The sequence below is a fragment of the Lissotriton helveticus genome, chromosome 1_1 (assembly GCF_964261635.1).
Source record: "Lissotriton helveticus chromosome 1_1, aLisHel1.1, whole genome shotgun sequence".
NCBI lineage: Eukaryota > Metazoa > Chordata > Amphibia > Caudata > Salamandridae > Lissotriton > Lissotriton helveticus.
The window spans coordinates 1,562,105,694-1,562,177,782 of NC_136057.1; the positions used below are offsets into that span (position 1 = coordinate 1,562,105,694).

General features: G+C 43.8%; 1 pseudogene; it reads left to right on the top strand.

Moving 5' to 3' along the window:
* The first annotated feature begins 15,567 nt into the window (after positions 1-15,567).
* On the top strand, positions 15,568-24,165 carry LOC144764602 (nuclear receptor subfamily 0 group B member 2-like; annotated as a pseudogene).
* The last annotated feature ends 47,924 nt before the right edge of the window (positions 24,166-72,089 follow it).

A 72,089-nucleotide genomic window follows, 5' to 3' on the forward strand; every position in this document is an offset into this window, starting at 1 on the left:
TTCAGATTATATCCTTAAAGAGGACACACAAAAGACTCAAAAACCTCAATGAAGATTGTAGCTGGAATTAAAATAAGTCATGCTTAGGCTACTGAGGGGGGAGTGGGACAGTGACAATAGCTCACCAGAACCTGATGGATTATGTACGGTTAGTAGTGCTGAATGAGCATATCACAGTGGTAACACCTGATACAAGGGTAATTGTCCCACATCATTTATACAAAATGAATCTCCAAATGGAGGGGGACATACCCAGAAACATAAAGGCTCTCTTCTACGACATTCTTTTGGCTGGAAAGGATTGGCCGCCTGAGTTCGTAATGGAGTGCCCACTGGGAGAAACGGTCATTTCACATGCATTCTCTGACCTCGTTCTGGAATCAGTTAAAGACTCATATACCCAGGAGTGGGTGTTAGTGCTAGTGCCTGCACTTTACCGCAATAATGTCAAGTGGGATAGTGAGTCTCCTCATGATGAAATCCCATTAAAATCAGTTCCTCAAACGCAGAGGCAGTACTCTATAGAACATGAAGCTAAAAAGCAAGTAATGGAAATCCTAGAACAATTTGAGTACCAGGGTGTTATAGAAAGTTGCACCTCACCCATGAATAGTCCATTGTATCCTGTAATGAAACCACACAATACATATCATGTAGCTTTAGAATATAGACATTTAAACACTCCACGTGCTCATTTGCAAAACAAAATGCACATAATGCCGCACTATTTGAAAAAAAAGTTTTATATAGCACTGGCTAAACCCGGAGGTATCAGAGCGCTTTACAGGAGGAGGTACCATAGATTTTAAAACATAGCTACATAGTTACAACATTTCAGGTAAATAATAACTGGAGAAACAAGAGTTACAACGGCATGGCTCAGGTAAGGTGAAACAAAGCCTACACGGGAGGGAGGTCGGGGAAGAGAGTAGAAGAGGAGGCAAAAGAGTGAAAAAGGAAAAAGGAGAGGGAGGAGGTAGGAAACACAAAGGAGCGACAAGAAAAGATACTGTGTTCGATGAACGGATGGGTAGGTGATGGCCAAAGGGGAAACCAGAGCCAAACTCCTTAGTAGCTGCGAAGGGCGACTCCACCGGTCATCGGCCGAAGGTTAGCCAGGGCGCCGAAGTACATCAGAGGGTTAAGGTAACAGCCTGGATGAGAACATCAAAATTTTCCAGAGAGCGCCTATCAAGGAGTGAGGTGCTGGATTCCCAGCAATAAAGTGAACCATTTCTAACAACCTCGGGTATGTGGGAATCCCTTAACACTGTGGACTTTCTCAGAGGGGAATCTGAGACTCCAGGGCAGGAATGCTGGATCCCTTCCCAACAAGGTGAGAGGAGTACTTTGGCAAGGGGCACATTCATGGAGGCCAATTAGGAACTGTAGGGCGGAGGGAAAGGACCTATCGAGCAGAAAGGAAGGAATGAGAGTAGGGACGCTGATACCGACGCCTACTGTCCAAGGGCAGCTAACAAAGAGGAAGTGGTAAAAAGCCAAGAAATTAGTATGTGTAGTCTGCTGAACAGTGCGTAGCTAAATCAAAATCAGATATCTACAAGATCTAAAATGGGAGGTCAGGCAGTAAAAAGCAAGTGAAAAGGGTGAAAGAGCGTAGGCAGAATAAGAAGATCACAGAAGCATTAGAGACAAATGACTGCAGAGGGAAAGGGAAGATGTGGCCCTGGGGGAAAGTTTGGTCACCAGGTCAAGGAAGGTACAGGCAATCTCAGCAGGGACAGTCACCGTGGGTGCTGGAAATACCCAGGGAGACAGCGAGCTGACAAGGGTATTGGTAAGAAACAAAACAGATTATACATAGGAAAGAAGCAGTGTTGCACAATATGCATCATAATATTAAACATGAGTATAATCAGGGTGGAGGTTGGACATGACATAAGAAGAGTGGAGGGAGCATATATGGCATAACATAAGAGGAGTGGGGGAGCATAGGTAACAGCAATATTCATTTGGCGATGCGTAGTTCAGTGGAGAGGGAAGACGATCAAAATGTAGTCCCGGTGGGGCCGGAGGTACGGTCCAGGTCACAAGATGGCGGAGCCGGACAGGACTGACCATCAGAGATGATCACAACATGGTGGGGTGTAGGAGCGACGAAGCCAAAGTCCAAAGAACTCGATTCTTACCCCCGCCCGGCACCTCCGAGTAGTCCCAGTTGCCTTGCGGGAGGCAAGCCGGGCGTGATGGCAGTGGAAAAAGCAGCAGAGGGAGCATCAATCTAGTTTCTTTGGCGTTCATCAAAAAGAGACAGACCCAGAAGGCAACGGTGGAGCTGCGATGGAATTCGTTGAGGGGCTGCGAGGAGGAAGTCAGGATTGGTAATGAGCGAGGAGCTAGGCTCATCATGGCGAAATCGACCTGTTTCACCCCAGCAGTGCTGCCAGTGCCTAAGCGCTGCAGAAATATTCAACGCTAGAGACGTGCAAATAGGGACAACACCGGTACCTCGGACCTCACTCTGCGGAAGTGGTGGTGAGGCACGAACTTGTCTGACAAAGGGAGGCTCAGCAAATTTGCAGACCAGAGCCCGGTCTACAAGCCCCGGGAGAACTGTGCAAAGGTCACGAAAGGAGCACCGAAGACCGAGCCGAGCTCAGGTATGTTCACAATCCCAGCAGATTGGGAGTCAGATGGTTAAAACCCCTCAAAGAGAGTCTCTGGACCGATCGGAAGCAAGCGTCAGCAAAGCACTCTTAACAGGCCGCACATAAGGATGTCGTCACCGCAGCCTCGAGATCAGATGCATCCAAGTCCGCAATGCAATAATGAATCCGGGCTGCCAAAGGCACCCCGAGGCAGCAGTGAGGTCTTCGACCAAAATAACAAAACTTTAGGCCAGCCAGATTGAGGGTCCCGGCGTAGTCAAGCGGAAGCACCCACCTTCCTCCTCAACGCAGCCGTCGATGCCAGAGGCAGAGGAAGATGCCACCTCTCTGAGTCATCCAGTTGCCCCTTTAGCTGTCTCGGTCCTGGCGTGCCCGGTCAGTAGAGGTGAACCTGTCGAGGCCGAAGAGGTCAGCTCCACACTGTGCCGGTCCGCAACCACAACGCAGCTGCAGCCCTCCTAGGGCTCTGTGGGGGGGAATGTGACTGGTCAGCAGAGGCGAGATCCATCATGGTCGTCGAGGTTCAAGCGGTCGTTTCCACTCAGCAGGCATCCTTCAGCCACCTCGAAGTTGCAGCCCTCCATGGTCATTAAGGAGGAACTGGGGCGAAAGCGTTGATTCTGAAACAGCGGGCCTTCCAGCGGTCTCCACTTCAAGTAAGCGGCTCCAAATTAGAAAATCGTAGTCGTAGTTATCATTGTGGTATTATTGTCTGTTGATGGGTTAGCAGGGGATATTCACCGATTTGGTGATCCCTAAACCCGGGAGTTCCAGGACAGAGCTCCTACCTGGGGGCCATCTTGCAGCACTGATGGCTGATTGATTGGCCTTATGCTGAAGAGGACCCCTAGATTGGGTGGGGGCCACTGAAAGTTTGTGTTCCACTCTGCGCCGCAGGGGCTCGCGTTACGCCCCGTTCTACCCACGGGATGTCACTGTCTGGGCCCATCCCCCAGGTTGTCTGAGTAGGCACGTTCCTCACGGCCTCCTCTGCTCACACCCAGGCCTTGTTTACAACTGATGCGCACAGGAGCCCCACCTTCCCCCTGAACAGAGCAAGCTTTAACCAGCACAAGTCAGCGCGTAGTCACCTTTGGCCTCAGTTATATGGAACTTCCCGAATTTGTCACCCCCTCCTCTTCCCAAGCCGAGCTGGCGCTCTGCCCATCAGGCGTTCCTCTGTTGCCAAACTTCCCCGGGCAAGTTCCGCCTCCCAACCCCCTCCCTTCCCTCACCGAAGCTGCCTGCACAAGGTCGAAGAAAACACGAAGCGCCTCTACCAGAAAGTTCCAAACAAAAAATAACATTGTGCAGACGACAATAGATGTCTAAATTCTTTTTTTTTTGCCAGAATACAGTGCCCGAAAGGAGATATTTGATCATATTTTCAGCACTAATTTCACATCATGAATTCAGTTTTTTACCTAAAGGGTGTGCAAATAGCTCTGGGATGTTTATAGCCAGGGTTCAGAGTTACCTCAAAATTTTGATGAGGAGGCATTGTCCTATGTAGATCATATTTATGTGATGGACGATGAATTAATAGAACACTTGGCTAGAGTAAACCATATTATTATTGGGTTTGCTCACTTGGGCTACAAATTTACCTTAAAAAAAAAAAAAATTGGCCCCTCAATGTCCTGTTTCAGGGATATGAGCTGTAAAGTTAAGGTAAAAGCCTGGCGACACATTTTTTCAAAAAATGCTCACTGCTCCAACCTCCAATGACTCTGAAAAGATTACAATCCATATTAGGATTTTTTAACTTTGGCAGAACATATAATTTGGAATACACAGAATGAGTAAAACTGTTCAACGATTTAATTAGACCTGATTTTTCAATCAACCATTGGACACAGGAACACACAAACATTTTACGTTCCTCATAAATTGATATGATATTTTCCAAACATTTGCACATACGTGTAAACACAACTAACCTGGTGATCAGCATAGTTGCTGGACCTTGTGGGTACACCAATATCACTTTCAATGATAGTACCTTTTGCATACAAACCACATTTGCTAACGAACGCTGAAATGCGTTTTGCCCCTACTGAGAAAATTCTCACAGCAGTACTGACTGCTATAGTGAGAGAGAGAGCACTGGCTCTGGGTAAGCGAATAATTGTCGTTATTCCAGTACTGACCTTGGAGGCTGTTACAAAAGCAAGCATTCCAAATGCCAAAGCATTACATCCAAGGATAGATTCAATGGTATAACTCTCTCGCTGCAACAGATGTAGACTACAGATTCGATTCTACATTACAAACACACGCATACCTGCAGTACGAGCAAGAATACCCACTGCCAAATGAAATAATCCTCTAGATCAATATGAATACATCATTTACACCAATGGATCTGCTCAGCCTGCTGTAGGAACACTGCACCAATATTCAGCAGCATGCTCAATTGTAAAGGGGTGCATTCATAACGGAAAGTTCCGTCATGAAAAAACACACACTCAGTCCTTAGGGGACTGTACAGCGCAGCCGCCAGAACTAAAAGCCCTAGTAATGGCACTATAAAGTACAGATCCTAAATTACCCACAATTATAGTGTGCGATTCATACAACTGTGTTGTGTCCAATAATGAATATTGGGGTCAAAATTGATTTTTAGATTGCAATGGTTGCACAATCAAGCACAAGCTGCTTTTGGGAACAAGGGGCAAAGCTGAAAGAATGCTTGCCAAAGGCGCATGTTATTCACACAATGATTCATCAGCATGTTGGCGTGTAGTTGAAGGGAATTTCATGGCAGATGAGGTCGCAAAGACATCATGGTGGTCGTCAATGCTACCCACACCTACCGAAAGGTTTTCCAGTCAAGTACTTCTACAAGTTAGATGCACAAGACATTCTGTATTCTCAGATTCCAGGAGTGGCGGATAGAGTAATACCAAACACTGGTTGCAGATAGGGGTTCATACTAGCTGCACATGAGGGGCTGGGGTCAGCACAAACATGGTTTGCTGCTACAGTTTCATTACTGAAACATCGCTATTGATAGCCTGGTCTTACAAAACAGACCAAGGACTTCGTCCTTCAATATAACATCTGCCAGCAGATGAAGGGCTCAACCATAGCACGTCCAGGTCAGACACCCATATTAATCTCAGACAAGCCTTTAGCGGTTGTTTATTTGGATCACTGCAGCCCCTTACACTCAGATGTGGCTTACATGTACATCTTAGTGGCAGTGGATTCATGCTCCAGATTCCAGTGGGTTTGGCCACAGCACTGGGCTGAAGCTCCAACTGTTATAAACGATTTGTGAGTTTTCATTGGGAAACACACAATTGTCACACTACATTCCAACCAGGAGCTGGCGTTTAGCTCTTGGGCTTACAAAGATGCCATGCAAAGTATGGGTGTGGCCTCATGGTACTTCTCCCCCTACCCACCTGGGGGAAATTTGGTAGTTGAGAGGAAACACCATGTCATGAAGCAGTACTTAACATCAAGGGCATTAGATTCAGGTGGTAGTTGGGTCAATCACCTATTTGGGGGCCAGAGGGCACTGAATAGCATGCAAAGAAAATCCCTGGGGGGTCACACTCTCTAGGAACTCCTGTTCGGTGTGAGAATGTGAGTACCAGACCATGAGAATGTCAGCACAATGGCGGAGGAAACAACATTTGACATCAATGAACGTTTGGCTTTCTTATAGCAACTCAATGAATTCCCAGACGCACACAGCAACGTCCAAGTAAAATGCATCACCACTGGAGAAGTGAAGATGGTACCGGTATACCAGCCTGGGTCCCAAAGATTGGGGACCTTGTCAGTGAGAAAATTGTAGACAAGAAAGAATTTGGGCCATCTTACAGAGCTCCTGTACCTGCCCTGGCTGACAAAGGTACTAGAACTGTACTTCTTCTGCCCAATGCCAGTGATAGCGAGACAAACGTTTGTCTTAATATATCTGTTCAAACCATACTATGTGGCATATTCTCAACAGTAGGCTGTGAGGACTCCTGGGTAGCCACCACACTCTTCTCGCTAACGTTCAGAAAGTTCAGATGGAAGCTTTAATACCAACGGAAGATTCCCCTCTGCAAAGAAAAGCTGTAAACAACAGTGAAGTGATACTTCTTCCTGTTGAAACCACTACAGCTGTACAGTCAACAAGCACAGAGATCTCAAAAATAGACCAAATAGCTACTTTGTGCATTATGATGACTTCTCATCGAATTTCAGTGCACCTGAGCTGCCACCATGCCCCTCCCTTTCAGGCTATAAGTGTATACTCTCTAAAAATGGCTGAAAAAGGCACGCTTTGATGTTCCTGGAAAACATCTTTGGATTACAATTGGTTTACTATTTCTTGTCCTCTGGATTGGTTTGGTGACAGTCTTTTCCTACTCCTGAACTGACACTATCTGCCAGGACACTCTGCAGTACAACTTGTGAACTTGGTTCTGAAAACACATGCATCATCACATATTGAACTAAGGGGCCTGGCACTAGTGAACATTACAGCAGTTCCAGTTCTGTAAGGTATAGTGTAAGGCAGGGTATCGTATGATGTGTATGGTCCTACTGAAATTTACAATAAAAAAAAAAAAATGTTTTGAATCATATCATCACCTTTAGTACTTTTTCTGATGATCGGGACATTGAAACTATGCACAATTTGCTTGTTGATCTAGATCAATCATCTTCATTTTCTAATGATGAATTGTATGATGGTACATCTAATTTTGGTGTCATGGTCTGTTATCAATATTATGGTCACCATTTTTTACACCTGTTGTTTATAATGAGACTCAATGGGAACATTGCCCAACACAACTAAAAGGTAGTTAAAAAACATGTGCACATAAGTTTGCTTATTTTTCCAGTTTCAACTAATCATACTCAGCCTCTTATTATTATAGGCTTGCTCCCACAGCAGCAAAGAAAATATGCTAACAAACACAAAGCTGACATATTCTGCTTCCTTTATTTCCCAATTGTCTGTACAGGGTTTCGACTTTTGGAAAGACACTATAGACACAAAATCTGTCTTGGGGGACATAATATTGGCAGGTTCGGGAACTGATGCCTTATTTAGAGCATGCCTCATACCACAACACATAATTTTCCTTATTAAAAAAGTGCAACAAACTTCCTGTCATGGAATAGCCAAAATGAAGGATTTGAACACACTTAACACAGTTCAGTGAGGATACATTAGACACCATGATATGTAAAGCTACTTTTAATTCATTAGACCTCATTTGGAAGGAATGGTTGATTTGGCCTATGGATACAAATGGGTATCAATCTAGATTCCTGGGTAACACCAAAGGGTTTAGAGTCAATAGACCTGATCAGCAATATGTACTAACAGAACACTCTGAACACTCTGGGGTGTTGACGTCATATAGTGTTGGAAAGTTGTGCCTTGATTGGGTAAAAACCTCAACACTATCTCAGGTGAAACAGCACTTGCCCCTTCTTTCTGATGACATGGACCTCAGGGATTTTCTATTAGGTCCCCTGGAATTCACGTCAAAAGTGCTTCCTGTATGGAATATACAATGAACTGTGGAAAATTTCTCAACAAGAAGCTGCTGAGAGATTGCGCGAGATCGACAGGGTTATTTTGGAAAAGGCTTTGGCTGAAAACAGTTTGACCACTTTATCATCCAGAATGTATTCACTTGGTAACATTGTGTCTACTGGGATTAATATTATACAGCAAGACATATCTATTTTACAGAGCAGACAGTCACAATCACGGTCCATTGCATTACTAAGCTGGTCATTGCAAACACTACATTCTGGCTACTTGTCATGGCGTTACATCATTAGTACGTGTCTGTTTTATGCATCCGATCTAAGGGAAGGATAGAAAGTAATGGCACGTAGAGTTGCAAAGTATACCATGTGGCACATTGAAAAGTTAGAAAAATTACCTTTCACAGTGGCAGAGCCGGAGACATCATTCACAGACTGGATAATCCATGGTTACATCACCCTAAAAGTCCTGACTTTCCAATTCCAATATTGTCTTGAATACAAGCAGGTAGCCAGATTAATAGAGTTAGGAGAAGGTTATGTGCATAAGTACTGAGAGTTACCATTCAGGTTTAGACGTAGGAATTGGGATGCATAAGTTTTTCTTTGTAATTCCAACTGTCTGGATGCTCTAAGCGGGTCCCTTGTTTGCAAGGACATTTTTCTTCATGGGAAATGCAATGCTTCAGTTGTGATCTGTCCTGTTATCTGAAGTGTTCCTCAGTTGCTTTTAAATGGGAGCTATTTGATGCTGAATGATCAAGGTTGTTGTTGAATGGAACCAGGCATTACTTTTCTGGTGACGGTTAATTCCATTGTCACTTGTTGCACACAAGTATTGTTTCCACCTGCCCACACAGTTCGGGAGGAAATGCTGTGGCCGTCAATAAATATTTCCAACATACAATTTGATTACCTGAGCAAACTGAAAGCCTTGCTTTTTCAAAAAGATGTGGCCTGAACTTCAGCCAGAGAGACGCTTGATCTTCAGGTTGCAGGGTCCTCAGCTAATATACAGACACTATTCCACACTAACTTTCCACTGCTTTTTGGGGAGTTGGTTCACAGTGTGTTTATTATGTCTGATACAAAGGCAATAGTGCACTTTTTAAATGTATCACCTCTGGACTGGTTAGAACCTATCAGACGTTTTTTTTTTTTTAAGTTTCAACAAACTTTATTGTCACTAAGTCAGTGCAACACAGCTTCAGGCCTACTACCCGGAGGCCGGCCGCAGTAATAAGCAGGAACAAAAATTAATGACAAGTAATTGGTACACAGCCATATAACTGACAACCTAGGGGTCATGCTTATATGAGTAGACTCTCAGCAGACCCACCAGTTGGGCAAAGTTCTCTCTAGTGTGAAATAAGGATCCCCCGCTCCAACAGGCCCACCCCAGCGTGAACATAAGCAAAAGCTTAAGATGAGACAATGTAAAGAAAGAAGAACAACCCCCCTCCCCGCCCGCCTCCCTTCCTGCCTTAACTGCCCTAACCGTTCCTGTAAGTCGTGTGGCCACTACCCGCCCCCAATGCCTCAGCCTCTACCATCGTGGGTCTGCACCGCTAGCGTTCAGCCACAGATGCCGATACATCCACAAAAAGGAAAGAGTGAACAACCCCCCAGCTCCGGGAGTCCCTGCCCCATGCACAATCTCAAGACATGTGGCTAATCCGCTCCCTGTCATTCCGCTGGTATGGAAGCTGTCAGTACGCCATCTCCCGTCTCCCCCTGCTCTCCCGCTACACTTAACGTGTTCAAATGTGTTCGATATAACCCCCAGAAATTCTTAGGGCGAGAAGTCGGGGGAAGCAGCTCGCTATAACATTCTTTTTGCGTGCAACAATAGAGCATGTCATGCGCCCATCTCTTAGTGGTCGGGGTGGGCCCCTCATCCAGCGGAGCGCCACCACTCGCCTGGCGATCAGCATACCCATGTCCGCCAGTCTTCGCAACGCCACAGGTAGCGGTTTGGAGTACCCCAGAAGGGCCAATGCGGGGTCCGGACTAATATCTAGCTCCAAGATTTCACTTATCTCCTTGAATATACCGTCCCAGTATTTCTGGACGGCCGGGCATTGCCACGCCAGGTGCAAAAAATCTGCAACCGGAGCATGGCACCTCTCGCACTCCGCAGTTTGTCTCAGGCCATACCTGTGGAGCCGTTCCGGGGTATAATATACTCTTTGCAGAAAGATAAAGTGAAGGAGTGTGTGCCTCCCATTCAGAGAGATCTTCTTAGTGTTACCACAACAGTACCGCCACATGGCATCATCTATAGTAATCTGGAGGTCACGCTGCCACTCGATCCTGCCTTCATAAGGTTCTGTTCTCTATACAAAATTGCCTTCCTGTACAGTGTCATGATCAATTTGCGGGGCTCCGCCACCTTTATGGTGTGTGTAAACTCAGGGATTTCCGGCGGTTCCTTGAGCCCGGGGCCCAGGAGGCTCAGCAGGGCCCCCCGTACCCTATGGAAGTGGAAGTGCGTCAACAAGGAGACAGCACCGGTGCCGGCAGCGACCTGGTCCCATGTCTTCGCCCGGCCCTCCGAGAACAGGTCACCCATCTTAACAATGCCCAGTGTGTGTAGTGTCTTCGTCACTCCTTTGTCTTTCAATGGAGGGAGCCATAACCCCCACTCCGGCAGCATACCCGGGGAATACAGAATTTCGCAGTTTCGGGCCCGAGTCAGAGAATGTCATGCATGATTCGTGGCAGCTAAGGAGTCCAGGACCTCTGTCCTGCGGTCGACCGGAAGGCACACCATGGCCGGGAGGGGGAGGGGGCTGCAAACAGGCGCTCCAGCCTGACATGCGGGACATTAGTCTGACTGTGTATCCAAGTGTGCAGGTGCGAAGCCTGTGCCACTCTATAATACGTTTCCAGATCCAGTGCATTCAGGCCGCCCATCTCATACGGGAGCATCAATGTGCTCCATTTCACCCTGGGCTGTTTACCTCCCCAAGCCAGCTTCATCATAAGCTCCGTGTTCGCCTTAAAGAAGCTCTTGGACAAGACCACCGGAAGGGCGCTGAACAGAAATAAAAACCTCGGCAGCAACACCATTTTCATGATGGCTATGGGGCCCATGAGAGTGAGCGGCAGCTCACACCACTTTGCCACATCATCCTCCAATCTACTGTAGGCCACACCATAGTTTTCACGAATGAGGATCTCCGGGTCAGTATGCAGTTGAATCCCCAAATACCGTACCGGGTCCTGGGACCACCGAAGTGGGTACTCCGCGTCAAAGCGTCTAGTAGCTGGGGTTAAGGGAAATGCCACCGATTTTGCCCAGTTAACCTTGAGGCCCGAGAGTGCACCGAATCTTACCACCTCCCGCAGTACAGAGGATAGATTTTTCTCCGGGTCTCGGACATAGAGCAGGGTGTCATCTGCGTATTTAGAGACTATTATCTTATGGGCCGGGAAACTAACACCCTCATGCCAATGGTATTCGGGCAGGCCAGCGGCTCCGCCACCAGTGCATAAAGCAGTGGCGACAGCGGACAGCCCTGACTGGTCCCTCTGCCGATGGGGAAAGGGTCCGTCACTAGGTCTCCCACTCGCAGTCGCGCCACTGGTTCGTGATACAAGGCTCCAATCATTTGGAGAAAGGGCTCCCCCAATCCCATGCGTGGCATCACTCTGATCATAAAGGGCCACTCAACCGAGTCAAACGCTTTCTCCATGTCAAGGAACACGGCTATGGCCTTTGCCTCCGGCTTCACGTGTTGGACTACACCGAGAACCGTCCTAACATTGTAGGTGAGGTTCCTACTGGGGATGAATCCCGCCTGTTCAGGGGCGTCAAACTCAGGCGCTAGAAGTGCTAGGCGTGTAGCCGATACTTTGGCATATATTTTGGCGTCTACGTTCATGAGCGAAAGCGGCCTGTGCAATCCGCACTCGTCATGAGGCTTATTAGGCTTGGGGATGGTCACCAGCAGTGCCTCCCTCATCGACGGTGGCATGCTGCCCTCCACACATATGTCGTCGAACAGTGCGGAAAGGTGCGGGATGAGTTTATCTTGAAACGCTTTATAGAAGCTCACAGTTAGTCCGTCGGTGCCCGGAGCGCTACCAGCGCGCATGCTTGTCAAGGCCTCCAGTATCTCATCCTTACCAATGGGTAGCATGAGGAATTCCCACTGTGCATTCGAGAGCATAGGCAAAGCTATGTGTTTCAAATAGTCAGAGATGTCATCACCCACGTGCCCACCTTTGGCCGAATACAGATCAGAGTAAAAGGCCCTGAACCGATCAGCTATCTCAGTATCCTCGGTAATCAACTCACCTTCAGCCGTCTTTAACTCAGTAATCTGTGTCTTCCCTCTACTACCTTTCAGAAGTCTGGCTAGTAGGGAACTAGGTCGCTCCCCCTCACCATACGTCCTGGCCACGGCCTACTTCGCCATGTGTTGGACCTCCCTGTCAGCCTCCTCGTGGTATTCAGTGAGCAGAGTTTTAATTTCCTCCAGGACCTCAGTAGATGAGCTCACCCGTTGTCTTTGCTCAAGGGCGGATAACCGCCTCTCTAGAAGCAACAGTCTGCCTCGGATGGATTTGAGGACTCTTGAATGTTTAGACATAGCCATGCCCCTGATATAAACTTTAAACGCCTCCCACAGAGTTTGGTAGCTATCCACCGAGCCCACGTTAGTGTAAAAAAAGACGTCTATTTCCTCCGCTAGCTCCCCCCTGAACTTCTCGTCGAGCAGGGAATAGGGAGGGAAATGCCACGTGAATGGTGGTATGTGCTTGCCAGGCGAGTGTAGTTCCATGAGTACTGTGGAGTGGTCCGAGAGTGTGCGCGGCAGCACTGTGCAAGACTTGATACTACCCATTAGTACCGGTGTTGCCATCCAGTAGTCAATCCTTGTATGTATATCATGGAATGCGGAGCAGTGCGTGTACCCTCCCCTCTGAGCGTGCCTGTAGCGCCATACGTCCTCTAGATCTAGTGTGAGGAGTTCCCTGCTCAGCGACTGTGCAGCCACCGATGGCCTATGCTGAGGGCCTGCTGACCTATCCAGTTCCGGGTCAAGTACTAGGTTGAAGTCCCCCCCAGAGCATGTGCGATGAGGCATGGGAACGTACTGCAGATGCCAAAGTTCTATAGAAACCCGGGGAGTTGAAGTTAGGGCCATACACATTGACTACCACTAGGTCACCCCCTCCTGTGCAGCACTTGGAGTTAACATATCTACCCTCGGATCGGCTTTCAAAAGAGTCTGCCTCAGCTTGGTTCTCGGGTTGACCCAGGTCAGCACTCCCCTGGAGTGAGTAGTAAATCCATCTGCGGCAATGTTACCCGCCAGTCCCCTAGAAAGGAGCATTCTACTATCTGTCGGGAGGTGCGTCTCCTGTAGGACAGCCAGGTCGACCCTGTGTTGCTGAAGATAGCTCAACACTCTTCTTAGTTTATGATGGTCATTTAGGCCTCTAACATTCCAAGTGAGGACCTGCAGTGCAGGCGCCGAATCATGGCCGCCCGGTATGTCATTGGTAGTCATCCCAAAAGAAGGAAAAATACGTTCGGGGTGGGCAAGGCGAATTACAGGCAGTGGCAGTGTCTGCAATTGAGATTCAAATACCCTCCCCCCCTGTACAAAACTCAGCAGAACTTCAGGACACAACACCTCCCCCCTCCCGCAACAGACCTCCCCAACCTGGCCTGGCCGACCCCCTTCCCACCCCCCTCCCCCACCCCTCCCATATCCAACCAAGAATAGGACAACCCTGTGGTGCGTTGCGCGCTGGGGCCGAGGTCGCCTAGCCTCCTCTGTGTGTTATCCATGAACAATGCACTTCTAGGACCACACCCCCGCCCCCGCCGCGCCATATAGTTTGGCACCAAATGAGCATGCAAAATAGCACCAAAAACATCAACTTCGTACATCTTCTTCCCCCCCCTCTCGCGCGGCTCAGCGCTCAAATTCCAGGCAGGCAACGTGTACAGCAGAGCTACTAAGCTCAGGAGTCTCAAAACGGCTCACAGTCCTCAGCAAAGTCCCCCCCACCCCCTGCGCCGAAAAGAGGATAAAAGGCAAAAAATGAGAAAAAACAGCATTCGTGACGGCATCATGTGATGCAGGGCACCCCAAACAGTTCCTACCACTCAATCTGAAGCGCGGCAACTCCTGCTCATCCAGCCGGCTGCTGGACTCGCCCTCCTCAGTCGGGCAATTTGAGTTGTTGGATCATTCCCTAGTCCAACTTTTCATAGCACGTTGAAGAGCGTCAGTGTCTGTAAATATATGCAAGTGACCCTGGCGATTGACCCTGAGTTTTGCCGGGTACAGCATCGCGTAGTCCAATCCTAAGTCCTTCAGCTGCTTCTTATAGGGGATAAAGGGTTTGCGTGCTGCTTGGACCCTAGCTGTGAAGTCAGGGTACAGGGAGATGGATGATCCCTCATATTGAAGCGAAGATTTAGATCTGGCCAGCCTTAATGCAGTGTCTCTGTCCCGATAATTAAGCAATTTCGCTATGATTGGCCGGGGGGGAGCCCCCGGCTGCGGCTTCGGCCCCAGCGAGCGATGCGCCGGTTCCACCACAAACATGGCTGAGAAGGCATCCTCACCCAGGAGCGTCACAAGAAGTCTCTCCACAAACGCTTCCGTGGGGCCCGTTGAGGTGGACTCCGGAAGGCCAGCAATTCTGAGGTTGCAGCGCCGGGAGCGGGCCTCCAAATCCTCGGCCTTATCTTGGAGCATGTGCATAAGCTTGTCCAGTTTTTTGTGACTTGTATCCAGTTCCGGCTGGGCCTCCTCTACTTCCGTGAGCCTGCGCTCCGACATATCGATTTGTTCCGCGTGCTTATCGATCCATTCTGCCATACGGTCCATCCTATAAGTGAGGGCATCGATCTTGGAGCCCAGCGATGAGATGCTCGTCTGAATTCCTTTCTCCATGGACAGGAGGAGAGACCTAATGTCCGATCCAGCCGAAGGCTCGTCTACCAGTGGCGCAGACGCCTGGTCCGCAGCTGCGGCTCCATGCTGCTGCGACCGCCTGAATGGGAGCTTGCTCTGGGTTTTGTCCCCCTTGACCATCTTCTCAGGCCTCAGCAATAGTTAGGGACACACAGAATCGGCCAGTCTAGGATGTCAGCTGACCAATAGTGCACTCCAGTAGTCTTGGACCAGCCATGTGTCGCAGTCACGCAGCGTAGCAAACAGCTCCAGAGCCAAATCCAAACTATCCCAGGAGGCCCCCCACCGGCTCCCAATGGCCGCCCACAGCGTCCGCTCCAAAGACCCAGCTAGGGGTGGGCCTGTCGAGACACCGCAACACGCTCCCCCAATGCAGCACACGCTTATTCTCCACGTAAAAAAAGGGGGGAGGGAGGGCGTCACACACCGGGCAAACCGCGCCGCAGGAAGCGCCAGGCCTCAAATGGATCGCCCCGTCGGAGATGACACCGCCGGATCACCAACGGTGAGTGGGTTCCAGGGAAGGGGTTTGCAGGTCAGAAAAGACGCTCAGGTGCAGTATTATGTAGGATTAATGTACAGGCACGGCGGAGCGGTGGGATCAAGCGGCCATCTCGGATTCCGGCAAGCTCCGCACCCCGATTTTTGGAGTTATTCCATCTTTTACACACTCCATATAGGAAAGAGATTTTGGAGGGCTCCCACCTGTCCTGCTGCTTGTGGCGGGAATCCTGATTTTAATTTATTTTCTCCGCAATGGACCTCCCAGTTCAACCAGGAAAGGGAGACAGCACTGCTTGTGCTGCAATGCTATGAGCACATGGTGCACTGCTTTGGCACACCTCAGCTTTAAGAACTGAATGAGCATTGATTTTTTCCTTCAGGCCTGGTTGCCTTCACTGCGTACAACCTGTATTTCACTTCCTTCTAAGCGTTCACAAATGCCTTTTGGATCTATGCCTAGAATCACAATCGGGTGCGCCATAGGAAATTGAAGTACTGATGGACCCCTTAAAGGCCCATGGGTACTGTTGTTACCAGCATATTTTATTACTGATGAATGCATGCTTCAAGCCATCCCAGGATGCTTTGGCTCCTAGTGAAATAGAGACTGGCTCTACGATACACTTACAGGATGCAGTCAGTCCCTGAGTGGCTGCTGTGGGAACTTAATGTAATCACCTTTGCTCCATAAACCTGCTTCGAGGTGCGCCTCTGGGACCATTGCCTGTGGTTGTGGGCAACAGTAATGTTGCGTCTACCACTCAGCACACATATGCAATTAGCTTTTATGTGTAGTGCGAGCCATTTAGCCTGTTTTTTAAAAACTAAATTAAAATGGATTTACAGCTTTTTGCTTTTTCTCAACACCATAGCTCTCTGAGTGCCTGGGATTTCAAATAGTATGATGACTTTGAGGCTTTTTATATGAAGATTTTAAAGGTAAGCTTGCTTTTAGATACTTTTAAGTGTGCTCTTTTAACCTTTTTACCTTTTCTTTCATTATGGCCTATTGACTTTTTAGATATCTCGTATATATCAACTCTTAGGATGAGGAGTGGGTGTTATGTTCCCTGGTTTCCTTGGGGAGGCCCATATAGCGAAGCTGCTCATTTTTTACATTATCCCATTTTTCACAATAACATTTCTGCTGTGATCTTCTGCACATATTTTCATGCACAACAATTTTTGGATTTGTTTCTCTTGAACTACTTTGTTTACATATCTAGCTTCACCCAACATTATCACAATGCCTTGAACATCATGTCCAAAGCCTCTTTATTCACTATGTACAAAGGCTGTTCTATCATCATCCATGGGGCAATAGAGCTATCTAAATATTATAGCATCGCTAATCAACAATGTACAAGGCTGCTTTATTTTATAAATAATGAACATCCCAATAGATTAGTAGAAAAAGCACTTTACCGGACACCGAAGAACCCTGCACGCTGAGATTTTACCATGTAGTGAGGGTTGTACAGTTCACATCCAAGACGGGTTCCTTCATTTCCTCCCACCAGGTAATGGGGTTGGATCGTCCCTAGGGGAGATTCTTGTCTCTACACCTACACACACACACACACACTCTAGAGTAGGGGTTTGCATAGTAGGACCCCTGATTACTGCCTTGTTTATATGCCTGCATGTATACACTGTTTTGGAACCTACTGTTTACTCTTATGGATCTTGTAATAACTTTCTTCTGCTTCTCTCTACTGATTATCACAGCACATGTATTCTATACAAGAGGTACATTGGTTCATTAAATATATTGAAAATATCTCACTGTGTATTCTGTATATTTCTCTGAGTACAAATAATCATGAGTGACTGAGCGAAAGGTTCTGATCTGTTTCCAGGATCCCTGAGGGGTCAGGGTTGTCATGCTCAGTGGTTGCCAGAATCAATTTGCTCCTTGGTTGGTAAGGGGGGCTTACAGTGGGATCTCTAGATCAACATATCCTGCAGGATGCCCTGAATCATTCTAGGCACCTCACATAAAATTAATGTTGTCCAAACAAACGTTTTAGTGGGAACTGCACAACAGTAAGGTAGCCCAGGATCTTAAAGCACACTATACAGAAAAAACCCTGTATCATAAGGATTTCGCTTGAGAGTCTTGGCAGGCCAACTGAGTCTTTCAGCCTTATGTAGTCCATGCCATGTCAGCAATGCACATGGACAACAGAGACACTTGTTACACGAGACAGTACTTTTATCATTATCTGTGGCATTGCATGCTGTGTAACACCGCTTGTGTCATTATGTCCCCTAAGCGGTTTCCTCATTTGACCGAGGGCACAACGAGGGGAGAAGAACCAGGATTACATGGATGTACCACGTGCCAGGAAATCCTCTAACACAACTGGAATTTGAGAGCCAATATGGGACATAAATAGATGTCAGTGCAATGAATATTATAATAATAATAATAACAATCCTTCTACTACTAATAATAATAATAATAACAATAATGATTATTATTATTATTTATTACAAACAAAATCAGTTCCCCAGAGTCCTAGCAAATATTTCACTTTGCATTTCTTAATTTTTCAGTTTGAAAATGCACCCCAAACGCAAAAGTTGTAGTAGTCTTTACCCAACTTATTCAGGATAAAGCCTGTTAACTACCTGCCCCTCTATGATGCACCCTTCCCTACAGCATCTAACTACACTTCAAAATCAAGAAATGTAAATACGCTAATTCCATAATCGGGTTGGAGTTACTGTTGGTGTAGCAGATGAAGTGACACCGGGTCCCAGAGGTTCCACTGCACCTGCCACCTTTTTTGCCCTTACTGACAGCAGTCCACTGCATTGGGGGAGATCCTTCATGCATTCCCGGGGCCAATATTGAGTCAGAAGGCCACGCTGAGCAGCACACTGATCCTGACCTCCAGGGGGCATACACTCCTAGCCGCAGGGAGGAGCTGTTTATAGCTTGCATGTATTATCTTGTGAAGCTCAGTAGAAACAGTCTCACTTGGAGGCACAGACCATTTGTCACCGGCAACAGGGACCTATAAAATATACCTAAAAACACAGCAGTGAAAGTTGGTTCCTCACTGAAGGGGGCAGGAAGGGAGGATTGACGTCAAGTCTTTTGTTGGTTTGACATGAAGTCACTTTACTTTCCTGAAATATTTAGGTTAGTTGCAGAAAAAAAAAATTTCACATTAAAAAGTGTGACGTCTTTCTCCTTCACGAATAGCTTTAGTTGACAACGCCACTAAATTGCATAGTAGTTGTTAAACTTATGGCTCTTGCTCTGAATAATTTATTTTCAAGGATGTCATTCCTGAATATTGAAGTTTAATGATGTGAAGCAGTGCAATTTTGGCTCCACCCTTTCATGTTTGACTAGGCCACATCAAGGTTTACGTATGGCCTCATGTATTTGCATACTGCAATATTATTAATGAGATGTACTGCACTTGATCAGATACAGAAAGTGTGTTTACTGTGTAATCTCTGCATTTATATGTTTGTGTATATTAAAGTGTTACTTTACAGTAACAAACAATTGAAGTTCTCATATATACCTACAAATGGGTGGTTTGAATATTATTCATTCTTATATATGTGTATCCATTTGTATTGTACTCGACATCTATATTATAACTGGATATGTATCTGTAATCATGCATTAAAAATTAAAAAGTGCACTGAAATGCTTGCTGCTCTAAGTTGGCCAAAGGCCTTAAGCATTTGGATTTCTTATCATTTAACCTTCAACATGAACGTTAGTTTTGTATGCAATGTTTTTGCTCTCCTCTGCAAGCGCACTTGCATCTGCTCATGGTTAAGGAAAGGCTCATTGTGCACCAGAGATAGTGAGGCTCGAAAGGAGTATTGGCAAGAAGGGATGCTAATGAGCGGAAGAAGAAAGATGTTGTATCTGAAGGCAGGAAGAATGCAAGAGTGCTGTAATGTTTGGACCAAATGAAAGAAATCACAAATCTAGTTGCCAAACTTTATTGGTTAAAGATGGAAAAAAAGTGAGACATGTGACCTTGGATTCTCAAAGGAGATGACACTTTAGCTAGATTCAGATTCCCTTTAGATTTTGAGAGGTGCAAACCTCTTTGCGACATCTCTCTTGTGTGGTTTCATGCTATACAATATTCTTTCTTTAGATAATTTCTACAGGGGTTCTTTTAAGCTGAGACCATTCTTGCTGCTCTGACTGATCCTTAGTTTAGAATAATTAATTACAGCATTTGTAAAACGCGCAGCTACCTCAGGCGAGGTGTCCCGGCACTAGGGGCCGTTGGGAAGATTAAGTCAGCTATTGCCCAGAGTCACAAGGTGATGCGATATCCGGCCTCTGGACCTCGGATCAAACCGTGAGCCCCCAGGGTCCAGAGTCAGCCACCCTGGCCGCTGCACCACACCTCTTCTGTATAAGGCTTAATAGATTTACTTAGACAACCTCATGTATAAGCAGGAGAATCAAAACTTTCAATCTATTCACCAGAATTTGTTTCCCAATCTCTGTATAGTGGCTTTGTACTTCATCATTTGCTTTTTGTTTTTAAGGATTCATTTTGCCTGATGTTGCAGATGTCCACTAGTGACAGGGGCAGTATTTTTATTGGGACTTTTGGGCGTGGTCCCCCTGTTTATTTTGTTGCGTCATAAACATGTTGATTCCATTTAGCAGCATTGCAGAGATAGAATTTGAGTTTACGAGTGAGTGATGGGCGGGGTCGGTGTGGAGCTTGAATTATGATTGATGGATGGTTCAGCTGTGCCTTGTGGTGAAGTGTGCTTGCCAGATTGGGCGGGTGCCTTTCTCTGTCTGGCCCAACATGCACAATTAAACTCTTGCCAGGCTGAGTAATGTTAGGAGTCCAAGGGATTACAGCTGTAGCCCCCTAGCCTCCTAAGGAGCACTGAAAGTTCCTGACGGAGCCAATCTTCACACTACTTACATGCTGCTTACTAGCATAAACAGCAAGGGAGCAGCATCTAGATTGGCGCATCAGATGTAGGGGTGGGTGGAGGGCAGAGCTGCTCACAACTCCATGCACGGTTGGAGCCAGCAAGTCATTAATAGGGATCAGAGGGTGCAAACAGCTTGAGAAGTGACATAGCTTGCAATGGGAGGCATGGAAACATCGGCAAGTGTGAGTGCAAGGCTATTCCCCTGGACAACATCTTGCTGCGAATCCTCAGTGTGGAGGAAGATGATTACCTCCTTCCCTCTGCTTCCATCAGCAACAACACAGATCTTCTAGGAAGGACTGCCCCGGCCACCAGAACCACCAAGTAGGTCTAGGGGCCCCGGATCTCACATTCAAGAAGACCTCAGAGGTGCTCCTGAAGACAGAGGCCTTCATCAAAAACCTGCTTTCTTTTTACCAGCTGCCACTTGGGCACCTGCAGCTCTTGGTGCAACCGTGCTGGCACCCTCTCTTTGTCCTTAGTCTTGCTCAGGAGAAGGTGGATTTTGACACAACAGACATTTCAGCACCTAGTTTGCAGAAACAGATCCTCCTGAATCAATATGGTACTGAGGATGAAATGTAGACGCTTGCCCCTCTTGGCGTGCTATTCAGAGGATAAACAGTTTCATGGGCAAGGTTTAGAGCTTGGACATCCGTGCAGAAGAAAATGCATACCTCAAGGGTATTGTTCTCTTTAATCCAGGTAGGAGCTACCAAAATATGTATGGCACAAAGCAGGAGCAAACCAGAACAAATATTGTGCTGGAAATGTAGAACTTGCTTATGTATCCATAGAGGATTTTCTCACATCATAAGGACAATGAATTTGCTTCATACACAATGTAGATATTGATACAAACCAAGAAGGATATTACATCTAAAATGTGTGTTTATTTTGCTATGTGACTATAGATATCACAGTGTAACACATATGCCTGGATCCTAAATCAATGAACACAAATATTTATTTAGACATCACATACTATTCGAGTGTGGACCATTATGTTAGTATAAGCGGTAACATTGTGCATTGGGTTAAACAACTGCTGCTGGTATTAGAGCAGACCCTTTAACAACACAAATGTTTCTTCCCTACTCAGCTCTTCATCCATCCGAGGACGGCCCAGACTCCACTACTAATGTAAATGAGCAAACAAATTAGCAGGGAGACCTGACCTGAGGCATTGGTAGTGAGTAATAAAATTAAAAGTAGTAATGAATGGAGGCCCCAAAAATCTTTACGATGACACTGTTGCCTAAGTTATGCAGCAAAGCCAGGACTGATCCAAAGTTCTTTGGTTTCTTGAGCCACTTAGGTGATTTACCCAGAAACACACAGGATGTTGAGCTGACGCTTAGATTCAAACCCAGAAACCCAGCTATCGAATCTGGCAGCTCTGGTCACTGCACCACATCCTCTCCCTCATTAATAGATTCAATCTGCAGTTCATTTAGGTGCTAAGAGTGACAAATATCACATAATATTACCAAACTCATACTTATTTCTATCATCAACTTTGAAAGGATATGTGGCTGAATTATTCCTACTATTGAAACCTACTGTGATTGGCTGTATGTGGTCATCCGTTTATATTGATTTGTGCTGCTGGTGGTGCATTAACTCTCAGGTATATATTACCAGATTTGGATCTGAAATAGTCAGGTTACACAGAGCTTTCTGTAGTCAGTGGTGCACTAACTCACTGACTCTGAAATAAACCTTTGACATGCTCTGGAAACAGGTCCCTTTCATCCATTGGGGCTTAGTGAACATGAATGTGCTTTGCTGCATTAGGAAATGTGTCCAGGTTACAAGATGTGTTCGATGGCCAGGCATGTCAGAAGCTGCTCGCCAAACTGTTTGCAAGGAGCGGAGGTGAGACACAGCATCATTTTAGATATCTGAGAGCATGTGTGTGAATTTAATGACTGGGCCTGCTGTGTGTTCTTTCTGCCAGGGTGGACTGGATTCTCAATAGCCAGTAGCTCTTAAAATCACAAAATGCAATATGCGAATATAATTGTTTTAACATCCAATTAATTTAATGACTATTATAGCTAGATACATGCTACAAGTTTTCACAACCTCTGCCCACTGCTGTTGCATTGTGCATTGTGCTAAAGAAGTGCTTTATGCACCCATCCTACCATACAAATATCCATCTATTCAACCTTCCATCACTAATCTCAATATATCCATCCTTCCATTAGGGATCCATCCATGAACACACCTCTTCCATCCATATTTCCTCCAAAACTATTTGTTTGACCATCCGTTCACTCATCAATCCATATGTCATATTTCCATTCTCCACGTTATCCATCCTCCACTACAATATCTGTTCTACTATCCAATTCATCCACCCATCACCTCTTCCTTCCTGCACCTGGTTATTCATCTCACAATCTAACCCTTCCATAACCCACACATCCATTCATTCACCAATCAGCACATTTGCCCATTCATCCATCCATCCTCCTAAAACACATTCATCCATCCACATCACCAATAATCCATCATATGTACATATCTGCTTATATGGATCCATCAATCCACCCATCCACAGCTGTCAAATAACACTGATTGATTTCTGAACAGTGAAGGTATAAAACATTTAGGTATTCCATGTCAGTGATTTAGTTCCTGTTTATATTTCACTTGTTTTAATTAATATTTCATCCTGTAAGAGTGCTCTCTTTTTTCAGGATGTTGTATTTCTGTATTTATTGTGTAGCATATTCCTCTTGCACAGTGCATACTTTGAACTGAGTCGCCTTCAGGCATTTTTAACTGGCCACCATTGAGAGCTCTGGAGCAAAGGCCAAAGGCATTGCAAATTTCTCACAGTGCCTTTCAGTGGGTCAAAAGTGTGTTCAGAATATGTGGTCATCCAATCCTTTGCCTCTCTGATGAACAAACAGAGCAATGGTAACTTATTCCAGTTGCAATTATGATTCTACGCAACTGTGTATGAAGGAGGCACATAGTTGCCAAAATATTTAGAATGCAAAAGTAAATGTAAATACACTTCTTACAGGTGAATCGGTGTGTTTGGGGGTTGTAAAGTACAGTTCTCTGGTTATACTGAATAAGCAGCTACCTACGTCATTATCAAATGAAATCTCTTTATTAATGTCATAACTACACTTTCACAATTGCTTTATTAACCTTCTTGCTTTCTCGAATGTGCTTGGTAATGCACCATTTGCCCACTCTTTTTTCAAACCTTTCCCATTGGGAGAACCCCCCGAACCTCTACAAACTACTACCAAAGATGTTTGGAGTCACTCGCTTGCCACGCTCACTCACTACAGGGCACTCATAATCCACTTTTACACCCCACTACTTTGAAATGTCAACAGCCTCCACTGACTAGTAATTACGTATTTTAAACAACTTTTCTGAGACTAATTTATATCGGGTTGGATTTGAATTTGTAATAAATCCTTATGTAATCCCACCCTCTGAATCAGAGGTTTACTGTGTGTCCAAATGGATTACACTGTAATTGTTAAATTGTGGTTGATCCTAACACCTTTTTATCTTCAGGCACCTTGAAACTTTCATTGCAGGGGGCAAGGAAGAAGGAGCCTAAACTTGGTGCATTAGCAGATGCATCATGAATCAGAAAACGGAGGTGCTGGACCTCTGGTGAAGAGGTTGCAGATGTTTGTCGACTCACTGTGTGATCCTGACCAACTCACTTAATTAATAAATGCAATGTTTAATCAATAATTTTATGAAAACAGGATTATGAGTCATTTTATAAAAACTATACTGCCTGAGGGAAAGGTTAGTTGCTTAAAATGTCAGGTATGTGTAATCTGAAAAGTAGCTCTGGTATTTAAGGTTACGCCTGTGAGATCCCTTTGTTGTCTGAAGCTGGATCTCTGTGTTCTGTGAAATATATGAGATTACTGTGTGAGGCCCAAACCTGTAAATTCTGGGAAATGTTTTGATTTGGTAGTGCTGTCCAAAGTAAAAATCTGTAATGTCTGTCTCATCAGAGAGACAGTTCTGCTGCAGACACCAAAGGTACGTACAGCACCTTGTGTGCTATTGTAAGTGTGTCGCTGCTGTGCAAGGCCTTAATCCGTGTATTATTTGACACTTGAGGAAAGGTTCTGGCAAATATTTTATGAATAAAAGCCATAACCACTCATGTCCCTGAGAAGATTTAACACAGCCTTCGTGAAGTATAAAGAAATCTGCAGTGACAAAGACCTCAGACTCCAATGTTTTTAAATGAACATGTCTAAATTCAACCAAGCACAATGAGGCTATTCACATTCCAGTTCTCAGATACATTCACGAAGTACTATGCTCACCAATGCCTTCTGCCAACATAGTTTAATTACTAACCGTTTTTGGAAGATACGGTTTTGTATGTAACTGTCAAAACATTACACAACATTGGTGACACTAGAATCTCCTCCTGGCATTGACATCCCATTTTGCCATTGATTCAAAGAAAGTTGTTTTTTCTTTCTGATGTCTGTAGGGACTCCTTGGCTATTCAGGTAAGTGTAAAGAGGGGTCCCCGCAAGGGAAACGTGTTATAAGCAACACACACTCACAAATTCATATGTGTCAATAAAAACAATGAAAATAAGTATTGTCATTTATTTTACAATACCATTGTATCAATATATTACCACAATATTTGAAAGCCCCAGAGAGGGGGGGGAGGAAAGGAGATGAAAGGGGTGTGCTCAAAAGCGTGTAAAGTCCAAAAAGATGAACATAGTCACATAAAATGAAGACAATCATGTACAATATTAGCAAGTAACTTAGACCAATTATGACATAAAGCCAATGTATTCAAAGGTCCTTTAGATTGTTAATACAAAACCCATTCAACGGTCACATAGATATCCATTCGATTACTAGAGGGCATGTGCCGGAGGCGTACAAAGGAAAGCCGTCGACGTTTCGACCCCTTGGCGTAGGCTAAATTAGGTCCTTTAACGGGGTCTTCTTCAGGACAGGTGCAGGGTGAGGGAGGGGGCAATTATCTGTGAAGTTAAAAGAATTGCGTGAGAACACTATTTATTATTTATTTATATTTATCACTAAATGAACGTGATTTTTAATTTAACAAAAATGAACCAAAACTGCGTCCCATGGGCTTAGGGCCACCTAGGCCTCCAAGGCGAGGAATTGGCGTGAGACCACACAAAAAGTCATGGTCAAACACCGTGACATAGATTCGCTTCTATACAGAGGAAAACTCACATAGGTTGTCAACTCTTGGGTTGATCTGTGAAGCTTGACCATCGGATTCTTTAAGATGGAATTGGGAAGTGGGGGGATCGTGTCAACTGTAATTAAACAAGTACAGGTATGCAGGCAGTTAGGTCAAATGTAGCGACCAAAGACCTATCTAGTCATAACTCCCCTTTACTTACATGACAAGACATAGACAGACAGTTGCTGCCTAGGATCAAGCCTCTCCTAGTTCTATAGTGAAAGTCGCTGTGTGTAAGAAGGGAGACGATCGAATTAGCTAAAATTATCCATTCAAAGCATGAGTTGCTCGAGGTACAGATATTAAGTGGGCTGATACATACCTCCATATTGGAGTTCGTCTGAGTGGTGACCTTCATTGACCGCAGTGTCGGCGGGTATCAGTAGCGGCCTGTATGAGGTAATTAACCATAATACATAAATGGCCCCTTTGGTTTAAACACTTAGCGCACAGCGCTCTTTTCACAATGGATTAAATTACAAGATTCTAACTAAGTTACAGAAACTACGCGCATTCAGCGCTCTTGTCACAATGGATAGAGTGCCAGTCCTGGCAAACTTACTCGTATAAGGAAACTCGAGGAAGACACGTCTGACTGATCGCGTATTAAGGTCCTGGCGGAGGACGCGGCTGAACGCCGCGAGGGCAGTATGCTGAAAAAATATATAGGACACCTAGTCACACACCCGTGATACTGATGTTAATATTACCATGTGTAGAGCCCAAAGTGGTACTTACACTTACTCCGGACTTCGCTCAAAAGCTTTGTTTACTTTGGCGGGTTACTAAGAAATCATGCTCGAAGGTCACGAGGAAGATTTTCTAAAAGAATGAAAAGAGCAGGTCAGCCACCCGCAATATTGACATTAGAACGTTAAATGATAGAGCCCATCCCAGTACTCACACTAGCTTCCAACTTCTATCGCATGGCGACTTCGCAACACTGCTACGCGGAGTTTGGGGCGGGGTCAGACTTAACTTCCCAAAATGGAAATAGAAGAGTTACTCTAGAAACCGTGTTTGCGAGAGAGGCACGATAAATAACAAGCGTACTGATTTCTAAAATCGGAATGTGGGAGAGTATTGATAATTAAATGTTTAAATGCAGTAGAATATTAATATTTAAACCCAAACCATACATGAATAAACCATGGCACATATTACCATTGCTGCAAACTTGTGCACCTCTCAAGCATGAGGGTGTAAACAGGTTCATTAGGATCACGTTATTTAAAAACCACAAAAGCATATATTGTGTATAAGATATCATGCCCATCGGCATGTACGGATTGTCCCTGGCACATGTAACACACTTGTGCACCTCTCAGACATGAGGGTGTAAACAAGCACAGTCGGGCCACATTATTTGAAAAACAAACACATCCATTATGAGAAAAGTTCATTATGAGAAGAATATTAAAATATCAATCGACACACGAATGCGAAAGCAAATACTCATGCACTTCTCCAGCATGAGAGTGTAAATGAGTGTAAGGACACACTACTTGAGAGTGTAATTCCTATGTCTCACATTAATAGGGAACACATCATGTTATACAGGTAGGTTATTGTAGAGCAATTTAGTTCGTGCAATTGAAGGGTCAACCTAAAGCTGCCAACTGTGCCAGGCTGCTGTCTTGCTCGTTAAGCCCGTTTTTAATTGAGTCCAGAAGGGACATCCATTTGGACTCACGCGTATTAAGGGCAGTTCGTAAATTACCCCCTCTTGTCCCGAGGGAGACTTTTTCGACCACCCACCATCTCAAATCAGTCACCACATGGCCTGCCTTCTGCCAGTGGTCGACTAGGGGGGCTCCTAATACCTTGCATCGCAGTCTGCTGCAGTGTGAAGAGATACGCGCTTTAATTTTCTGTTGGGTCTGTCCCACATACAGTAAATTACATGGGCATTTTATGATGTATATCACACTACTGGACCCGCAATTTGTGTGAAATTTGAGAGTGTAGGTGCGTCCCGCATGAATGAATGACTTGGTAGGAATAGTGGTTTCGCACGCAGTGCAGTTGCCACATCTGAAATGACCCACCAATGGGGGTAGGTTCCATAACGAGGTTATTGTAGGTTGACTCTCAGGTTCCAAATAGGATTGCACCACCATGTCCCGTATGTTTTTAGCCCTTCTAAAAGAATGCAGTGGGAGTTGAGGTTGGTTGATTTCGCTTGCTACTAAATGCCAGTTCTTGTTAATAATCTGCTTAATCTCATTGCTGCGGGTCGAAAAGGTGGTCACACAGATCGAGCGTTCAAGTTCCTTGGCATTTGAAGGTAGGGGGTTTAGCAGGCTTTCGCGCGGACTGTACCACGCCCTTTTCCTGGCCCGTCTCACCATTCGTGTTGGATATCCTCGTGAGATTAAACGGTCATGCAATGTTTCGGATTCCTTGATATAATTAGCTCGGGTGGAGCAATTTCTCCTGATCCTCAGGAATTGCCCCACGGGCAGATTGTCCTTCAATCCCCTGGGGTGGTGGCTCCCATATTGCAATAAAGAATTGCGCTCAGTAGCTTTTCTGTAAAGTGTCGTCTGTAGATGGTCTGTGTCGACATAAATGGAAATGTCAAGGAACGGTATGGACACATTACTTGACTCCATGGTAAATTGGATATTCGGGTTTCTTAAATTAAGCCAGGCGTGGAATGCAGCTAGTTGTTGTTCATTGCCCTCCCAGATGCACAGCACATCGTCGAGGTTGAAACTGCCGCGGAGCAAGTAGTTTCACTCAGTAAGGAGATAGCTGATTTGAAAGCTGAAATTCTGGGTGACAATACCCTCACGAAAGCCAAAGAAGCTTTGGAGAACTTGGAAGCCTCTATCAAAGAGTTCGATACAACTGCGCAGACCAAGAAGTTGGAGAAATTGGCCAGAGATCTCAAACAGTTCGATAAAAAAATTGTCTACCCGTACCTGCAACCTGACTATTACAAGCAGGATACCCAGGGGCGTTTTTCAAACCGTGGACGGGGAGGATATAGGGGCAGGCGCAATTTTACTACCTTCTCCGACTCCTCGTTTAGTTCGGGCAGTGACGGAGATACTGGTCCAAGCACCTCTTACAATTATCCTCCACTGGATCCCAACTATCAACAATACCCGCCACAATTCCAGCCTCATTTTTTAGATCAGGGCCAAGGACAATGGCGGCCCCCTCGAGGACGTGGCAACAACTGGCCGAGGGGACAGACGAGAGGCCAGCAGCAGAACACCGGATGGGACAGCAACAGGGGCAAGTCCCAGAAACGGGTCACCTTCCGCCCAGAGGTGCACGGAGAGATTTCAACCAGACGCAACACCTACAGATGGTGAATACTCCCGGCCCCAGCAGCACTAACACCAATCCTGTGATTAATATCTCCATGTACCCTTTACAAGATGAGGAGATTAAAGCCCTGAGCAAAGGTTTATCTTATGTTCCTACCGCACCTACCAACAAATTCCTACTCAAAACAGAATTATACAAATTCTTTAGAAAGATCAGGTTGCGATACTACTTCCGCAACCAAACCATGAGACAACCAAGCTCCACTACTGGCCTCAGGGAACCCTCCACCTTTTTCCCGCCAACTTATGCAATGAGTCACAAGATTCTGGCTTTTGAAGAAATCGTGACATCGGCAGCAGACAAGTTACTTGATCACAAAAAGTTTGTGAGATTCAATATGAGCAAAAAGGAGAGTCAGGCCCTCAAAGATCTTCGCGCCAATAAAGCCGTGATCATCAAACCCGCCGATAAAGGCGGGGCAATTGTCGTACAAGATCGGATCAAATACCAAGAAGAGATCCATAGACAATTGACAGATGGGGTGAGTTACCGTAAGCTACAAACTGATCCCTCGAGGGAATTGGCTTTAAACATCTTGGCTACCACGCAGAAAGGTCTGGACGGAGGCTTTCTAAGCGAGCAGGAATTTAAATTTTTGAATCAAAAATTCCCGAGACTGGCTACTATTTACACCTTGCCGAAGGTTCACAAGAACCTTGACAACCCCCCTGGACGCCCGATCGTGTCAGGGTGCGGTTCAATGTTAGAACCTTTATGTAAATATATTGACTTTTTTCTAAAGCCGATTGCATTGAACACCAGGGCTTACCTCCGCGATACCACTCAAACTATCAATCTGATAGATGAAAGACCATTCAACCAGCAAAATGAACTTCTAGTGACGTGTGACATCATATCCCTCTACACTAGCATCCCACAACAGGAGGCCCTGGATGTCATCAGAAGGGTACTAGATGCAAGACCTGCTCCGGTCCAAGTCCCTACGGACTTTATAGTTGAACTGCTGAGTATTGCCATGCAAAAAAACTTTTTTATTTTTCAAAATGAGTTCTTTGTACAGACCACAGGTGTAGCGATGGGGGCTACCTTCGCACCGAACCTAGCGATTATTTATATGGACGATTTTGAAAACCAGCACATCTTTTCCATGACTAATCCTTTCCAGATGAATCTTTCGCTCTGGGTCCGTTACATCGACGATGTGCTGTGCATCTGGGAGGGCAATGAACAACAACTAGCTGCATTCCACGCCTGGCTTAATTTAAGAAACCCGAATATCCAATTTACCATGGAGTCAAGTAATGTGTCCATACCGTTCCTTGACATTTCCATTTATGTCGACACAGACCATCTACAGACGACACTTTACAGAAAAGCTACTGAGCGCAATTCTTTATTGCAATATGGGAGCCACCACCCCAGGGGATTGAAGGACAATCTGCCCGTGGGGCAATTCCTGAGGATCAGGAGAAATTGCTCCACCCGAGCTAATTATATCAAGGAATCCGAAACATTGCATGACCGTTTAATCTCACGAGGATATCCAACACGAATGGTGAGACGGGCCAGGAAAAGGGCGTGGTACAGTCCGCGCGAAAGCCTGCTAAACCCCCTACCTTCAAATGCCAAGGAACTTGAACGCTCGATCTGTGTGACCACCTTTTCGACCCGCAGCAATGAGATTAAGCAGATTATTAACAAGAACTGGCATTTAGTAGCAAGCGAAATCAACCAACCTCAACTCCCACTGCATTCTTTTAGAAGGGCTAAAAACATACGGGACATGGTGGTGCAATCCTATTTGGAACCTGAGAGTCAACCTACAATAACCTCGTTATGGAACCTACCCCCATTGGTGGGTCATTTCAGATGTGGCAACTGCACTGCGTGCAAAACCACTATTCCTACCAAGTCATTCATTCATGCGGGACGCACCTACACTCTCAAATTTCACACAAATTGCGGGTCCAGTAGTGTGATATACATCATAAAATGCCCATGTAATTTACTGTATGTGGGACAGACCCAACAGAAAATTAAAGCGCGTATCTCTTCACACTGCAGCAGACTGCGATGCAAGGTATTAGGAGCCCCCCTAGTCGACCACTGGCAGAAGGCAGGCCATGTGGTGACTGATTTGAGATGGTGGGTGGTCGAAAAAGTCTCCCTCGGGACAAGAGGGGGTAATTTACGAACTGCCCTTAATACGCGTGAGTCCAAATGGATGTCCCTTCTGGACTCAATTAAAAACGGGCTTAACGAGCAAGACAGCAGCCTGGCACAGTTGGCAGCTTTAGGTTGACCCTTCAATTGCACGAACTAAATTGCTCTACAATAACCTACCTGTATAACATGATGTGTTCCCTATTAATGTGAGACATAGGAATTACACTCTCAAGTAGTGTGTCCTTACACTCATTTACACTCTCATGCTGGAGAAGTGCATGAGTATTTGCTTTCGCATTCGTGTGTCGATTGATATTTTAATATTCTTCTCATAATGAACTTTTCTCATAATGGATGTGTTTGTTTTTCAAATAATGTGGCCCGACTGTGCTTGTTTACACCCTCATGTCTGAGAGGTGCACAAGTGTGTTACATGTGCCAGGGACAATCCGTACATGCCGATGGGCATGATATCTTATACACAATATATGCTTTTGTGGTTTTTAAATAACGTGATCCTAATGAACCTGTTTACACCCTCATGCTTGAGAGGTGCACAAGTTTGCAGCAATGGTAATATGTGCCATGGTTTATTCATGTATGGTGTGGGTTTAAATATTAATATTCTACTGCATTTAAACATTTAATTATCAATACTCTCCCACATTCCGATTTTAGAAATCAGTACGCTTGTTATTTATCGTGCCTCTCTCGCAAACACGGTTTCTAGAGTAACTCTTCTATTTCCATTTTGGGAAGTTAAGTCTGACCCCGCCCCAAACTCCGCGTAGCAGTGTTGCGAAGTCGCCATGCGATAGAAGTTGGAAGCTAGTGTGAGTACTGGGATGGGCTCTATCATTTAACGTTCTAATGTCAATATTGCGGGTGGCTGACCTGCTCTTTTCATTCTTTTAGAAAATCTTCCTCGTGACCTTCGAGCACGATTTCTTAGTAACCCGCCAAAGTAAACAAAGCTTTTGAGCGAAGTCCGGAGTAAGTGTAAGTACCACTTTGGGCTCTACACATGGTAATATTAACATCAGTATCACGGGTGTGTGACTAGGTGTCCTATATTTTTTTCAGCATACTGCCCTCGCGGCGTTCAGCCGCGTCCTCCGCCAGGACCTTAATACGCGATCAGTCAGACGTGTCTTCCTCGAGTTTCCTTATACGAGTAAGTTTGCCAGGACTGGCACTCTATCCATTGTGACAAGAGCGCTGAATGCGCGTAGTTTCTGTAACTTAGTTAGAATCTTGTAATTTAATCCATTGTGAAAAGAGCGCTGTGCGCTAAGTGTTTAAACCAAAGGGGCCATTTATGTATTATGGTTAATTACCTCATACAGGCCGCTACTGATACCCGCCGGCACTGCGGTCAATGAAGGTCACCACTCAGACGAACTCCAATATGGAGGTATGTATCAGCCCACTTAATATCTGTACCTCGAGCAACTCATGCTTTGAATGGATAATTTTAGCTAATTCGATCGTCTCCCTTCTTACACACAGCGACTTTCACTATAGAACTAGGAGAGGCTTGATCCTAGGCAGCAACTGTCTGTCTATGTCTTGTCATGTAAGTAAAGGGGAGTTATGACTAAATAGGTCTTTGGTCGCTACATTTGACCTAACTGCCTGCATACCTGTACTTGTTTAATTACAGTTGACACGATCCCCCCACTTCCCAATTCCATCTTAAAGAATCCGATGGTCAAGCTTCACAGATCAACCCAAGAGTTGACAACCTATGTGAGTTTTCCTCTGTATAGAAGCGAATCTATGTCACGGTGTTTGACCATGACTTTTTGTGTGGTCTCACGCCAATTCCTCGCCTTGGAGGCCTAGGTGGCCCTAAGCCCATGGGACGCAGTTTTGGTTCATTTTTGTTAAATTAAAAATCACGTTCATTTAGTGATAAATATAAATAAATAATAAATAGTGTTCTCACGCAATTCTTTTAACTTCACAGATAATTGCCCCCTCCCTCACCCTGCACCTGTCCTGAAGAAGACCCCGTTAAAGGACCTAATTTAGCCTACGCCAAGGGGTCGAAACGTCGACGGCTTTCCTTTGTACGCCTCCGGCACATGCCCTCTAGTAATCGAATGGATATCTATGTGACCGTTGAATGGGTTTTGTATTAACAATCTAAAGGACCTTTGAATACATTGGCTTTATGTCATAATTGGTCTAAGTTACTTGCTAATATTGTACATGATTGTCTTCATTTTATGTGACTATGTTCATCTTTTTGGACTTTACACGCTTTTGAGCACACCCCTTTTATCTCCTTTCCTCCCCCCCCTCTCTGGGGCTTTCAAATATTGTGGTAATATATTGATACAATGGTATTGTAAAATAAATGACAATACTTATTTTCATTGTTTTTATTGACACATATGAATTTGTGAGTGTGTGTTGCTTATAACACGTTTCCCTTGCGGGGACCCCTCTTTACACTTACCAATTAACGCCCAGGTCCCCGCGACTGCATGGGTCCAACCCCCTCTTGTGTAATGTCCTTGGCTATTCAGGCATACAGTGGTCATCAATGGCCTACATTGACCACCCCTGAGAACCAGTGAATACTCAAAACATGAAACCATCTATATGGTCTATGTTTACCACCTCTAGTACATGATGTCTGCTTCTACTGTCCAGAGTCTAACAGTTGAACCGCTGAATACGATTAGTATACTTACGAATGATCTGAAATGCCTAGCTGAGCATAGATGTTGAACTTGGCCATACGATGCAATGATTGAAAATATAATCATGACTGGTCCATACAGGATACTAGTAACTAAGGGAACTTGAAAAAACAAATACCCAAAAAATGTGGACCAGCTAAGAGTGTTTGCTAAAAAAGAAAGGCTGTTTTTGAGAAAGCCTTTAGATATTCTGAAAATATTGAGGACGTTTTTTTCGAAAAGCTAGTGTTTTGGACACAAGAGTAATTTTATGAAATTTCCAGATGAAGTTTGAACCAAAACAATTACTTTTCCTAAAAAAGCTTGAATTTGAAGTTTGAGGGATATACTTTTTCAGGTTGATGCCTACCAGGCAGGTCTGGTTGTGCAAGACTTCCTTCTTCGAGACATTATGAAGGCTTCTCTGGGAATGTATTCTGCTCATTGCTTATCATTGGCTTTGTGTCTTGTAACTCACATTTGCCTGCTTTCAATTTGCTTGCTTTATTTGTTTTAGGCTGTCCAGCATGTCTTTGCCCTCCTATTAGACCATAGCCTGATAGCCTGTTTACCATCTCTCTGATTGTCTCCTTATGTTCTTCCACAAGTGCTTCCTTAATGGAAACCCATTTTTTGCGTGAGACACTTCACAGGAGAACATGTGTTTTCAGATGCTTCTCTTCTTCTTTGCTCATTTAGGAAGCAGTAAAGGTGCTGTATTTCTTTGAAAAAAAATCCTGTCTCCTATTAATGGATTGACTGATTCTATTTATCTTTGCCACTGCCAGTACATCAATCTGGCATGCCTATGAGGAAAAATGCTCTGCCTACAAGCTTGTTTATTTTGGTCAGTACTCTTTACTAATAGCATAACTTTCATTTCACGCCCATGCAATAGGCACTGGAAGTAGGGATGTGGGAGTTGCTGAAACACGCACAAAATAACCATGCTGGAGTTCAGAAGTGAATGAGCAGGAAACAGGCCTTTTGGTGTGTATTCAAAGACAGAGGTCAGGTGTTAGGATCAGTCTTCCAAGGAGCTTGGTTTTTACTTTTCTCTCACTGACTGTAAAGTAAGAGGATTTATGTGACAATCTTGGTAGGTACTAGGGAAAGAAGGGTTGTAGGATGGTATAACACACAACTAAGGGGCTGATTACGATGTCGGTCGGAGCCTCGAAATCTCCTAGACTGCGTGGGAACCCTTCGGACGAATCGACGGTGTTCGCGGTCAGAAGGTAAACTGCGCGGTCATTCCGAATGAGTTCGGACAGGCCCTCGGAGTATTCATGTCGTTCAGCACGGCATCATACACCCCTATGGACAGCGTTTCTGATCTCGGGATTATGATGTCGTTTTCCAACAGCCTTTCCAATTTGGGGTGTCTGACACAAAAAGGCTGTTGAAAAATGACTTTGGGGGCCCTTAGCAGGGCCCCCTTCATCTTGAGGTCTCTGGTTGGTGGCTGAGGGAGGTACCTAAGGGACCCCCTGTAAAATCATGCACTATGTGGGAGGCACCAATGGCTGCCTGCGACAGGGTGAAGGGTTTTCCACACATACCCTATTTACCCATAGGAGCCTGTTCTATGGCTGGTTGTCGGGCAGAACACGAGCTCCAATAGGAAACAAAGGGACTCTGACCGAACAGTGATCGGTTGCATCGAAATTGGCTAGGTGAAACAGCCAACCGCGAGTCGGTCGGTCCTGATTCCGAGCTGATGTTGACGGCCCCCTTCATTTAAATGCCATTAAATTCACTGTACACATATTTTTGAATTATCAGAATTAGAAGCACAAATAAGCACATTTTTTTGTAACTCTAAAGTGTGGTGGAAACAAATATTTTAATACTATTAAAAAAAATCAATACACTAGGTGATGCTGATTTCCACACATTATTGTTTGTGCTCTGTACACTTGTATCAGTAAAAACTGTATGTCTGTGCAAATGTAACGATATTTTCAATTGAAAATGTGTTTGCTGTAATGGCAATGAGCTACCATACCATGCATACTCCACTCTACAATACTTTACCCCGCGTTCTATGCCACTCCATTCTACAAAACTCAACTCCACTCTATGCCACTGCATTCTACAGCATTCTACTCCACTCAGTGCCACTCTATACTCCGCCACTCTGCAACACTCTACAACACTCTATGCTACTCTACACCACTACACGGTGTGCTCCTACAGTCTACACCACTGTATTCCACTCAGTGACACTCTACACAACTCAGCTCTACACCACTCTACTGCACTCCTTAACATGCCACTCTACAATACTACATTCTATGACACTCTACTCTTCACTCCATTCCACAAGGCTCCACTCTACGCCACTGCACTCCACAAACCTTTACAACACTCTACACAATCCACTCTATGCCAGCCTATGTTACTCCATTCTATGCCACTCCCCTCTGCGACACTCTTCCTCCACTCTACGCCACTCCACTTTATCCCACTCTAATCTATGCCACTCTATGCCACTCCATAACACTCTATTCCATTCAATGCCACTCCACTCTATGATATGCCACTCCAGCCTACTCTACACAAATTTATGGCACTCTGCACCACTCCTTTCTATGACATTCCACACCACCCCACCCTACTCCACTTAATAACACTCAACTCTATGCCACTCCACTCCACACTACTCCACTCTATGCTTTTCTCCCCCACTCAATGCCACTCCAGTATATGACACTCTACTCCACTCTATGCCACTCGATACCCCTCCACTCTATGCCACTCCATGCTAAGCACTCCACTCTACACCACTATAAAGCAATTAACTTTTCGGCACTCTATTCCACTATACTCTACACCACATCACCCCTTGCCACTTTACTGTACACCACTCTACTCCACTCTATGCCACTTTACTCCACTCTATGCCACTCTACTCTACCCCACTCTTCACAATGCCATTCCATGATACTCTCCACCATTCCACTCTAATGACTATACTCCGCTCTATGCTACTCCACTCTTTGACACTCTATGTTACTCCACTCTTCAACACTCTACTCCACTCTATGCCACTCTAATTTATGCTACTCCACTCCCTGCCTTTCCACCCTATGCCACTCCACTCTAAATAACACTATTCTATGCCACTCCCCTCTACAACACTTTAATCCACTTTACTCTATGCCACTCGTCAATAGTCCTCTCTACTCCACTCTACTCCACTCTATGCTACTCCATTCTATGTCACTAAATGCCACTCTACCCTACAATGCTATACTTTACTTCACTCCATTCCACTCGATGATACTCCACTCTATGGCAATCAACTCTACAGGATTCCACTCCCTTCCTAGCCACTCCACTCTACAGAACTAATGTGACTTTGCTTCTCTCTATGCCACTTCACAGCACTCCACTTTACCCCACTCCATAACACTCTACTCCATCCTACAACACTCCACTCCAAGCCACTCCACTTTACAACACTCTACTTCACTCTACTCTATGCCACTCTTCTCCAATCTATGCCACTCCACTCTAAGCAACTTTACTCCAGGCCACTCTGTACCACTCTACTCTGTTCAGCTCCATGCCACTCCACACTACTCCACTCTATGCCACTCCAGACTACACCACTCTACTCCACTCTATGCCACACCACACCACTTTATTCCACTCTACACCACTCTGCTCACACCAATGCACTCTACTCTATGCCACTCCACGCCACTTTACTCCACTCTGCCCCACTCCAGTCGATATCACTCTACTCTAAGCCATTCTACTCTATGCCACTCTTTAAACCACTCTACACTGCTCCACTCCACACCACTCCACACCACTCCACTCTATGCCACTCCAGCCTACAACACTCTACCGCACTCCTCTCTACGCCACTTTATCTCCATTCAACCCCACTTCAGTTTACATCACTCCAATCTATGCCACTCCACATTTCAACACTCTACTCCATTCCACTCCACTCTATGCCACTCTTCTCCAAGCCACTCCACTGCACTCCACTCTATATTACCCAACTCTAGGCAACTCCCATTTACAACATTCTACTCGACTCTACTCAATGGCACTCTACTCCATTCATCACCACTCCACTCCACTCAATGGCACTCTGTTCCATTCTAAGCTACACCATTCAGTGTCACTGTATGCCCCTCTCCTCTAAGACACTCCACTCCAATCGAAGACACTGCTGCACTAGAAGGCACTCTACTCTATGACATCCACTCTGCGTGCAACCTCACTCACCACTCCACCTTACGCCTCTCCACTCTACTCCACTACACTCTATGAACCTTTACAACACTCTACACAACTCGACTCAATGGCACTCTACATTACGCTACTCTGTTCTACTTTATGTCACTGTACTCCATGCCACTCCAATCTATCACACTCCACTCTATGATACTCTATTCCACTCTATGCCCTTCCAGTCTACACCGCTCTATGCCACTCCACTCAGTGACACTCTACTACACATTACTCCACTCTTCAACCCTCCACTGCACTCTACAATACTCTACCCCACTTCAGTCTATGCCACTTTGCTTTACACCACTCTACTCTATGACAATATCCTTCATGACAATACACTCCACTCAATGCTACTACTCTTTATGGCACTCTACACCACTGCATTCTATAAAACTCCACACCACTCCATTCTACTACACTCCACTGTATGCCACTCCTCTCCATTCTATGCTGCTTGATTCAACTCTATCCCACTTTAAGCCGCTCTACTCTACTCTGTGCCACTGTACACCTCTCTTTACTAAGGCACTCTACTCTGCTCTACTCCGCTCTACTCTACTCTATCCCACTCCTCTCTACACCACGCCACTCTATGTTTCTCCACTCCATGCCACACTATACCACTCCAATCTACAACACTCTACTCCATTATCCACCACTCCATTTCACTCTATTCCACTCCAGTCTTCATCACTTCACTCCACCCCACGCCACTCACGACACTTTATGACACTACACTCAAAGACATTTCACTCTACAACACTCCACAACACTCCACTTTACAATACTGCACTCCACTCCGCAACATTCTTCTGCACTCTGCACCACCCTATGCCACTCCACACCAGCCACTACACTCCAGTGTATGCCACTGTACTCCACTTAATGCTAATCCACTCTACCCTACTCCGCTATGTCACACTACAACATTCTACTCAATGCCACTCCAACCTACAACAATCTACTCTACGATACTCTATGTCCCTCTACTGTATGCCACTCTAAGCCACTCCACTCTACCACACTCTGCTCCACTCTCTGATACACTACTCCACTCTGTGACACTCCACTCTATGACACTCCACTGTTCAACACTCTACTCAACTCTATACAACTCCACTCTATGCCACTCCACCCTATACCACTCTATTCTGACACTCTACTCCACTCCACAACACTTTACTCCACTCTATGGCCCTCTATGACATTTCACTTTATACCGCACCAGTCTACTCCCCTCCAGTCAATTCACTCTACTCCACTTAATGCCACTCCACAGTACCCCATTTCATTCTGTAATATTACATCACTCCGCTTTATGCCTCAATCTACAATACTCCACTTTACAACACTCTATTCCAATCTAAGCCACTCCACTCTAAGCCACTCTACGCCAATCACCCTCTATGACATGCTACTCTACTTTACCACACACTACTCCACTCACTGACACACTACTTCACTCTACAACACTCCACTCCAGTCAACAAGCCAAAATCCCTATAAGCAATTATTCATAAACATAATGTTAGTAAAATCAAAAGGTCTTGGCTAACACAGAGCTACAACAGCCCATCATTATGTCATTGGCTGCCAGCATCTTACCGGGAAAAAAGAAAGAAAGAAAGAAAGAAAGAAAGAAAGAAAGAAAGAAAGAAAGAAAGAAAGAAAGAAAGAAAGAAAGAAAGAAAGAAAGAAAGAAAGAAAGAAAACAGCAAAGGAAAAAAGAAGGAAAGTAGGTAGGAAAGAAAAAAGCCATGAAAGAAAGAACAAAATTATTAAAGACTGAAAGAAAGAAGTAAAGAAATACTGAGAGGAGGAAAGGGTGAATAAAATATGAAATAGGGAAAGAAGGAAAGAAAGAAAGAATGAAAGAAAGAAAGAAAAAAAAAGAAAGAAAAAAAAAAAAGAAAGAAACAAAGAAACAAAGAAACAAAGAAAGAAAGCAATAAGTCAAGAGACAAGTAGAGAAAGAGAAGAAACAGGAATGAAAAAAGGAAAGCAAGAAAGAGTGAATAAAAAGTAAGAAAGAATAAAAGAAAGAAGGAAGAAAAAGTAAATATGAAAGCAAGAAAGAAGGAAAGGGAATGAAAGCATGCAGATAAAATGAAGGACAGAAAGAAGACAAGAGACAAAGAACGCAAGAATGAAGGAAAGAATGGATGAAAAAACAAGAAAGACGGAAAGTTATGGTAATTATATAGAAAAATGGAAACCAAGAAAGAAGTCAATAAGTAATGAAAGAAAAAAGGAAAAGAGGATAGAAGGCATGAAAGAAAAAGGAAAGCAAGAAAGAAAGAAGGAAGGAAAGGAGATATTAAAGAAACATAAAGAGAAAGAATGAAAAAATTAAAAACGCAGGAAAGCAATAAAGAAGGAAAAGACCAAAAGAAGGAGCAAAAAAGCAAGGAAGGAAAAAAAAAGAAAGACAGAATGAAGGAAAGAGGAAAGAAAAAGGAATACAAGATAAAGAAAAGAAAGAAGGAATGAAAAAATAACAGAAAAAAGGAGAGAAGTAATGAAAGAATTAAAGAAGGGAATGAGAAAGAAAGAAAGAAAGAAAGAAAGAAAGATGTTAAATTCCTTTTGGAGAGTTCTTTGTTGATTAGAAATAGTCAAATAAACAAAGGAATTTCACCAAATGAAATTTACAACAACATTGGCAGGAGACTGAAATTAATAAAGCATGGAATGTGCTCTGTTCTGGTATAAAGCATCCTGCTGTCAAATTAGAATTTAAACACATAGGCAACATCAAAGTAGTACATCGAAAACAAACACATTGGCACAGAAGGGAAGTGGTGGATGTGCTCCTTGTAAAAAAGCGAAATGCAGTCTCTCTAAGTAACATTATCCAGTGGCCGAAGTGGACTAACCCCCGGTCTCATGCTGTATGCTTTAATGGGCAGAAGCAAAATGTGAATGACGAACCAACAGACCAATGGATGAAGAAAGTTGACTTGAAGCCCCTTTATATAAGTATATTGTACATATATATTTTTTTACACTCAAAAGATCTTGGCTAAAGCCAGAGCTTAAAAGGGTTGCCAGTAGGTAGTTATAGTTAGGACCTAGTTTCCATAGGAAATCCGCAACATTCTATTTGGAATAACTTTGGCGCCGGTTGACGAATCTTCGCAAAATTCTCAAAGAAGATGGCCTGCTCCGCTTCGCTCCTTCCCTGAAAGTTTCGGGGTGATTTGTCAAGTGGGAGCCGAGAAAAAAGGGGGTCCCAAAACGTGTTTTCCCCATGCAATTTGCCATAGGGACCTTAAGTGAGGCTACAGTCCGAACTACTGAACGGAATAACACCAAATTTGACAAAAAGGTAGATAGATATATTTGTGAAGTTGTACCGTACGCGTAACGCCCGAGGACAGTGCGCGTACCATTACGAGCACGAGCTGCATGCTAATTGGCTGTAAACTGTCTATCAATACTTCAAACCAGGAACTGTTGGCAGCCATCTTGAGCCTCGGTAGAACCGAGGCACAAGAAAACAGAAAAATAAAAGCAAAAAAAGCGAAAAGGGGGTAGGGTAGAAACACCCTGACCCCCTAGGCTTGCTTAGGGGGTCCCACAAGGACACTAATCCACTCTGTGACACTCCACTCTATGAGACTCCACTGTTCGACAATCTACACAACTCTATACAACTCCACTCTATGCCACTCCACTCTACACCACTCCACCCTATACCACTCTATTCTGACACTCTACTCCACTCCACAACACTTTATTCCACTCTATGGCACTCTATGACAGTTCACTTTATACCACACCAGTCTACTCCACTCCACGTCAATTCACTCTACTCCACTTAATGCCACTCCACTGTACCCCATTTCATATATATTTTTTTAAATCGTGGGATACGCGTAGGGTACGCGCACCCGTGAAAATGAAAAAAAAAAAACGAAGTCCGCTTCATTGTTAATTAGCCCCCGGGGGGTAAATCCCAGGGGCAATGTTTTTATTTATAATGGGGGGGCCAGAGGGGCCCCCCAGCCCTCGGGGACAATATGTATGCGGGGGGCTCACGGCCCCCCCCCCGCAGCCCTGGGGACCGCCCCCCCCCCCCGGGACTTTTTTTTTAAAAAAAAGATATTTTTTTAAACCTGTGAGCCCCCCCACATGCCCAGGGGACTGCCACCTCCCTGGGGCTCTAATATTCAAAATAGGGGGGTCCGTGACTGACCCCCTAGCCCTGGGGACCACCACCCCCTGGGGCTTTTAAATGTTGTGTGGGTAGCCGCGTGACCCCCCTCCTGTAGCCTTGTGGTGGCCCTGGGGACCACCACCCCCCCAGGGCCGGCTCCTGCAGTGTCCCGGGCTGCCTACCCCCGGGACACTGTAGTTTGCTATGGTAGGGCGGGAGCCTTGCGGTTCCTGCCCTGCCATAGCAAACTGCTTTCCTATATGGAAGAGAGAGCAGGAAACCATATTGCTTTTCGTCAGGGGGAGCAGCATGTAAGCTGCTCTCTCTGACAAAAGCGGTACAAAAGGGGGTGGTGATGGACGGAGCATCTGAACCAATCAAACACTCACACCCAGTCAAAAGATCTGGGTTTGACACATCACCGTTCTTTAGCCCACTCTGCCACCCCAGTTCAGACATGGCTATATGCAAATCAGTCTGACCCTGTGCCTCATGGGAACAGTCTAGCCCGAACTGCCAAGCAATGCCTTCCCTGGACCGGAAACAAGCTTCCGAGGACCGGTTTCTGGCATTCCAGCGGTCTTCAGCCCGGCTTGCTTGAATCCAGTGGCAAAGTGAGCAAGGGACTCACGTCTGAGCATACCCTGCCAAGTGTCCAATGTCCAAGGCATAGTTGGTTAGGAAAGGGTTTGTCACTTCATTGTGCAAGGCATTGACACTGCAAAGGAAGTAGTTTTCAAAGTTGCAGTGTTTCTAGCTTTGACCAATGTTACAGTCCCTTATCAGCTTCAAATTGTTACTTTACTACACATACTTGCAAAAATTAGCCCCTTGATCTGAAACCAGCAGTGTTTCATGAAACACTGTTATCTGCAAATGTGGGACACTATTTTTGTGGTGTCTGGGCCTATTTTTGATCCTATCCGACCCTAGATGCAGCGCTTAGCAGTGTGGCGAATGAAGAGGTGTGAGAGATAGATGCACAGTTTATGTTTTTCAGTAACCTTGCAGCTTTGAGCAGCTCATAGACCCCTTGATGGTATTTCTATGATTGTAGTCCACTTAGCAGGCTACCGCACTGGGTTGTTCAACCTGAGATATTTTGTCTACAATGTTATGGTGCTGAGACTTCTTTAACTCGGCTCTGTAACTAGGATAGTATGGCAGGCACTGGTGGCTGTCTGAAAAGGCATACTTAGATGGTACCAAATAATATTCAGAAAACATTCAGACCAGAAAATCCTTTCAAAGCTTGTGCGTTGAACAAGAGGTGCTGTTGTTGGTACATTCCCTTCTCTTCCCCATACCACCCTCCTCTCCCATGGGAGCGCTCAACTCACGCGATGGTTTCCTCGTGAGGCTTGTGTAGCACACCGATTCCGGCTCTAGGCATTTTATGGGGAAGGCGCTGCAGCTCTGTTTGTCGGCGCAGTGGACGTACTGACATTGGATTGTGGAAGCTGCAAGAGAGAGGCGGGTTAGCGACAAGCGGTGCACTTACAGGAGTATGTTATTTTAATCATTGTTTCTCACTCTGCAGAGTGCATGTCTACCACCGTTATCATGTAATCATACATTCAGTCATTCCCAGCAAGACTAGACTAGACAGCTGAGCGGGGGTCTGCCTCGCTGTACAGTTCCGAGCATAACTACTCGTCGAAAAGCTCCAATCCGACTGATTTGCCGGCAGCAGAGCCCCATAAAACATGAATTCCAGGCCCAAAATATAGATCAGAGGTCAATGCCCCTACCTCAGCAATCCGTACTTCCCTTTGGGGTGATTAGTTGTTATTTTAGTAACTTCTTCTAGGGATTAATAGGTTTCCTACAAAAGACCTGTGTGTAACCTGTAGGTTACTCATTACAATCCCAGGTAATTAACAAAGTTTTGAGGTTAAGTCACCCACCGTTGAGTTCTGTGGGGTAACCTACAGCTCACAGTCTACTGTCTCTGAAACTAACTCAGAAGATTAATGTACCTGCCGCAGAGTCCTGCTTTCCCCCTGCTGGTGAAAGGCGACAGTGCTACTACATTAGACCAGCTGACAGTGCGCCTGCTGCAGACCGGAGGCCCCCGAGCACAATGCATTCTGGTAGTTTGAATCTGCACTAATCTGATGATGCATTCGAAGATAGGAAACAGAGAAGCCCAAACGCTGACAGTTCTTTTCCAAAGGGAAAGACATGCCACCTCCAAATATGATCAAGACATTTAGTTTTATGTACCCTTGCAAAACATTTCTAGTTAAAGTGTGGCGCTCATCAGACTATCTTCACTACTGCTCCAGTCCCACTTGGGCTTTAAAACCGGCCCAACCTAGAAAAGCAGGTGCTTCTTTGAAAGAGAGTCTGTTTCATAGAGTGACATTTAGCAATGTAAATTCGCCTTTTCTTTCGTTATGATTAAACCCTTTTCCTGCCCCTTTCAATGGATATAATTGCATGATCGTGTAATTGGGGGCGACACTCTGGCAGATTGGAGAACAGAATGTCACGCGCGGCGCCCCCTCTGTGGCAGGTTGTGTCTGTGAGTACTCACCCTCCTGGAGGACGAATCCCAGCAGTAGCAGTAGCAGCAGAAGGCGCCTCATCATCTTTCCGCTTTTCTGATTGGTTGATCTGAATTTGGTGCTTCTGCCCCAGAGTCGGTCTGCCTCACTGTGGTGCGTTGAGTCCCTCTCAGTGTCTCCTCTCACTCACCCGCACAGTGACTAAGATATACACACACCCCACTCTAGGCTATTGCATCGACCTTCACTACACCTCACCTCAAGTAACTTACAACGTGTTGCAGCATCACCAGGATACGTGTCATCCGGTACCAATAAATTGTCAGGGTTTGTGAAACATTCTGGCCTGGGCCTCCCTCTGCACACAGGCTTTATGTGTGTCTTGGATGCAGAACAGCACATACAGCCCGCCCATGAGTTGCCATGCAGAGTACACACAGACCGCCCATGAGCTGTCATGCACAGTGCGGACAGACCGCCCATGGGCTGCTGTTTGTATACAGGACTTCGGAAGAACATTCTCTGTTTGTCCTGGGTACAGAACATGCAGACCTCCCAGTTGGACATGGCACCCTTGGTATAGGGCCTGAGTATCTATGGGCCCCAGTTGTGGACAAAGGCCTGACAGAGTCAGGGAAATAAACAACCACTGTTCTATAGTTGGCCTTGTTGTACAAGTACACAAATGTGTTTTTTTCAGAATTAGATTTTTAGAAATGGCATATCCTGCCACCGCAGTGGAATATACACCTGCCTCCTGCTGTACATTTAATCAAAATAAGCAAGTTGACAATTAAAAGAGTAATGCAAGTAGGGAATTTGAGCAGAACCAGCCAAACATCAAATATGGGCCTCTTTCACCCACTGTGCCAGGAGTACAGTTTCCGAGGCCGATCATGACTGGGCCTGTAATTTGGTAGCTATGTTCTTTACCAATATTTGGCTGTCAGGGCTTCGAGCAAAATGTTTTAAGGGGCACAAAGAAGAAATGTACTGCTCATGTGAGTGCCTTTAAATTGAACTCTCTCACCTAGGGTGTTGCAATAATTGAGCTGGAAGCTTTTCCGTCACAATAAGTTGAGTTTAACTGCAGTCTTGACATGGTGTTGCCTGGAGGCCAGCTAATTTCAAATTTCCCCAATTGAAACAGCACAAAGTAGACAAAGGCAAACAGGCTACGCTGACATTCCAGCTTAGCTTACAGCTTTAACATATCTCCTTTCCTCCAAATTATGAGGACACAAAAATGAAAATGAGCAGCAGCTGCACCATCAAAAATGTACAATACATGACAACAAAAACGTTTTTGGGGAGAAATGGTATATTCACTCCTCTTTCCCATTCTATTCCTCTCTTCAACTAGTTTCTTTCATTCTCATCAACCCCTCTTTCTCCATCGCCCACTCCACCCATCAATCTTCTCTCCCTTCTGTTCTACTACTTTCCTCCAGTTGCTTCACTCTCCTTCGCTGGCTGCTGTCTCAGTACTTATCATTAATCACCACCCTCCTCTCTGACTACTTTTCTTTCTCATTGCCACTCTCCACTAGCCTTATCCTCCATGTTTACTCTTGCCAACTCCTCTCCCTCTACCCGTCCATCTCTCTGTACAGGCCTCCCCATTGCCCGTCTCCCATCATCCACTTGCTCAACAATCCTCTGCTCTATTCTGCTTTATCAGACTCCTCTTTCCTCCCCCTTCATCCAACTCTCGCACAATCTTCATCACCTTCTCTGCTGTATGACATTCATCACCTCCTGCTGACCTCTAATCAACCCTCTGTCATTTATCCAGATCAGGGACGGCTGGCATCTCAGAATGATTGTACTGATGCCAAGACATCAAAAGGGTCTTTTATAGGACTAGCAGTCCCACTCATGTTTCCAGAATGAAAAACTGAGTACCAAGATTTGAACTTGTGAAGTGACAGCCTTCAGAGCTCCTTTCAAGAGAACAGAAGAAAAATATGACTAATAATTATCATGAAAATTTCAGGTTAGCAGTAAAGGAAACACACAGATCCAGCAGTTTGTATCAGGGGAGATAGATCAAACAGTTCAAGCCAGGAAAGATTGGATAAGTCATGACAGCGAATATAGAGAAGTGATCATAAGTTCATCAATAGTGTCTTTCAAATTGGAAGACTTTGAGTTTCTGTTGAACTGTGGCAAGACTCAAGGTTCTCAGAAGAACTAGTGTAGAGCGTTTCATAGTCTTGTTGTACTGCCAGAGAATGCCTCTATCAATAAGTTGCCTGAAAATCAGAGGTTCAAGTTGGAGGCTTCTTCATTTCTCAATCCCCGTTGAGCCCTGGCGATTTTCAGTTTTCCACCCAATTTGAAAGGTGTGATGATGTGGAAAACTTTGTGGGTGATGCTTGCAGCCTTAAATGGGTCTCTTGCTGCAATAGGAATCCATTATAGGATGCAGAGCAATGTCCCCTCTAATTTTGTTCCTCTTTGTGTGGCAAAGAAGGATATCTGTGCACCACATACAAGGTTGCGCCGACCTGCAACAAAACCATAGGCAAGCAAATGATGTGTGTGAGCTGCCAAGTGCTTAATCTGTGCTTTGATTTGATTTCAATTACCTTCCTAGTTGCCATAGGGAGGCACACATCTTTAAATTAATTTGTAAGCTGGTCTGTCACCTCTCTCAGTCTCTGGGCTTGAACAGTGGAATATTTAGGATCCACCAGTGCGGACTCCATTGAAGAAAGGACGCATCTCCATTACTTGTTCAGTTTCAGAAACTCTCACGTTCTAGTACACCTTCGGGAATGGTAAAGGATAATCCACAACTGTCTTGAACACCAAAGAGCAACAAAGATGTAACTGCTCTCCAGAAAACCGTGTTTCAGGTGCAGGTGACAAGATGTAACAGGAGGAATGAGCAACCTGAGATGATATTTTTTCGCTCACATTCCCTTTTATGCACAAAGGCTCCTACCAACTAACGGCAACCCCAATTGGAGCACACTTTCAACCTCAATTTTGACACCAAACATACTACAGTCATGTTAATACAAACACAACACTCTCCCAGGAATCCCGCACTCCTACACAGTTTCTTACTTGAACACCCAGAAAACTCTTTGGGGCATCATGAGGGGTATCAATCCCTATACAAATAATTATTAAATAATTCATAAATAAGGATTGTGCTATAGGCTGGGTACACTGATGGAGCATCGGACGTCTTCCAACTCATTCCTAAGTATTTGTATTTATTGTTAAGCAGACACACAGCAACAGCCCCTCTGGAATTGAGTGTAATGTGCAAACTAATGACAATTCCATTGATTTTCTATCTCAGTATAATGTACAGTCAATGTTGAAGGTAGGCATGCAACTGGTGCACTGCTATTATTTTCATTACCAGTTCGCTTGCACACTCTGCTTAGACGTATGAACACAATAATGCCTGGCCCAACAAGCAAAGGGTGATTTTGTATTTTGAAATTAATTGACATAGAACTACCTGTAGTTACAATAGGAACCATGTTTGGACTGGCTGATAAGGAGGTGTCTGAAGGGCCTGCCTGAGTTTTATGGCCTGATGCGCCGTTTTTTACTATATTGATTTTCCTGATTAAAAAAAAATTGCCTGCAGCAAGCTCACATCCATACAGTCTTCCATACCTTGCAAATACGTATTCAGCATGCTCCTAAAAGTAAAAAACAAAAATGACCCAATTTGCAATCATGGGCCACATATTTAGATATCTAATTCAATAATGGCGGCCACTTTTATTCTGGTGCCCGTGCTTATTTTCTGTCCCAGTTTGCCCTGAGAGGAACCACCCTTGGTAACAGAATTATAAATGGTTTTACTGTAACCTCAAGTCAATACTACTTGAAGGCCAAATAACATTTGTCCGCCACTATGGCTGCCACAAAATCTCAGAAATCTAAAACCCTCTGCTCTCATTTTGTTCCCATGCTTTCTTATGTTTTCGTAATAAATACGTTCAGTTATCTCCATGTAGGGTCTCACTCAGGTAACAAAATATTACTTTAGAAATAAATTACAGTACAATTTCCCTAAAGTTAACAAAATAAACACATATAGTTAAAAAACAAAGGAGTACAATTTTAATGGCAACAAAGATGGTCTGTATTCTGAGGAATCGTTGGGAGTGCAGTCATTGAATAATTTAGGGTCTCATCTGTTCCAAGATAGCATCTCACCAGGTGATGAGGGCTCCCAGCTCTGCCTACATTTTTGTACTGGGTGCTGGTCACTGACCTCTAAGTCAAGGGCAGAGCCACTGGAATTCCATGATTGTACGGCGGCGGCGTTTTTTGCATGATTATACATTTGCCATATAATCTATCATCCTCTAAACAATCTGCAGATTTTAACTTTTAAAAAAGTATTTCTAGCTCAAATGGTTCAAGTGTTATTTAAAATGTAGCAACGTGTGTTGCGCAGTGGAAGGTCCTTTGCAAAGATTGACTGGTCACCTTTCTGTTGCTTATTACTAAATGTGAGTGTTTAACCGCTACTAATGAGGTGCAACCTATGCCCAGACAAGTGTACAAATGACAAAATAATTAGGTAATACTGTCACAAAATGTGCAACATTATGCTGCATAATTTGGCTTTTTGTGCCGCATAATTTAGTCAACCTGCTGCATAATTCGGCCCCCCGCCCCATAATTCCAGTGGCCCAGGCAGGGGCCTACATTAAACCGTTTGCTCAGTCCTTCCCATCCAGTGAAGCTCTTTATTTCTCAGCAGCATCTAAGTGCTTCAGTGCTTCATCAGGTTTCCAGTAGGGTTGATAAATACTATACCATGTAATTTCCTGGTGATCTCCTTTTTTGTGTGCAGGATGCATGATGATCTGCAACTAGAGTTGCCACCTGGTTAGTTTTTTTATTCTGCACCACGGGTATTTTAAGATCCTGGCAGGTACAAAAACAAGCAAAATCACTTAAAGCTGGTATTTTTGGTCCTTATCTGTACAACTTCAAACAAGGAAATATGAATAGGAAGCACTTTTGATGTCTGGGTCTTTGCAGACTCATAAATACCATCACATGGACACTATTTGTGTCCTGGAAAGGTATCAACATTCAAACCAGAAGTGCTCTGGTTCGAACATAGACACCCACACAGTCGCCGGAAGAAGGAGTTAAGAAGAGTGTACTTGCTGAGAGGATTATAACCTGATTGAAAGTAACAGGCTGACAAACAGATGGACTAATTATTAGTTTGACCAGCCGGGTCGGAAGTAGAACCGGCAGAGAGGTGATAAGAACCAGATATCAAAAACCAGACTGCCCTGAAAAAGTTGTGGTGTTAACGCCGAAAGACAAAACACGTGTGGGCTGGGCCTAATGAATTAAAAGACAAAGAAAAGAAACAAACCTGAATCTACTCGTCGTCTTGTTTTGAACAATTACTTTCGTGTAAATTAATGCTTGTGCATAGGATTGTAATATAATTTCAAGTAACCTTGCTTTGAAGACTGTATTAAAGTGCGACCAGATTTTAGTATTGGGATAGTCTGGGATACATATAAGTCCTTTTTAAGGGGCAAAATCACATCACTTCAGGCATCTAAAAAAAAGGAAAGAAAGGCAGAGATAGCAAACATAGAAAACAAAATTCAAATATTGGAACAAAGGATACATTGTAATTAGATTGAATATGAGGTGGGACAACTATCCATTCAGACTCTGAAACTGAACCTTCTGGCGGTAGTGGAAAGACGGCTACAAGAAAGATGGCAAGCAAGTAAAATGGCTCACTTCAATTATGGGGAGGGGTATGGTGAGTTACTTGCATGGAAGATAAAAAGTGATCAGACAAAAAGGTTTATCAAATAACTTCATTATGGGAAAGCAGGATGTCCTACTAGAGCAGGGGACAGTACAGAGGCTACTCTATTAAAATATTTTGGGGAAGTGTATGCAGAGGACCTAAGTACGACAAGAAGGGAGATTAAAAATTGGTTAGACCAAGAACTCCCCCGTAAAGTATCGAGCTTCAAAAAGATGCTATCAGCTGTGCAATCACTGAGGAGGAAATAAGAAATGTTATTAAAGTAGGGAAAATGAGCAGGGCAGCAGGCCCTGATGGTCTTCCAATGGAGGTATATAAAAAGTTAGGAAAATATCTAATGCCGGTTTTTGGTAGGCTGCTTTCAGCAGTGTTTGAAAATTATGAAGAGATACCCCCCTCATGGAATGAAGGCACTGTTACTCTGATACTTAAACTGGATAAACCAACAGACTGCAGTGACTCTTACAGGCCTATCTCGCTGTTAAACTCGGATTACAAGATCTATTCAAAAATACTAGCCGATAAATGGAATGGGGTAGTGGGAGTACTCCTTCATGAAGATCAGAAAGGTTTTGTGTGAGGTAGAAGTATCAAAGATCTAACCTATAGTCTTATTGGTGCCATAGATTTAGCTTCCACGGATAAACAGCCATTAGCTGTCATTACAGTGGACGCGACCAAGGCATTTGATCGCGTAAACTTGATTTATTAGCAGGAAGTTTTGACATTTACCAACCTGGGGGAAACATTTTGTAGGGCAATAATTATAAGGGTACCCCATAATCTAATCAGTGATGTACTTAAAGGACATACAATCATTTTAGAGAGGAACCAGCTAGGCTGGGGTCCTGGATAGCAGGGCCCCAGCCAGACTAAAGTTGAAAAACAGTGAAACATTAGCAAAAAGGGGGGTAACTATAAGAAGCAGATCATCCTACTCTCTCACAATCTCCACATTTCTGAAAACTCTTATGAAGATCAGGTAACCATGTCTGACTCTTAACATCCGATTGTGGGTTTATAAATCTGTGACATGGTATGTTACATAATGTTTGACCCATACTGTGTGTCATCTGCTGCTTTTCAGATGAAAACAATTGGGATGGTGGTATCCAGTTTCAGTAAGTGCCAATGTTTATATAGGATTTTGTACACAGAACAATGGTGGCAACTATATGGAGAGATAAATGTAATCCTGTTATAAATTAGGTGGGTGGTTGACTGTGATATGAGCCCTAGTCAAGCAGCAACCATATTCCTAGTCAGGGTAAGAAGCAGGCAAACCCTAAATTAACCTAGGTGCAGAGCAGACAGGCTTATTTTTAATGGCAATGTGTAAAGTATTTGTGCAACACGTCAAACTGCAAAACAATGCAAATACCACACAAATAAATTCAACATCAGGTTAGAGCTTAATTTAATAAATAAAAGAAGATCAAAACGACAAAAATCTAGTAAGTAGAACTTGAGATAATGAATTTCAACATTTGTAAGTAAAATAGAGTAAAGAAGCAACAAACGCTATTTGGGATATCTGGCCACACCAGAACGTGAGAAACTCAGAAGTTCGGCCGGACTGTCTCAAAGTACAGAGCTCCAACAGAAGCCAAGTTAGGCCTACAGAACCAAAGTACCTTAATCCTGGTTGCTGAGCTCTTGGATGGATCCGCATTGAAGGTGCATCATGCAGCTGAGGCAATGCGTCGGTCCTGAGATGCAACAAGGCTGCGGTACGAGGTCCTGATGCATCGACATTAAGGATCCTGTCAACAGGGCTTGTGATGCCAAGTCCTGTGTTGAGGATTGAAGGTGCAACAGAGGAGATGCGTTGGCTCCGATGAGCGGCGAAGCTGCATTGTGGAGATCGGTGCGTTGTTAAGGCTGCCATCAACGAGGGGTGCATGGAGCTTGCACCAGGTAAAGAGTCATGCAGTGGCGGTTCAAAAGCGATGCTTCAGTCCTAGATGCGGTAGGCTGCGGCAATGTGAGTCTTTTGCAGCGGGTGCAATCCACGCAACATTGGCAGTGCATCAGTTCTGTTCAAGATGCACCGCTCAGCCCCGGAGTTTCTTTGTTTCTGCTCAAGGATGCATCACTGAGCAGAAAATGCACCGGTTATTCTGGAGAAACAGTATAGGCCCACTTTCAAGGGTCCAAGACTGGGGTGGCACCACTTGGCAGGGCAGACTCACAGATGGCAGAGTCTATGTACAGAAGCAGGTTGGTCAACATTTTTTTTAACTCCCTAAGACTTCAGAATAGGAGGCCAGCCAGCTAGTCAATCATGAACCTGGCCAATGGAAACAGTCCAGCCCGAACTGCTGAGCAAGGCTGATGAGGGGTAAACCCGGAAACCGTTCTGAGGCTGCTTGTTTTGGTCCAGGGAGGACTTGGCTTTGCAGTTCAGTCTGGACTGTTCACACGGGAGGCAGGGTCAAGGCTGATTTGCATATGGCTGGGTTTAAACTGGAGTGGCATGGGGAGAAAAAACGATGGATTTAGGCTCAGATCTCTGTACTCGGGTCAATATTTGGCATTGTTCAACATTCTGTTCATCAATTGTTCTTTTTGCATTTTCATCCTGAGTGGGGCAGTTATGCCCAAACGTGGGTCTCGTGCTCTCCATGCCACTGGAGTCAAGCTAGTCTAGCTGAAGATGGGTGAAACCCCGAAACCGGTCCCACAATGCTTGTTTCCAGTCCAGGGAGGACTTGGCTTGGCAGATTGGGCTGGACTGTTCCTATGGGGAACAGGGTCAAGACTGATTTGCATATGGTTGACTTTAAACTGTAATGGCATGGGTAGCACAAAAACGATGAATTTAAACCTAGATCTCTGTACTGGGGTGGATGTTTGATATCTTCCAACATTCTGTCCATCAATTGTTCTTTTTGCCTTTGTCACCCTGAGTGGGACTTGTGTGCTCAGATGTGGGTCCGGTGCTTTCCATGCCACAGGAGTCAAGCTAGCCTGGCCGATGAGGGTTGAAACACCAAACCGGTCCCAGGATGTTTGTTTTTTGTCCAGGGAGGACCTTGCCTGGCAGTTTGGGCTGGACTGTTCCCATGGGAAGCAGGGTCAAAACTGATTTGCTAATGGCTGGGTTTAAACTGGAAAGGTATGTGGAGCAAAAAATCGATGGATTTAGGCACAGAACCCAGTGCTGTGGTGAATGATTGACATTGTTCAGCATTCTGTCCACCAATTGTTCTTTTTAGCATTTGTCACCCTGAGTGGGACGGGTATGCCCAGAAGTGGGTCCTGTGCTCTCCATGCCACTGGTGTTAAGCTAGCCTGGCTGATGAGGGGTGAAACCGTCGTAACCGGTCCCAGGATGTGTATTTCCGGTCCAGGGAGAACCTGATCTGGCAGTTCAGGATGGACTGTTCCCATGGGGAGCAGGGTCAAGACTGATTTGCATATGGATGGTTTTAAACTGGAATGGGATGAGGAACAAAACATTATGATGGATTTAGGCTCAGATCCCTGTACTGGGGTGATTATTTGACATGTTCGGCAAACAAAACAGGGGATTGATTCAGTTAAGGGAAACAGAGGCTGGAATCAAGATAAATTATATCAAAGCAGAAATGCCTCTGACACCATAGATTTTACACATACTTTTGTTCAATGTCCTATTTATTGACATTGTCTACATTTATAATTGTGCATTTTCTTCAAAATTATTCAATGATACATGATAAGATGTTCGCCCGTAATTCATAATCATCTCCTTTAGTAGAAAAGACATTCACCATAAATTCAAAAAATGATTTCTTAGCATAAACATTTGTCTACACAACATTTAACAATACTATACATAAATACTAAATGATAAAATGACCTGTAATCTCAATGTGTTTTGCTCCTACACAGACAATTTTCAATTTTGCTACTCTTCCAGGTTAGCTTAAAGAGAGAGGGGGGTCCTACTTTGAATCAAAAGATTAACTAGCTTTGGGGTATCAATACTTTTCCCGCAAAGACACGTTAGTTATAGTCCTGTGTGAGGTCGAAGAGTTCCTTTTGTGAATTTTGTGCCGTAGCGTGAGATACGTCTCTCACTATATGTCCCAGTAATTCGCTAGGTCATAAGGCATACACTTCTCCTGGCCTGAATCATAAGCCTACGCGTTTTGACCTTGTATGTGATGATAGGGGATAACTTGAGAAAGGTCTTCATCAGGGCTCACTGTTGTTCCTGTAGGACATCATGCTACACCCACGTGAAAAAAGTGGAGGTTCCTCTTGTTGTGGTTTTCTTTTTGGTCACTGTGCCCAACGTGGTGGCGTTGTTTTAATATATGCGGCAAGATGGAGTCTTTATGTGGATTTCTCCGGAAAACACTGTGATTTGTGATATAGTCTTTCAGACGCTTCTATTTCTTTTTTCTTTTTCGGCGGGGTGCCGGGCGGCGTCTCCTCGCTGGAAGTCGTCTCTTCGATTCCGGGTTCTGCTATTTTTCTTTTTGAACTTTCTAAAAGTGGCATTTTCAGAATTGCAATTTAAAATCTGACTTCACCATGAGTTTAGTTTTTAAATTGTGACTCCAGAGACACCAGACATGAAGAATGATCTCTTCCCAATTGAGAATTAGACCTATAACATGTAATTAGGGCTGGGCATAGTTCGGGAAGTAGCGCTACGCAAAGTGCACTTCACACTACACGAGCTACGTGTAGCACTACGCGAACTGCGTAATAGCCTGTTCGTACTGTGCAAGATGCCATTTTCAATGGTTGCACAGTGCGGACAAGCATCCGGCACTGTGCAATCATTGAAAGCAGCATCTTACACAGTGTGAGCTGTAGTTTTCTGCCGCTCGACTAGATTTTTACTCTAGTGACAACTTTCTCAACGTGGACTGGTAGTTTCCCATCGCAGGCGGTCGCGAGCATACGTGACCACTCGCAATGAGAAACCTGACCTCCCTGCGTTGAGAGTCTCGCCGGGAAGTTTTTTTTCCACGCTCGCGATCGGCAACTTGATGTTGCTGATCGCGAACGAGGAAAAGGTCTCTCCGGGATGTCATTTTGCTTGCTCGCGGTCGCCAACTTGACGTTGGGGACCGCGAGCAAGCAAAAAATGACTGCAGCACTACGCTACGGGTGTTTGCACTGTGCTACGTGCAATTTGCGTAGTGCGAAGTAGCGGAAACTGCGCAAACTACGCAAGCGTAGCGTAGTGCTTTGCCCAGGGTTACATGTAATAAAATAATCCCAATCTTATCCTGTGGGAGAGATAGGACTGGCAATAGGGAAACACTAATTTGAGAGTTTATTCACTACCTGAAAATGTAAAGCTTAAAAGTACATTTCCTGTCTTTTAAATGCATTCCACCCTGCTCTATGGGTTGTCCAGGGCCTACCTTTGGAATTAGTTACATATATACAAAAGGGAAGGTTTTGGCCTGGCAAAAAGGGTTTATCTTGACAGGTTACAATGGCAATGTAAACTGGACACACACTGTCAGGACTCCTGCCACAGCTCACCTTTCTTGACTATCACAGTATACCAGCATGACTCATATAATTCCTCCCAAAACTTATGAATGAACAAATGTCTTGTACCCTGACAAATTAACTATATTATATGCTGTTGGTAATAGCTAGTTGCAGCTGGTGTTCCCCGGTTTGGTTTGAAAAGGCTCAATAGCTTTTACAAATGTTTTACCATGCATATGCAAGATCAGGTTTCAGGCGCCATAGAAATATCCAGAAAATCCACCAGAATAAGCATCAAGCAACCGGCATAGATGACTTCAACAAGAAACCTCTGGAAGACAGCCCTCATCAAATTAATCCCCTACACCTGTTCCTTGTTATAAAGAATTAGAATGCAACCTTTGTTAGAATTCTAAAACACCTTCTAGAAGGCATCCTCAACAAATTAATCATCTACACCTGTTCCATGCTAGGAGCAATTAGAGCGCAACCTTTGTAATCATTCAAAAGCACCTTCTAGCAGGTAACCTCGTCAAGTTAATTATCAGCACCTGTTCTTTGTTACAACTAATTTGAATGCAACCTTTAGGAACATTCTAAAGCAGTCTTATTTAAAGACCGTCCACACTCCTCTCATTAACTTAGCCTCTTCGCCTGACACTTACCTGTTTCCCGGCTTTCAGCACTTTGTCTTGTCAGCTCCCTTGATCCTTCCGCCTCGATCTCAAAGCAAAGAACATCCCGCATTAGTCTCACACCTGGATGGAAAAAGAACAAGAATAAAAGGATAGACGCATTAACATGTAGTGTAGTTCCTATATTCCCAATAGGCTCTGCGCATTGGAATAATATAAACAGCAGTGTAGACGTAGGACTGAGGTCGACTAGGTCTCTACTGACTATATTAGACTTAATTAGTTTTGCCAGCTAGCTCAGAGGTCACTAGAAACTTTCTCGAGTAAACAAGGAGGAGTTTAACTTCCCTGGATAGACAAGAAGGGATTAGCTTCTGACAACCATAAACATGACAACTTTGCTCCCTCAGAATAAGAGTATATCTCTAGAGTCCTGTGAAAACAATAGACAGCTATTTCGCTCAGTCAATCGTGCATACTTAGTTTCACCAGAGTGCAGAGAATAGAGAGACGGGCGTTTTCAATAAAAGGTGTTATTTATTGAGCAGTCTTCTTTCTCATGCAAGAGAAATGAATTGCCACAATTGCAATACTTAGTATAAAGTAAAGTGCGTACAGTAAAAGGAGTATTATAAAATAATACTGTAAAAGCATTGATATGGTTTCTTAGCCATATGATACTTTAAAATGGATAAAATATATACATATATATATATATACATTGACTAACGAACTCAACTGGTGCTTCTAAATACGCCTACCCCGGTGTACCTGACCTAAGCCTAATACTTGGGAAGGAGTAAGTAAGTAGCAGTTTAAGTTAAGTTGGTATATTTATACATGAAAGGTGCCGGGTTTGACGTAAGGTTGGACATAAGACGTCACCAAGAACAAACAGTTCTTTCTGACTCTAGGAGTTCTTGTTCAAATCAAAACAAGAGCAGGGGGAATTCCCCAGCTGCTGGAGGCTTGGTTTGTTTAAAGAACTTGTTGTACTCTTTAGGAGCCTGGGGAAGTAGCCTTGCTTAATTTGGACTGCATGGGCTACGACTAAATATGGATATGATTCTTACGCCTTTATAAGGATATTATTTATTATAACCACATAAGGGCATAAATCAGGAATATCGAATTAGGGTCCTAGATAGAATTACAACACCCACTCCACGATCTAATGTCCCTCATTACTTAAAACTAAGCAATAGTAAGCATATAATGGTGCATGTGTTTTCCAACCCACCCCAAAATACATATTTCGCATTTGAAATGGTATATGGTAAATACACGAAAATGAGTATTGGTACTGTACGCTTTTCAAGCAGTGGTATCATTCAGTTAAAAATGCATATATATATCAGCTGAACGAATTGCGAAAATGTACACATGAAATGGCTCTCAATACAGAGGAGAAGGTCGAGACCATTCCATCACATAATAATACAAATTTACTGTACATGTGCTAGAGGCTGAGGTAAAATATTGTCTCTAGAGTTCCTAAAATAGAAGCTCTGTTCTCTAAGAATAGTTCTACTTTAAGCAGAGTACGCTGTGCCAGAAAAAGGTAAATATTTTGGAAGTGAGAAAAAAAAAATTGGTTTTCAGGGGAAAAATAGTTCCAAATGTTTTCAGTAGCTTTTGTTTATCAAAGCTGAAGGCCGAATTCAGAGTTCAGGGAACGCTGTGTGCTCGTTGCTTTAAAATTTATTCTTTCTGTTCAGGGGAGAACATCATTTCAGACAGACTCGCAAAAAATTGGTCTACAGCATCAGGTGAAAGTTCGACCAAGTTTGAAAATGCTGCAACAGTGCAGTCGTGAGAATTTTTGCTATCATCGATGTCAGGATCAGCAATGCTCACTGAAGGTTGTACCTGTGTGATGCTGCTCTCATCTCGTACTCCACTGCCACATACTTGTAGTGGTGAAGTCTCAACGAATGCCGTCATCAGAATAGGTAGCCGTTGGGGACAACACGATGCATGAGTCGTTACCGGACCTAGCAAGGTATCTGTATCCATTGGTACTGCTGATGGTAGTGTAAGACAGACGTCCAACATGCATTCTTCTCCGCATAGCATACATCGAAGCACAGGTAAGATGCAATTTTGCCAGATAGGTCTGAATGAAAGAAACCAGGTCATATTCAGATCTCTTAGCCTGGCTAATCCGAGGACTTTAGTTATGCGGTCCCGATAGCGTATAGCTAGGACCGTTTCTTCCATCGTTGCTGGAGTCTTGTCTGCGGTTTGGTTTGCCATATCGGAGCAGAAGAATCAAAAATAAAATTCCTGCTACGAGTCCCAAAAGTAGAGGTAGGCCGCCAAAGACAGAAGGGACAAAATTGGGGAAGATGCCCAGAACTGTTTCAAATGGTGTTAACAGTCCCTAAAAAATTGTCCTAAATACATGTGCGATGCCACTGGTATCTGACATGTTTAGGATTTGGCTTAGCATTTCTATGAAATGCACTGGGCAATTTGTTGATAAAAGGGTATGTATCTCTGCCGTTGTCCTTGCAACTTGCAGATAATACGTTTTCTTGGACGAGGTCAAAAGCACAGTTGTCTGTAAAAGAATAGACTTCATTCTGCTTAAAGTATCAATTCGAATGGAAGAGATATTCAAATGAGGCCATATTGCCGCCTCCATATCTGGAGTGCTGTTTGGATACAATACTTGCATACAGCAAGTGACCATGGAACTAACGCTGACGAGATAGGCTTTCCCTGGCACCATGCCACAACAGCTGTGGTCATTTATTAGAATATAGCTCCCGTTAGAGAGTTGTCTAAAGAATGGCTCTATCTGTGTTGCAGGAGTGCCGTGCAGGTGACATGAAAGGTTATTCGAAGAGCCTTCGCAGGCTCCATGCAAGTTAATACCTTAACACAGAAGTGTACCGCTTAGTGATCTTTTGCAATTTTTACCACTAAGAAATACATTATTTTTCTTTTCACTGTAACATGTGTGTGTATAAGGTAAATTCCATGTTGACTTGATGTACCCTTTACCCAACCTTTCATACTGGCTGCTGGTATATATTCTTGGTAGTATTTAAATTGGAAAGTTGTTATCGGAATTGTTATTATTCCGTGTATTATCCATTCAATGACAAGTCTTTCTGACATTGTCAATGGTAATCTCTCAAGTTTTTCAATGCTCAGAATCGTATAGTCTGCTCCTTTTTGTGCCAAACTGATTTGTTTATCAGTAAGGTTAAAGAAAGAAAATAATGACGTTACGTTGATTAAATGCCATGGCACGTAGCCCGAACGCATATTTTGTAACGTCCAGCCAAGCTGTACAATAGAACGTAATTGGGACTGACCATGTTGTAACATTAGTAAGTCTTGATCTATTATATCAATAGCAGATGATACAATACTGTCCAGTGAATATATTCTGGACAACAGAGTCATTAACCCATTGTCCACAACAGAAAGTCATTTTTCCAAATTAATACAATCAATTTTTCGTATTTTTTCTGCTGTTTCAATTTGCATTACTTTCCAAGCTTCGTTGTACGCAGCGTACATACCGGCCGCTATGAAACATTTTTGACGCTGTTTGCGTGGTCCCAATATGAAATCACGCAAGTCAGCACCGTCTTTAAGTAAAGTCAAATGTTGCTTAATTTCAGCCAGTGTGGATTTCTGTAGCCATTCGAGGCAGAGTTTCCCTACACTGTATGTTGTAACTATCCCTGGATGTTGTCTCTGGGAGTATCTTGGGTCTGGCCTGGTCATTTTGAACCCCTGTATTTTGTTCAGGAATCTATCTTGACAGTTATTTGTGTCTGTGGGCCAGATCAACCATTTTTTCCAATCAGGATGTGTTCTGTTTTGGTATAAAATATGGGATACGTCTAACTCCATATCAGTAGTGCTATTACTATCAGGTATGGGCTTTGAAATAGACGGTTTGTTTAAGTCTTTCATTTTGGCTAGGCCAAGACAGGTAGTCTGTTGAACGGTGTCATTCAAGAATATTAATTGTTCTGGGATCATGCAGGCTCTAAATAATGCTTCTAGACCTTGGACCTGCCATTCTTTTGTACCCCAGATGGTTTTTGTTTCAATGTTGTTTTTCCAGAATTCAAAACCAAATGTAATAATTTTTTCATAAAATGTTTCAGAATAGATCAATTTAGTATTTGTCAGCATTGTTTTCATTCCTGTCTTATTTTAAAATAAAACGTTTCTGCATCACTTGTGTTAAACCCTGAGAAGTATGGGAATTTCTCATAATATGTTTTTGAGCTGCCTTTTGGCGGAGTTGCACAATGTTCCCATTTGGTTGTAATTAAAAACATTTTTAGGTTGAGCAGATGTATGCAAATAGTGATGACCAAAATGATTGTAGCAATAAATTTCTTCATAATTTGATGAACCCTGTAAGTAATCATGTTCAGTAAATTTTGCTGACATTACTAAATCTGACATCATATTATTTATATTTTCAAAGTCCCAATCATCAGAGAAAGTGCTTGGTTTTATAAAGTCACTTAATGAAACCTTAAACTGGTGTGGATATTTCAAGAGCTCAATAGGCCAAAAATGTCAAATTCAGTTCTGTCCCAGGCTACCCCGCCGGGTATTGGATTGGCTGTGACGTTCACTTATGATAGTTCTCTTTTCTCGATGTGAGATGACTTGTGAGGCTTTAGGACCAAGTTGATGTTCTGACTTGCTGTGTCCATTGTACTGTATTTTCCTTCAATGAATTTTCCCAAACAAAGAACCATGATGAGCCAAAGCAGGAGGAACAGTACACCTAACACAATCCAAAATTCAATCCATGGAGAAATCAGATAGGTTTCTTTGAGTTGATAAAAGAGTTCAGTTACTTTGTCTTTGAAAGTTTTTGTTGCTGGCGTTTCTTCATGTTCGCTTGGATCTTCAGAAAAGTCATCGAAATTGATGAAGTAGCCAGATGCAGTTCTGTCAATTGTTGGAATTGCTTCCGGATTTTCATTTGCTTTTGGATTTTTCTTTGTTTCATTAGCATAGTCTGAGGCTACATCGTTGTAGACCGGTGTTTCTTGACGAACTGTTGCAATTTGTTTTTCAAGAGGCATAAGTTCCATGGCATTGTTGCATAGTCCTTTTTTATTTACTGCAGGTTTATCAAATGTGATTAGTCTCTCAGTTTGAACCTCTTGGATTGTAGCAAATTTTGGTACTCTGCTATTTCTTGGGAGTCCACTGGGCCTACTACTTATTATTGGTCACATGATTGTGGTTTTACCAGGTCGATGGATACAACTCGGTTCTCCTTTTTACCAGCAAGTGGCGGTAGTACAACTGATCTTGTTCCGCTGACAGCTAAGACAGGTACTGCTTTTCTGTAAGAAGGCCCAAATTCCTTCTTTACCGCGATCTTCTCTCTGACCAGATCCCCAATCTTTGGAATCTAACTTTATGTTGCTCAGGTTTCGTCTTGTTTCATTTAAGTCCTGTAAAACAGCCAAATGGTCTTTGATATCAAAGCATTTTTCTTCTACCACTGAAGTGTGACTATCAAGGTCCTGAATACATATTCTAGTACCGAACAATAGTTCATACGGACTGAGACCTTTTAGAGAATTTCTTGGCAGATTATTAAGACTACGTTGGACACTTATTAAATGTTTGACCCACCCAGCTCCCGAACCTAATACCTTTGCTGTTATAGATTGCTTTATGTCACAGTTTTTTCTTTCCACTACCGCATTTCCCTCAGGATGGAAGGGACAAGAGTACCGCAATACATTGCCCATGCTGGCCATGGCCTCCTTGTAAGCCCTAGAGCTAAACGCAGGACCCTGGTCAGAATGTAGCATGCCAATTGCGTATGTGCCGATAAAGACTCGCAAATCTTTTATAACAGTTCTGGCGTCAGCCGAGCGCTGGGGCCACATCCAAATGAATCTCATGCAGGAATCCACTGCGACCATGATATATTTATACTTGCCATCCCCTTGTAAGAGACCACAGTGGTCCAGCTAAACACAAGCTAATGGTTTATCTGAGATTAGAAGGGACGTCTGCGCTGATCGTTACACTGTTGATACTTTCATTCTTTAGCATATTTCACATTCTAGAACCTAGTTCCTAGTTTGTTTTCTCATGCGCGGCAACCAATATCTCTGTTTTAATAACGATATTGTGGTGGAAACACCAGCATGTGCAGAAGCTAGCCCTTCGTGTGCCGCTATAATTAGTCCTAACCTGTGTTCCATGTTTGGAATTGCCCTGTCCCCCACTCCAGTGATTCGAGCAAAAGGAACCTTATTCGCATCAGTTATGTATGAGTACTTTACTGGAAAGCCTTTCGGGAGTGATTTTCTATCATCTTTTACTGAAGCACTGACAGCTTGCATGACATCGCTGTCTATTTTTGTTTTTGACCGGGTGATAGCAGCTACGGAAGTCGTTTGCACAGCTGCCTTCGCGGCTTCATCAGCCAATGAATTCCCCGTAACGTGAACGCAATCACGTTGATGACTCAGTGTATGTATCACGTGAGTCTTTTGTAGTTCTTTCTGTAAAAGAACTACTTGTTCCCAAAGCATTTTATGCTTGATTGTGCCACCTTTTGCATCTTTGAAGCCGTTTTGAACCCAGTTCTGCAAGTATTCATTGTAAGACTGAACGCAGTAATATGAATCGCACACTATTAGTGTGGGGAATTCGCGATCGGTATTTTCAAGCGCCATCTTAAATGCTAGTAGTTCAGCTCGCTGAGCTGTACAATCTCCTAGAGATTGGGTTTTAGTGACCAGTGGTCTAAATTTTCCTTTGTGCCAACGACCTTTAACAATCGCGCACGCAGCACTGTAAGCTTGCTTACCCCCAACTGCTGGTTGTGCTGATCCGTCTGTATATATTATACAGCCGTAATGTTCCAGAGGCAGGATTTCGGTCGGCAGAGGACATTCATATTCATATTGGAGAAATTCTTGTGTTTTTAAATTAGGATCAAATTCGTATAATACGTCTGTTGCAGCATGAGAATTAACCCATTGTATCCATCTAGGATGTAGTGCTTTAGCATTTAGAATGCTTGCCTTTGTCACTGCTTCTAGGGCAGGTATTGGTGTAACGATTATTATTCGTTTACCTTGTGCTAGGGCTCTTTCTTTTGCTACAGCAGTTTGAACTGCAGTTAGAACTTTTTCAGTAGAACTGAATTTCATTTCAGCTTGTGTGTACAAGTGTGATTTGTAAGCTATTGGTACCGTTTCTCCCTCATTAGAGGTCAGGTACGTGAATCCGCATCTTCCTGGGATGACTCGGATTACAAGGTTGCGTGTGTTTTCGCATGTTTGCAATTTTGTTTTAGCTAACATGTCTGTTTGCAATGATCTTAAAATTTCTGTGTGTTTCTGAGTCCAATTGATTGGTTTGAAATCAGGATTTATTAATTCATAGAGAGGTTTAACCCTCTCTGCATAATTTAGAATGTATGTTCTTCCGAAATTCAGGAAACCTAGTATTGATTGTAAGTTCTTCAGCGTTTTAGGTGCTTGGAGTACAGCACACTTCTCTAAGAAGTCGTCTGCTAGGCTTTTTCCTTCACTTGATAATTCATATCCTAAAAACAGGACAGTTAGATGGGCAATTCTTGCCTTTTTAAAGTTGAATTTGTAACCCTCTGCTGCGAAACCAAGTATTATGGTGTTCACCCTTTTCAAGTGAGTCTCCAGGTCATCATCTGTTAGATAGATGTCATCGACATAAGATAATGCTTCACCATCATATATTTGTAGTACCTCTGTTACTCTTGCTGAGAATAATCCTGGGCTATTCTTGAATCCCTGTGGGAGTCGACAGAAGTGTTTTTGCGACCCCATTATTGAGAAAGCGGTCAAATACCTACTTTCAGGTGCAATGTTTTGACAAAAGAATCCATTAGAGATGTCTAATGTCATTTTGTATTTTTTGCGCACGATGTTATTCATTAGTACTGCACTGTGTGAGTTTTGTACTGCAAATGTTTTGCAACATGAGTTAAGGTGTCTGTAGTCCAAAACTAGACGATATGAATCGTCTGGTTTGGAGACAGGAAACAAAGGATTGTTCATTTGTGAGGTGCATGGTTCAATCACCCCCTGGTTTTCAAGTTGATCTAAGATCTCCCTGACTTGTTTTTTAGCTTCTTGTTTAATTGGGTACTGCCTTTGTGCAGTGGGTTGACATTTTAACTGGATTTTGTGAGGAGGAGAGTCCTCATCCCATCCTACATGATTTTATATATAATGCAGGAGCTTGGGCCACTGCCCAATTTCTTGCAAGTGTATATTTTTTATGAATTGGAATATGATTTGAGAAGGCAGGCATAATCATTTCTTCGCCATGAGGCACTCCCTGACAAACTCTGGTGGCCAGTCTTTCTCAGCTAACAGGATGTCATAGCCCTTTGAAAGGTTATCCCAAAAGAGACCCCTTACTTTCCTGGTCTTGTCTCCCTCTATACGCAATGTTATTTCGTATATTTTATGAGGTTTGCTAACCCTGGTATCTGCAGTTTCCACCTGAATGTATTCATTCGTGTCCACTGTCTCCAGAAGATTCATCAGGATCTTGCGAGCTATGGTCACTTCTGCTGCACTGTCTAGCATTGTCTGGGCCCACTCTCCGTTTTTCAGTTGTGTCCTCAGTATCCTCGGCATGTTTAATTATTTTAATACTGGCTACCTTCTTTCTTGGAAATTGTAATTTTTTACTTTGATGAGCAGGTTCCTTGTTTTTGGACTTGACGTGCTCTTCTTTGTGTTCTGACTGTCCTCTTCTTTCCGATTTCTGTGAGGAAGTCTGAAAAGATCGAGAGGGACGTGTATCAATATCTTGATATCTATCAGGTTTTTTCAAATTATCCCTATTTCTAAGGTTGTATCTTTTCTCAGAGGGCTCCCTCTGGGGAGACTTGTGTCCTTGGTCCGGAGATCTTTCTCTCCGTTGAGGAGACCTTCCTCTGAACTGGAAACGTTTTTCTTTGGGAGTGGATTGTTTATTTCCCATCCCAGCTCTTTTTTGGAGTATTTAGATTATTTTTAATAAAGGTTTTTTCAGGATTTTCAGTTAGTTGGGGTTTTACTGGTTTCCCACCCAAACTATCTCTACCTAGTTCTTCATAGGATTTTTCTATGATTCTGGCAAGTTCAAATGGTTGTTCTGCTATATCTGTTTCTTTCAATTTCAGGCGGATCGCCACAGATGCTGTTTCTCCTTTAATGTTGGCTAATAATATAGCCGAGACCTGCTTGGTATAACTGCCATGGACGGAACACCATGTGTTTTTGTGTAAATGGAAGCAAAGACTGTGCCCCAAGTGTCACAGTCCTCCACATGTGGTGCGATCCCCATTGGAAGACAGATAGTCAGAATTCTATGTTTCTCAGTAGGTGTAGTATCAGGAAATACTGCCTCTATTTGAGTGATTTTTTGTGCTAACCAGAATGGAATTTGTTCCCGTTTTGCAGGTGTTTTACCAAGACATGATTGTATGTTGGTGTAATTTTGTTTGTGTTCCCCTGATGAGGGGTCAGCTGTGGAATGTTAATTGCTGGTTGGACTGTTGAAGTCCGCATTACATATTGGACTAATTGTCTATGTATTTTAATTAGTTGTTTTAGCTGGGCTAAAAGTTCCTGGTTTGACATTTTTTCAATGTCTGGATGTGGTGTGTAGCTGGCTAGAACCGGCCACGTGGCTCCTAGTCTAACTAGTGGACCGAGCCTGGTGATGTGATTTTTATGTTTTAGGGCGCCTTTAAACCAGAGCAGGTGCTCTTGGTAATTTAATGGGATTTCAATCTCCTCGAAAGGAGTGTATTCATCCGGAGGTTCCTCTATTTTATAATAGTGGAATTCTTTTGTTACAGCGTTTGCTGCTGGAAAGTGTATCCCTGAATAGAATACCTCTGTCTGCCGATATTCATGGGCCTCTACCACGAATATGACTATACCACCTCGTGATGTCAGTCCGTTTTCTATAAGTTTAATAGTTATAGTTTTTCTTATGTTGACCGGAATGAATATAGCATTCGGGTCATTTTCTTGGAAACTTGTGTCATCCACTAGGAGTCGAGCTGCTAATCTAGCTTCCTTCCTTTCGTCTTCACTTTCCGTCATTTTTTTACTAACAGAAAGTTTTTGTTGCAGATCAAGTTTCAAGGATACAAAGATTAGGTGCACAATATTTTGGAACACTGTATCCTTCAACGTTGACTAAACCAAAAACTATACATAGGAATCTCTTCCTACTAAGTTCCGGCGGATTTTAACCTTTTACCCACTCCAGATGTCTTTTGGAGTATTTACGGGAAAAAGGGTTCTGTGTGAAAAAGCACGACTGAGTTACTCTAGTGTCTTGCGTTAGATTATCGCCTTACCAAACGTTGGGCGTCATGTAGTGTAGTTCCTATATTGCCAATAGGCTCTGCGCATTGGAATAATATAAACAGCAGTGTAGACGTAGGACTGAGGTCGACTAGGTCTCTACTGACTATATTAGACTTAATTAGTTTTACCAGCTAGCTCAGAGGTAACTAGAAACTTTCTCGAGTAAACAAGGAGGAGTTTAACTTCCCTGGAAAGACAAGAAGGGATTAGCTTCTGACAACCATAAACATGACAACTTTGCTCCCTCAGAATAAGAGTATATCTCTAGAGTCGTGTGAAAACAATAGACAGCTATTTCTCTCAGTCAATCGTGCATACTTAGTTTCACCAGAGTGCAGAGAATAGAGAGACGGGCGTTTTCAATAAAAGGTGTTATTTATTGAGCAGTCTTTATTTCTCATGCAAGAGAAATTAATTGCCACAATTGCAATACTTTGTATAAAGTAAAGTGCGTACAGTAAAAGGAGTATTATGTAATAATACTGTAAAAGCATTGATATGGTTTCTTAGCCATATGATACTTTAAAATGGATAAAATATATACATACATATATACATTGACTAACAAACTCAACTGGTGCTTCTAAATACGCCTACCCCGGTGTATTTGACCTAAGCCCAATACTTGGGAAGGAGTAAGTAAGTAGCAGTTTAAGTTAAGTTGGTTTTGCCAAGGATCTGAATCAAGAATTCTCTTTAAGGGTTTAGTCAGCTCCGTACCTGGGTAATAGAAAGCAGGAGGTCTGGTATCTCTCTCTCAGGACTCGATATCCCAGCAACCTGCAAGGGCGGCTGAAAACACCGGAGCTGGATTTTCTCGGCTGGAGAAAAAGACAGCGTCTTCCTCAGTGCGTCAAAAGGGAGGGGCGGTGTCCGTGGGCTCTCGCATCAGCTGGGCTCTCGGGCAAGTAGATAGCCGCTCTGCTCCAAACCACCGTGTGTTTGCTTAAGGCAACGTTGGTATATTTATACCTGAAAGGTGCCGGGTTTGACGTAAGGTTGGACATAAGACGTCACCAAGAACTAACAGTTCTTTCTGACTCTAGGAGTTCTTGTGCAAAACAAGACCAGGGGGATTTCCCGGGCTGCTGGAGGCTTGGTTTGTTTAAAGAACTCGTTGTACTCTCTAGGAGCCTGGGGAAGTAGCCTTGCTTAATTTGGACTGCATGGGCTACGACTAAATATGGATATGATTCTTATGCCTTTATAAGGATATTATTTATTATAACCACATAAGGGCATAAATCAGGAATATCGAATTAGGGTCCTAGATAGAATTACAACAAACAGACTTGATTTTACTATGCACTGAGTTCTGCCGCAACATAGTGCTGCAAAGAAATGTAACCAGTGTTTTTGTTCAACTTGTACATACTGCTAGCAGGGCTCTACCAGAGAGGACTTGAGTGAAGCTAACCTCGTCCAAATGTGCTTGTGGGTTTGATGCTGAAATCTTACTCACTACAGTGTCCAAAATGTTGATAACGGAGCCTCTATGGACAATCTAAATGAAAACAAAGTAACAACAAAACTAAAGGTTGGTTGCGATTTCAAAAGCTTTTGTGAGGTGATACCTCAAGAGATAGAGTCAATACTAGTCTAAAGTCTTATTATTTGTTTGTTTATAGGTACCATATCTGCCGGTACCATTCATCAGACTGGTGTAAACGCCTGCTGCAGTGTTGCTGTTGAGTAGACGAGTCACAGCATCTTTGAATCTACACGCTCACTCCATCCCAACCCCTTCCCCCTTTGAATTGCCACCAGAGCAGTATCTCATCCGGTAAGCCAAGGGCAAGTCTTGGATTCGGTAACTAGCGTCACCACCTCTTTGGAATCATCAGGGATCCCGATAGATGACTTATGACTCACAGGTTCTGCCATGGCAGTCCGGAGCTATGGTTAGAGGGCTACTTATGTTGGTGGCACAATAAGTGCTACAGGCCTACTAGTAGCATTTAATTTACAGGCCCTGGGCATGTGTAGTGCACTTAACTAAGTACTTATAAGTACATTAAATATGCCAAATAGGGATGAGCCAATATTACCATATTTTAGAGAAAGAGTACATGCACGTTAGCACTGGTTAGCAGTGCTAACGTGCTCAGAGTCCCAAGGCCAGCAAAAGCTAGGCAAGAAAAAGTAGAGGAATAAGGCAAACAGTTGTGGGGAAGACCACCCCAAGGCTGTCGGATCTTTCAAATCTTTTTGTAGTTGCTGTGTTTATGTTTTTTATTTGATAGAAGGCTATCTCGTTTTACATTGATTCTTTTCTGTTGGCATTGGTTAATACCTCCTTTGAGAAGCACCTAAAAGGAACTGTTCTTCCAGTGCTCCCAATTCTTTTTGAAACAGTTGATCATCACTACTCTTTTAGCTAAGACTTGTCTTTTCACCAAATGTATAATTTTGATCTGTGAGATAGACTGTGCACTTGTGGCATGAAGAATCAAATTGCATGCCGTTGTTTTCCTGTATATTCTTGATGCAATTGTTTCCCTATCCACATATAAAACCACATCCAGATATTCAATCTGTGATTTGCTGTAGTGGTTTTTTAAATAAATGTTATATGAGTTCCTATTGTGGTGCTGTAAAAATATCAATAGTTTGTCTATGTTACCAGTCCATATCATAAATGCATCATCGATGTATCTATCCCACTATAGTATATGTTCTGATAGTTCTGGTGGACAGAGAGTCAATATGTGAAATGTTAATCTTGAGACTTAATTTTTAGGTAGTATTTTTTACTTATAATTCATAACTATATAAGTATTAGCATATTAGGTGATTTCTCCTATTCTATCTGGTCACATCTGGGACTCAGATATTATCTGGCTCATGATAAAATATTATTATGATATTGGACTACATGGTACTACACATGTTTTTCACTCGGTCATCTATTGGTGAAAACATGCAGATGTGCTGTCATACCACACTTTGGTTGATAATGCATGTGCTCTGATTGTCTTTTATGATATTATTCTCACAGGTATTTCTGCTTGAGGGTATTAAGTATTCAGAAAAATTGGCACACAACAAGTAGTGGTGTGAGTGAAGAAGGGTACAGAAATGAGGATGCTGCTACTACGTCAGGGGGAACCCAAAAACCCCATCAAAGAGTAGGCAAAGCCAACTCTATAAAATGTATACACAATGTCCTGAGCACACGTCAAGTTAGTCTTATCAAAGCACATGAACAGTGCGATTTTCAAGTGCCAGCACAAATAACAGAAATAGGAAAACAAGATCGACACGATAGTAGTTGATTATTTTCTTTCTTTTATGTGATTACGGACCTCCTTAAAAGGAGATCCCCAGAAGAAACCAGCCGACACGTGTTTCGTCAACGGGTAGTAACCCGTGACTCTTCATGGCTTAATAAAATGTAAACTGCATGGGATCGGTGAACCGGTGATACTTCCAACCCGGTCCTGAATGGGTTTAAATCGTGAAGAAAGGCCACGTTAGGCCAGGAAAATAAAGTGATAATATGTTCCAGGGTGTAGGTAGCCTAAAGGATGACGGGCGGGTAAGTCATCAATATCAGAGTCCCATATGGCGCTGTAGGTGCTGCGCATATGCTTCTGTAAGGAAAAAACTCCAACCGGACCGCTAGAGTTAACACCAATTTGTACATATGGCCCTTCTCCCCACAGTTTTCTGTAGCAAAAAGGCGTGCCATGGGTGTTGTTGTGGCGTTTCCACACAACACTCATTGCTTTTTGACACTGCCCTAGATTTACAAGGATCCGTAAATCTGAGGCAGCACCAAAAAACTAACGTCTTTAAAAAGGAGGCATTAATCTTGTGTTTTGCTCCTTCTATGTGTGCTGCATTTTGCAGCACACATAGAAGGATCAAAATGCCACTATTGATTGTTTTTGTGCAGGAGGTGTCCCTTCTTGCACAATAACAATCATACCTATAACACACCCTGCAACATGATGCAAGGTGCCTGTGCTGCCAGTAGGCAGTTTCTTTTAGAGCTGGTGCAAGGGAAAACACAGGGGTGCACTGTATTCTTGTAAATATGGTGCATCCCTGCGTTTTTTAAATGGCGCAGAGTCGCGCTGTTCTCTGCACCTTTTCAGACTTTTTGGGTTTTTCGTGTCTCTCTATTTCTGCTTGATAATTTTGGACATGATGGGGCAGATTTACGAGCCCCGTGTGCCACATTTGTGCTGCCATTGTGTCAATTCTGTGGCACAGGGTGGCGTAACCCATGCGCCACGTTGCGCCCTATTTACAACATGACACCTCAAGGGAGATGCGTCACGTTGTAAAGCCATGCGCCACATGAAACCTGCGTCAGGTTTCATGTGGGCATTCCAGCGCAGGGGGAGGCGTTCCGTCGCAGGAACAATCAGAAAAGTGCCTGAATGAAATCTACAAGATTTCACTCAGTCATTTTTCCGATGCTGCTGTGTCAAAACCTTGCACCTGCTTGAAGGAGGCGTAAGGCGTGACGCACCATGTTGAGGATAGGCCAGGTTGGAACAGTGCTGGAGTTGCGTTGCGTCTGCGACACAACTCCAGCACTGCACCAACCTTACGCCGGCAGATGCGACACGCATCTGTTTATTCTTGCGCCATGATGCGCTGCATTATAAATGCGGCGCATCTGTGGTGGCAGAAGGGTAAACATCTTTCCTGGCGCATCGCTGATGATTTACAGGGATGCGCCAGGAAACGTAAATCTGCCCTGATAAGTTTAAATTTGTAAAGATAAGGTTGTAAATTTATTGTCAATTTCTGTGTACTCTTTCAGCCTTGAAAATGTGGCTGTTGTGACTAAACAGGTGTCAGCTGTCATTGATGTATAAAGCGCACAATGAGGCTACATGTGGAATTTTGTACTGAATTGTGGACCGTATTTAGAATAAACTCTATTGAATTCTTTTGACACAATTCAGCTGTTGACTTTTGTTTTCTGGACTTTGTGAAGGGTG